The sequence below is a fragment of the Arachis stenosperma genome, chromosome 9 (genome assembly GCF_014773155.1).
Source record: "Arachis stenosperma cultivar V10309 chromosome 9, arast.V10309.gnm1.PFL2, whole genome shotgun sequence".
Lineage (NCBI taxonomy): Eukaryota > Viridiplantae > Streptophyta > Magnoliopsida > Fabales > Fabaceae > Arachis > Arachis stenosperma.
Window position 1 is genome coordinate 154995090 of NC_080385.1, and position 70645 is coordinate 155065734.

General features: G+C 36.5%; 8 protein-coding genes, 1 non-coding gene and 1 pseudogene across 10 annotated transcripts; all 10 read left to right on the plus strand.

The window, feature by feature from the left end:
• The first annotated feature begins 10638 nt into the window (after positions 1-10638).
• On the plus strand, positions 10639-15586 carry LOC130947562 (cysteine-rich receptor-like protein kinase 25). 2 transcript variants are annotated; one of them, XM_057876263.1, is made up of 7 exons: positions 10639-12309; positions 13712-13852; positions 13971-14092; positions 14168-14378; positions 14495-14726; positions 14832-14980; positions 15139-15404. In XM_057876263.1, the coding sequence occupies exons 1-7, from the start codon at positions 10737-10739 to the stop codon at positions 15159-15161; spliced, it is 2451 nt and encodes an 816-aa protein (XP_057732246.1). In that variant the 5' UTR covers positions 10639-10736; the 3' UTR covers positions 15162-15404. The 2 variants fall into 2 exon arrangements, with proteins under 2 accessions (XP_057732246.1, XP_057732245.1); XM_057876262.1 differs by having other exon boundaries at positions 10641-12309; positions 14832-14985; positions 15139-15586.
• A 68-nt stretch (positions 15587-15654) lies between these two features.
• Positions 15655-19094, plus strand: LOC130947567 (cysteine-rich receptor-like protein kinase 10). Its single transcript, XM_057876266.1, has 8 exons — positions 15655-15889; positions 16066-16923; positions 17011-17151; positions 17254-17375; positions 17471-17681; positions 17891-18128; positions 18318-18465; positions 18565-19094. Exons 2-8 carry the CDS (start codon positions 16074-16076, stop codon positions 18895-18897), a joined length of 2043 nt encoding a protein of 680 aa, XP_057732249.1. The 5' UTR covers positions 15655-15889; positions 16066-16073; the 3' UTR covers positions 18898-19094.
• A 612-nt stretch (positions 19095-19706) lies between these two features.
• Positions 19707-20069, plus strand: LOC130950188 (putative cysteine-rich receptor-like protein kinase 9). Its single transcript, XM_057878722.1, has one exon. It carries the CDS (start codon positions 19707-19709, stop codon positions 20067-20069), a length of 363 nt encoding a protein of 120 aa, XP_057734705.1.
• Positions 20070-20978: 909 nt separating this feature from the next.
• LOC130947575 (cysteine-rich receptor-like protein kinase 25) lies at positions 20979-21976 on the plus strand. Its single transcript, XM_057876276.1, has 2 exons — positions 20979-21730; positions 21813-21976. Exons 1-2 carry the CDS (start codon positions 21182-21184, stop codon positions 21858-21860), a joined length of 597 nt encoding a protein of 198 aa, XP_057732259.1. The 5' UTR covers positions 20979-21181; the 3' UTR covers positions 21861-21976.
• A 6984-nt stretch (positions 21977-28960) lies between these two features.
• On the plus strand, positions 28961-31938 carry LOC130947571 (cysteine-rich receptor-like protein kinase 10). Its single transcript, XM_057876272.1, has 7 exons — positions 28961-29939; positions 30035-30169; positions 30269-30390; positions 30487-30697; positions 30855-31092; positions 31261-31411; positions 31509-31938. The coding sequence occupies exons 1-7, from the start codon at positions 29159-29161 to the stop codon at positions 31836-31838; spliced, it is 1968 nt and encodes a 655-aa protein (XP_057732255.1). The 5' UTR covers positions 28961-29158; the 3' UTR covers positions 31839-31938.
• Positions 31939-36115: 4177 nt separating this feature from the next.
• Positions 36116-39944, plus strand: LOC130947570 (cysteine-rich receptor-like protein kinase 29). The gene is made up of 7 exons (XM_057876271.1): positions 36116-37152; positions 37392-37523; positions 37761-37888; positions 38004-38214; positions 38324-38561; positions 38669-38819; positions 38912-39944. Exons 1-7 carry the CDS (start codon positions 36309-36311, stop codon positions 39182-39184), a joined length of 1977 nt encoding a protein of 658 aa, XP_057732254.1. The 5' UTR covers positions 36116-36308; the 3' UTR covers positions 39185-39944.
• Positions 39945-41799: 1855 nt separating this feature from the next.
• On the plus strand, positions 41800-44772 carry LOC130947563 (cysteine-rich receptor-like protein kinase 44). The gene is made up of 7 exons (XM_057876264.1): positions 41800-42740; positions 42832-42963; positions 43107-43267; positions 43384-43594; positions 43713-43950; positions 44052-44202; positions 44292-44772. The coding sequence occupies exons 1-7, from the start codon at positions 41924-41926 to the stop codon at positions 44637-44639; spliced, it is 2058 nt and encodes a 685-aa protein (XP_057732247.1). The 5' UTR covers positions 41800-41923; the 3' UTR covers positions 44640-44772.
• Positions 44773-46232: 1460 nt separating this feature from the next.
• On the plus strand, positions 46233-49247 carry LOC130947564 (cysteine-rich receptor-like protein kinase 29; annotated as a pseudogene).
• A 1118-nt stretch (positions 49248-50365) lies between these two features.
• On the plus strand, positions 50366-50848 carry LOC130950190 (uncharacterized). The gene has a single exon (XM_057878723.1). The coding sequence runs from the start codon at positions 50366-50368 to the stop codon at positions 50846-50848; it is 483 nt and encodes a 160-aa protein (XP_057734706.1).
• A 6638-nt stretch (positions 50849-57486) lies between these two features.
• On the plus strand, positions 57487-57590 carry LOC130953797 (small nucleolar RNA R71). Its single transcript, XR_009075957.1, has one exon. It is a non-coding gene; the product is annotated as a small nucleolar RNA R71 (small nucleolar RNA).
• The last annotated feature ends 13055 nt before the right edge of the window (positions 57591-70645 follow it).

Below are 70645 nucleotides of genomic sequence, written 5' to 3' on the forward strand. Positions count from 1 at the left end.
AGGACATTTAATTCCCCGGCAACGGCGCCAAAAACTTGGTGCGCGAAATTGTGAACAATACTTTTTCACAACTCAAATAATCCCCGGTAATGGCTCCAAGAACTTGGTGCGCCTAATACCATGGCATTACACAACTTCGCACAACTAACCAGCAAGTGTACTGGGTCGTCCAAGTAATAAAACCTTACGTGAGTAAGGGTCGATCCCACGGAGATTGTTAGTATTGAAGCAAGCTATGGTCATCTTGTAAATCTTAGTCAGGCAGACTCAAATGTATATGATGATGATAAACGAAAATAACAGAAAAGGTAAAGATAGAGATACTTATGTATATCATTGGTGTATGAGCTTCAGACAAGTGTATGAAGATGCCTTCCCTTCCGTCTCTCTGCTTTCCTACAGTCTTCATCCAATCCATCTTACTCCTTTCCATGGCAAACTTGTGTAGGGTCTCACTGTTGTCAGCAGCTACCTCCCATCCGCGCAGTGAAAGCTAATGCAGAGCACTCTGTCACAGTGCCGCCAATCACCGGTTTGGTTCCCTCCCCTACCGGAATAGAATCACTCTTTTGCGTCTGTCACTAACGCCCAGTAGGTTACAGGTTTGAAGCACGTCACAGTCATTCAGTCATTGAATCCTACTCAGAACACCACAGACAAGGTTAGACCTTCCGGATTCTCTTGAATGCCGCCATCAGTTCTTGCCTATACCACGAAGACTCTGATCTCATGGAATGGCTGGCTCGTTTGTCAGACGAGCACTCGGTTGTCAGGCGATCAACCATGCATCATGCAATCAGAAATCCAAGAGATATTCACTAAAGCCTTGAATGCTTGTAGAACAAGAATGGTTGTCAGTCATCTTGTTCATAGGTTGAAGAACAAGTGATATCTTAGATAAAGAACAAGCGGAGTTGAATGGAAGAACAATAGTAATTGCATTAATACTCGAGGTACAGCAGAGCTCCACACCCTTAATCTATGGTGTGTAGAAACTCCACCGTTGAAAATACATAAGAACAAAGGTTAGGCATGGCCGAATGGCCAGCCTCCCAAAGGTCTAAGATAGCATAAAACAAAGATAGCTACTCAGATGTCGTCCCTAGACTCTCTCATACAATAGTAAAAGGTCCTATTTATAGAAAACTATTACATAGATGAGTAAATGACATAAAAATCCACTTCCGGGCCCACTTGGTGTGTGCTTGGGCTGAGCAATCAAGGAAATTCGTGTAGAGACGTTTTCTGGAGTTAAACGCCAGCTCCCATGCCAGTTTGGGCGTTTAACTCCAACTTTTAATCCTGTTCCGGCGTTTAACGCTGGAATTTCTGAGGCCGGATTGCTTCGCGGGTTTGGGCCATCAAATCTTGGATAAAGTATGGACTATTATATATTGCTGGAAAGCCCTGGATGTCTACTTTCCAACGCCGTTGAGAGCGCGCCAATTGGGCTTCTGTAGCTCCAGAAAATCCACTTCGAGTGCAGGGAGGTCAGAATCCAACAGCATCTGCAGTCCTTTTTGGTCTCTGAATCAGATTTTTGCTCAAGTCCCTCAATTTCAGCCAGAAAATACCTGAAATCACAGAAAAACACACAAACTCATAGTAAAGTCCAGAAAAGTGAATTTTAAATAAAAACTAATAAAAATATACTAAAATCTAACTAAAAGATATCAAAAACATACTAAAAACAATGCCAAAAAGTATACAAATTATCCGCTCATCACTCCTATACTTTTCAACCAGCAACTGACACTCTCTCTTAAGATCAGCCAGCAAATGAACTCTCATTTCATCATATGACGGTCCCTTAAAACCAGGTCCAATTGCAGCAACACCATCCAATGCAGGTTGAAAGTAAGGTGATTGAATTGCATTGAAAGGAATACGTGCATCAACAATCCATTTGGCAAGTCCCAACTTAGCCTTGTGCACAATTTCCTTGCTAGCCAAAAGACTTCTCAAAGTCGGTTGAGATCCTGGAGTAGTTCTTTCTTTAAAGTAACTTCCAATTTGTGTAGCTACTACATCTCTTCTCTTTCCTTTGTCTCTCGTTGTTGTAGGAACAACAGCTTGTATAGGGTTAGGCGATTCAGCCTCTTGTGCATGTGCTTCCCCACCATAAGCCTCCTCCTCAAATTTTCCTTTCTCCATCTTATTTTTCTTGTTTTCCATCAGAATCCTTTTGAATTGAAGTTCCACTTCTTCAGTTACTTTGCTACATACTTTGATTCGTCCAGGAATTTTCGCAAGATGATATTTCATCCTATATATCCCCCTCCATTATAAGTGTTCAAACAAAAAATACATGTATATTGTGCCTTATTATTTTTATCATATTTCACAGTGAAATATTCCCAAGCCGGGTCAGATTTTCCTTGAGAGGAAGCTGTCTGAGATTCTTGTCCAGCAACATTATGTTGTTGTTGTTGATCATTTTGTGACTGTTCCATCTAAATTCAGAACATACAAGTATACAACAAATTTTCAATTTCAATTTCAACATGCATTAATTTTATTCTCAAATAAAATTTTGAAGAACAGAGCAGAACATAATTTTGAAGAATAGAGCAGAACAGAGCAGAACATAATTTTATTCTCAAATATGTTGATCATTATACTGTTCCATTTTGAAGAACAGAGCAGAACATAATTTTCAATTTCAACATGCATCAATTTTATTATCAAATCCAACATACAAGTATACAACAAATTCATTCCACATCTGATTAATCATGTTAAAAAAATAAAAGAACAGAAGCCAGAAAAAAATTGAAACAGTATACAGACGCCAGAAACCCAATCTTAGCACTTTCCCTATACACTGAAGTTACAGACGCCAGAAACCCGATCTTACTTCAAGAGAAGAACGAAGAAAAGCCAGAAAACAACACAGCATGAAGCCACGAACAGAAGCCACAAACGGACCCAGAAGCCCTAAACCCAGAAATCCAGAAACCCAGAAGTGGAGAAACCCAGAAGCCAGAAACAGAGAAACCCAGAAACCCAGGTGCGCGAGCTTGGGCGACGGTGCGCGACGGTGCACGGACGTCGGCGACGGTGCCTGAAGGTGGCCGAACGTTGGGTGTTCTTCACGGCGTCCTCTGATCCGTTGTATGCAGAAGCTGCTTCAATGTTGGAGAGTGGAGAATAGATTGGGAGTGGAGCTGATGGTTGGGAGTGGCAGCAGGTTAGGGAGAATATTTTGGAGAAGGAGAAGGAGATTAGGGATTTTGGCTTTGGGTTTTCGTTTTTCAATTTTGGGAGTGACAGCAGGCAGCCTCAGGAGAAAGTCACGCGTTCTTCATCCCCTTTTTCTTTTTTTTTAAAAGAAACGACGCCGTTTGACTAGTAAGGGAAAAAACCGGCACTTTTAAAAACCGGCCCGGTTCACCGGTTAACCACCGGTTCGGCCGGTTTTTTTGCCGGTTTTTTGCAGCGCGGTTTTGTGCATGGACCGGACCGGCTAAATGACTAGTTTTTGGTTAACCGGGTTGAACCGGCCGGTTCGGTCCGGTTTTCAGAACATTGCTAAATAGTGAAGAGCCGTCTCTCCTTCTCCTCCACACTTAGGACACACGTCCTATACATTGTTGAATATGCTTTGGATGCACTGTCAAACCGGAATTCCGTTGTGAAGTAGCCTCTAGATAAAGATCTTTACCTTTGGGGGCAATTGCGGATCCCAGACTGAGTTCCAAATGTTCTTTTGGTTACAGACTTCAGGGAGCTGATCAACTGGAGGATGGAAGAAAAAAAAAGCTATTTGGTACCCCGATGCTACTAAGTAGTGGCCTGATTTCCCCCATTCATTAATTGTTTCTTGCAAAATGCTTGCTGCAATATCTGGATTAAAGATGGATTGAATTAATTGTGCATCTCATGTTCTGTTTTGTTTGAGTAGCTGATTCACCCATATAATATCTGAGCTTATATTCTATTGTTAGTAGACTAAAATAGGCCTAAAATTCCTAATCCAAGGGTCTTCAAAAATTTTAACTGAATCTCCGCTCCCTATCCGCGCACATTAAGTCTTTTTTCCATAGTTGTCAGAACCGAACCGGTGATCGAACCGGTCAGGTTACTGGATCACTGGATTACTGGTTCAACCGGTGAGTCACTGGTTGAACCGTTTAACCCGGTCCTATATAAATAAAAAATAACTAAAAATTTAAAATACATATTTTCACTAACATTTTAAGAATATTAAACTATTTTAAAATAATATGGAACATGAATAATAAGTATTTTGTTATTTTTATTCTATCATAAATATTTTTATTTTGTTTTTGTATTAAAATAACTATTATTTTTAAATTTTAATAATTTATTAATTAGTTTATATCTATTATACTATTATATATTACAAGTATTTATTAAAAATAATATTAATATATATTATATAATTATGAAAAGAAAGAATAAGTAAATTTATAATTATTATTAAATAAAAATATAATTAAAAAATCAAATTTATAACTAAAATTAAAAAATAAAATAAAAATAAATTATTTGATAAAAGATATTTATATATATTATAATTTGCGTATAAATGTACAAGAAGTGTAACAGCCTAGCGGCTGGGAGAATGTTTTAGTTCTATGAGGTCAGGTTCGAATCCTCCCTCTAACATTTTGAATAAATTTGTATTTTCAACTGGACCGGTTTTGACTGAGTTTGACCGGTTTTCAACGGTTTATGGCGGATCTGACCGGTTCGTACCAGTTCTCTTCCTTTCACGGTCTAACTATCGGACCGGACCAGTATAGGATTCAGTTCACCAGTTTTTCGGTTGAACCGGCCGGTCCGGTCCGGTTTTTACAATAGTGCTTTTTTCAATCACTTTCCTTCCCTCCAATAAACTTCTCCAAGCCCAAGAGGGGCTTGATCCAGTGTCTGCTTTAAGGAAAGATGAATATTTAAAGTAATGGCCTTTGTATATCTTACTAACTAATGATTCCTATTTAGTTGCTACTTTCCAACTTTGCTTGGCTAACATAGCTAAGTTGAAAGTTTTAAGATCCTTGATGCCTAACCCCCTTTGCTTCTTGTCTTTGCAAATTATATCCCATTTAATCCACCACTGTTTTTGCTCGGTTCTCCTTTGACCCCATCAGAAATTCATAATTTTTCGTTGGATATCATCAATTAGGGAGTCTGGTAGCTTGAAGCAGCTCAGAGTGTAAAGAGGAATAGCTATCGCAACTGCTTTAATAAGAACTTCCCTTCTACTGACCCAGAGTAATGACCGTTTCCAGTTCTGTAGCCTGTGTTCCACTTTGTCTTTAATATAATTAAACGTACTCCTCTTGGATCTGTTAATTATTGATGGTAGCCCCAGATACTTGTTCTGGTTTCCTACATATAGAATTTGTAAAATATGGGCTAATTCATATCTTATATGAAGGGGGATATTCTTACTGAAGAAGGTGGAAGATTTGTGAAAGTTAATCTGCTGCCCACTAAGGTGTCTATAAGTGTTGAATACCTGAAGTAGTCTCTGACAAGCCTCTCCATTTGCTTTACAGAAGAGTATAGAATCGTCTGCAAAATGTAGATGGCTGACTGTAGAGCATCTGCTATTGATCCTCAATCCTGAGATCTCAAGCCTCTGTTCTCTTTTGTGGAGCATATAGGATAAACCTTCTGCGCAAATAAGAAATAGATATGAGGTTGTCCTTCCATAGTAACAGAGTAGGATACAGTAGTGACACACTCTTTCATCCAGTCAATCCATTGTTCACAAAACCTAGCTTTGCCATGACCTCCAATACAAAATTCCATTCCACCCTATCATAGGCTTTGCTCATGTCAAGCTTCACTGCCACCTCGTGATCACCACAAGTTTTATTCTTCAAAAAATGCATGAGCTTATGAGCTATTAGGGTATTGTCACTAATCAGCCTTCCTTTGATGAATGCGCTTTGATTCTCACTAATCACCTTATTCAACACTCCTTGCATCCTGTGAACCAGTATCTTTGAGAAGATTTTATAGAAAACATTACTCAAACTAATGGGTCTAATTTGAGCCATATTTTCTGCTTGCTGAACCTTTGGTATCAAACAAATATGCGTGTGGTTAAAACTTCGCAACATCTTTCCTCCTGCAAAGAAACTCATGGCTGCATCCGTTACATCCCTTTTGATGATCCCTCAGTAATGTTGAAAGAATTTACCTGTGAATCCGTCATCACCCAGGGCTGAAAAGGGATTAATGAAAAAGGTTGCTGTTTTAACCTTTTCTTCTTTAACTCTCCGCACTAGTCTTCTGTTAGTCGTGACATCGACCCTTACCTCCATGTTCTCTATGCTCTCCATGGATGAACTTAGGTTAGAGGTTGAGAAGACTTCGGTGAAGTACTATTGTGCAATTTGAGCTATTCCTTCCTGATCGGATTTATAGTTACCCGAGTCATCTAAGAGCTTTTGAATCTTGTTTTTCCTAGCTCTATTCTAAAATTTTGCATGAAAAAAATTTGTATTTTGGTCTCCCCATTTCAGCCATTGAACCATTGACTTCTCTCGCCAATACTGCTCTTCCTTCTCATACCCATCTGTTAGATCAACCTCTAAATTTAGAATGTGTCTCCTATCCGCGCCATTTCCTTTCTCCTTCTCCTGTTCCAGCTTGTTTTTAAGATCAGTAATGAGTGTCTTCTAGTTGCTTCTGCTACTTTTCTGCCACTCCACAAGCATATGGCGACATTTTTTCAGTTTGCAAAACAGTTTGTACATAGAAGATCCATTTATTTGGGTCTGCCATGCCTCTTTCACAATATTTGATACCTCCTCACTGTCACACTACCTTTCTTAGAACCGAAATCTCCTCTTATTTCTGCTTTCTTCACAGTTCGAATATAATAGAAGTGGACGATGATCCGAACCGGTATCCTCCAAGTGGGTGATCGTTGCTGTCGAGTACTCTAACCTCAAATGTGTTGAGGTCAAATATCTATTCAGCCTTTCTCTAACAAAATTCTCACCAAATTGTTTGTTGCTCCAAGTAAATTTGCTTCCAATATACCCCAAGTCCACCAACTCACCTTCATTAATGAAATTATTGAAAGCATTAATAGAACTTCTCGTCTTCATAAGACCCCCTTATTTCTCGTGGTATTCTGAGATGGCATTAAAATCTCCTATCACCATAGAATATTGACCTGAGCGATGAATAATCTCCGAAATCTTGCCAAACTACTCCTTTCTCCGATTCTCCTCACAATGAAGATGAACAGCCGCCACCTCCCATTGTTTTTGGAGTCTGCGGTGAGTCCATGAGAATTGAATCATAAATTCTTCTTGATGCCGAACCGTAATATCTGACTCTTCCTTCTATGCCAACACCAAACCTCCTGCCGATCCCCTAGGATCCACACAAGAAAAGTTTAAAAAACCCAACTTCCTACAAACTCCCGACGCAGTCAAGGTATTATTTTTCGTTTCGCACATAAATAATACCTAGGGAGAATGAGATTTACAAATTCCTTGTATGCTGTGAATTGTCAGGGGTTTCCCCAAATCCCGACAGTTCCACATCAACATCTTCATAGTCTTTTGGGTGCCCTTTCAAGGGTGGCACCCTCCTCCTCAACAGTAGTAACAATGGCTTTTTGGCGTTTTTTTTTTAATTTCCATATCCATTCCTTCTTGGGCCTTCCTCTTTTTTCGTGTCACATTGATCATTTTTCTTCTAGTGAGATTTTTTAAGTTTAGCTTCCATTTATTTTGTTGTCCTCCTTGGTAACTGCCTGTTTTAAAGACAAACCCCTTCATGTTTTTCATGCTTTTTGGGTTCATCACATCTGACTGTATGGTATCTGCTGCAGAATCTGCTCTGCTTCCCGTATCCTCTAATTCCAGCAGCAATCTTTCTTCTTCCTTTTCTCCCTTCTTCTTAGTATGCCCTTCTTGATGTCTTCCTCTCCTGTTTTTCTCTATAGTAAGACCAGCCAACTCCTTGAGGAGGTTAACTGGTGTGGGCCTCTTATCTCTCCTTACTCTTCAATCCTCCGAAGAACTAGAATTAGTGTTAGAATTTTTTGTGGTGCTCTGTTCTTATTTTTTCGTCTGTTCAGATCTCAACCAATCCCCCCATCCTTCATCTTCCACCTCCCCTTTTAGCGAATCATCTAAATGTCTACTGCAATTTCGTATCTCATGTCCCAAGAACCCGTAATAATTGTAAAATATTCAAATCCATTTATAGTGAATTGAGACCTCCATAATCCTCCTATTTGGGCCTTCAATTTTGATGATTCTTCGGAGTGTCTTGGTAACATCCAGGTTGATCAGCACTTTAACAATCCTACTTTCTTTGCCTCTCACTTGAAAGATGTCAATGCCTAGGATTTCTCCTATTACTCTTCCGATTTTTTTACCTAACTCCTTTGTTTTGTAATGTTCTGGTAATCCCCAAAGTTGAACCTACACCGGAATTTGAGAGAATTCTACATCATTAAGTGTCTCCTCTCCCCTCCACCTCTTTATATTTAGGATATAATTTTTGAAAAGCCATATCCCTCCTCGTTCGATTCGTATAAACTCTTTTTCATTAGAGAAGAAGAACTGGAAGAGGTTTCCTTCATGATCCACTACCCTAAATCCCTCTGGTTGCTTCTAAATAATCTACATTGCTTCCTCCTTTGTCCTTCCTGAAAAAGCCCGATCAACCAACAACCTACCCACCAAGCTCCTTGAGCATCTCTCTACCCCTGCTTGAATTTCCTCCTCGCCAAACGCAACGACTTCCTCCCAATTCTTTCTTCCTCTATCTTGATTGTGAGCAGCCGACGCTGCCATTAGGATCTCAGTGACACTTTTAGAATTCAGATAAATTCAAGTGGACATTTAGGATTTTTCCCGCTTAAACCCTAGTAGAACACTATAATTAAGATTTTTCCCATTTAATTAACTTTAATAGGAGTATTCTTGTTCATAATAATAATTAAAGTATTATGATTCGGTTAAAATTTGACTAATTAAAAAATAATACTTGATATATATTTTTTTACTTTTAAAAATGTTATATTACATAAAAATAGTCGTCATATATATATATATATATATATATATATATATATATATATATATATATATATATTTTGCGTGTTGATATATTTTTAATATGTATTATATATATAATTATTTTTTCTTATTTTTTTTATATACTTGTGGTAGGAGAGACGATTTTTTGTTCCTTTAAAAAATAAAAAATATAAAAAATCAACTACAATATATAAATCAATTTAAGTCAACCTCATTTTTTTAGTTTTAAATTTCAAAAAATTAAGATACAATGGAGTTTTTTTTTATAACAGATATATTTTTTAATTAGTTAGTTATACTTCTAGTTGATTTTCTAATGAAACCGATAAAATAATAATAGATATTAGGTAGTATATAGAAAAGGGATTTTTTTTTTTTGTGAAAAGTGAAACTGAATAAAAAGGAAAAATTCTCATTAAATTCGTGGAGAATATGTATATTGTAAATGACAATTTCTTTCGTTTTTTTGATAATTTTTCTATTAGATAAAAAAGAAATTTGCTCTTCATTTGAAAGTTACAATGCACGTAACATTACCTATGTAAAGTTTGAGAATCAAGTTACTATATAGTTCAGTCATTCAGTGTCCATTAGCGAGGATTGATGAGCGGGCAAAGTGGTTAATATATCAACATTTGAAATGCATGCAGATGCAGTACATATAAAATGCTGAATTATAGCAAATTTTTGTTGCACTTGAAATTTGAAAGCAAGGAACAGTAGGTAGGACACTAACAACCAACATTTACTTAGGAGTTTTGCCGCTGATTTGTTCAGTAGTAGCTAGCATGAGTATTGTACACGAAGATTCGAATGAAGGGGTTTGATATTCGAGTTGTTAAGCGCTTATAATTAAGCCCAGCCATCAAAATTGACTATAATAAATTTTAACCAATCAATCTCTAGCTTGTTGGGAAGAATATGTTAGATATTTGCTTTGTCTCGACTTCGCTCGCACGTGCTTTAATGTTGTTCAGAAAATGAATGAGAATCACGAAAGAGATGTGAATGCATGTGCATGGTAGAAATTAGCCAATGTAACCTTAATTATTCGTAATTGAAATGAACGCTAAGGTCAACTCTTTTCGAAGACTATAAACTATCACAAAAACAAACGCACAGAGAGCGTTAACAAACTAACAAGCTAGCAAGCATGGCTATTAGGATCCAGATCCCCTTCACCCTTCTCTGTCTCCGTGCTCCTCAATTGTGCAACTACTAGTCGAATTTTTATGGTTAAATTGAAAGGTCAACGTCCCGTCTCCATGCTGTATTCATTTAACAGAAGAAAATACCATTTTAACAAGTCATTCATTAAAATAGATTCTCTCAATTTTATTTTTAATTAAGAATATAAAATATAATTTTTTATTTTTTAAATATTTGTTATATTTTTTATCCAATTTATAAAATATAACAAAATCATACTTTATTTTTTTAATAGAATAAAAAATTGAGAATACAATCCCACCACTTGTCCGTACAGATAACGAAAGAGACGTAACTAGCTGTAATAACAAACAAGGTTGACCTGGCAGCTTCCTTGACTAGCTTTCTTCTCCTCCTCTTAAGTCACAGAAATTTATCTTCAAAGACTATAAACTACTACTATCACTACCACATAACACAACACATCCTCCCTCTTTCCCGAAACTGGAAAAACTTAAACAAATCCATAAAACAATAATCATGGGTTGGAATTGGATGAGGATCACCTTCAACCTTGTCTCGGTATCACTCTCCCTGCTGCTGCTCCTCAATTTTGCAACTACCGCTAAAGCACAAGGTCCCACATATATTTACAATATTTGTTCAGACAACAAGACCACTCCCAACAGCCTCTTCAAAAAGGATATTAACACCCTCTTCTCATCTCTCTCTTCCAACGCCACCGCCAACGCTGAATTCTTCAACACCACCGTCCCTGGCACAAACTCCAACGACACGGCCTACGGTCTCTTCATGTGCAGGGGCGACTTCTCCTCTTGCGGGCAGTGCGTGGTCAACGCCACACAGAAGCTTTCATCCGATGCAGATTGTTCCTTATCAAAACGAGCCATCATTTGGTACGACGAGTGCATGGTTTGGTATTCCAATAACCGCTCTATCTTGTCCACAATGTTCACGAGGCCCGGCGTTTACCTCTCCAACACGGGGAATGTCTCCAACCAGGAAAGCTTTATGAAGTTGTTGTTCAGAACCATGAACGAAACGGCGGAAGAAGCAGCCAAGTCCCCTGTTCTTGAAAAGAAATACGCTACAAAGCAAGCCAACATATCTGGTTTTCAGAACCTTTATTGTATGGCTCAGTGTACCGATAACCTCACACCACGAGACTGTGCCAGCTGTCTAACTGAAGCCATAACCGAATTAACGCCTTGCTGTGGAGGAAAGCAGGGAGGGAGGGTTCTATTCCCCAGCTGTTTCGTTCGGTATGAGTTGTACCCTTTCTATCGCTCTAATGCTTTGGCTCCTTCGCCTTCACCAGCTGGACCAGGAGGATTTGTTCCAGCCACACGATATTTGTATAATGATTCAAAAGATACGGAGGATCCTGTTTATCTTAATTGCACTTGCTCGAGTAACAATAAAGCCTCAGACTCCGATAAGGACTTCCAGTTACATCTCCGCACCCTCCTCTATTCCTTGTATTCCAACGCCACCAGCGGTAACTTGTTTAAGAAGGTGGAAGCAGGTATAGTGTCTGGGCTCTTCATGTGCCGTGGTGACCTTCCGTCCCGCCTCTGCTCACAGTGCGTGGTCCTTGCAAAAGATCGAATTTGGTCCAAGTGCCGCTTCTCCAAAGAGGCTGTTATTTGGTATAGTCACTGCTTGCTTCGCTATTCCGAAGCAGATATCCGCTCGACGTATATAGCAAGTCCTTTGTTTAACGAGTTCAACATGACCAGCAGCTTCATTTCTACCCAGCAGCAAAACTTCTTCAATACTCTATCTGGTATTTTACTTAGATTGACCAACCTGACAGGTGACAATGGTAACCGATATTTGACAGATAAATCAAAATTGAATCCCTTTCAAACTCTTTACACTCTGGCTCAGTGTACGCCAGATCTCTCCAGCGATGACTGCACAAACTGTCTCCGTGATGTGATTGGATCAGCAATACCATGGGCTCGTTTGGGAAGTGTCGGTGGAAGAGTTCTATCTCCTAGCTGCACTCTTAGGTTTCAATTATTCCAATTTTACAGAGGTGATGATGATGCTCCACCTCCTGAGCTACGTGGTGGTCCTTCTACAACAGGTGAATGTTCACTAAAATCTTTTCTTATGAATACAACTATATTTGATGTACTGTCTACAATAAAATTACTCATTACAATTAATTATTAATATATGGGAAAGTATGAGGAGCCAATGAAATATTTATACAATGTGTATTTAGCATTTTTATTATCAATACCTTTCTTCTTTAAAGGACAGAGGCTCCGTGAGATGTGCATGCTGATTGAACCTTCTCACCCCGTTGCGCTGCAGGTGGGGAGTAATATGGTCAAATATATCCTATTGAAAGAGTCAAAAACAGTTTAGTCTAATCCATAGTTTAAGATTATCTTGATCTTATAAGTAGAACCCAAAGAGAAAATAAATTAGGGATAAAATTATAAGGACAAGAACAGAATTTTATTATGACATGTTAAATTCTTTCGTTTCTAATTTTGCAGCATTAGCCAAATGACAATATTAAGATATTTATAAAAGTATAAAAGAGAAATGTTAGATCATCATTAAAATTTATTGTTTTTCATCATTTAGTCATTAATATTTAAAAAAATACAAAATAAAATATGTTATTGGGTTACTAGACTAAGAATTGAATTAATTGGTAAGTGATAGTCAAAAATAAAATTTTTTATGATTTCATAATATTTCTCTTTATAAAACTTTAGGGATATAAAAGGAACCCAAAATTTATTCAGATAAAATTACTCTTACTATAAATATTAAAGACAAATACTAAATATTAACCCTCTTTCAATATATTTTCAAGAGTAAAGTATTGCTTTTATTTTCAACGTTTGGAATAAGTCTTATTTGTGTTCCTAACGTTTAAATCGTCCTATTTATATTCCTAACGTTTATAAAAGTGGTTCAATGTTATCCTACCGTCAATTATACTAATAGATCAGATTGTATTTTTCAATTATTCTCACTTAGATGTATTCATTCTTAATTAGGTCTTATTTAGATATGTTCGATTTTAATATTGTACCCAAAATTTGTATTCAGGCTCAATTATGTCCCTAAAAAAGTGAATTATGTAAATGTTACAGTGATTAGTTTCAACTTTTAATGAGTTATTCTAACTTCAAGAAAAGATTTTTAAAATTCTAACTAAAGCACATAATATATAATTGATAGCAGGATAATATTAAATTATTTTTACAAACGTTAGGGATACAAATAGGACGATTTAAACATTAGGGACACAAATATAACTTACTCTAGAAGTTGGGACAAAAGCGATATTTGCTCTATTTTCAATCAAATGACTGAGATTTCCAAAAAAAAAAGTTAAAACAATATAAGAATCTTGTGTTAGTCTATTTATACTAAGGTGAAAGTTCAAATCCTAAGGTGCTTATACTTATATCATACATCATTATTACTTCTGACACTTAGAGGAGTTGATTGTTTTTCTGCAGAAAATGGAAAAGGCCACTCCCGGCGAACAATAATCTCAATTGTTGTGCCCTCATTTGTTTCGGTGATACTCCTCTGTTTCGGTTGCTATTTGCTTCGGAGAAAAACAAGAAAGAGCGACAAGAATATTCTTAGAGAAAACTGTATGTGTTATTAAAAAATGATCATTATAATAATGATAACAACTCCATTGATCTCAACATTTCTAATGTCAAGAAGACTGAAAACTTGTTTTATAATTCATCATGCATATTGATTTAGTTGGTGACGAAAGTGCCTCTATAGAGCCATTGCAATTCGAGTTGGCTATAATTGAAGCAGCCACGAACAACTTTTCACATGAGAATATGATTGGAAAAGGTGGATTTGGAGAAGTTTATAAGGTAAATAAATACATGCAAAAAGTATTGTTTTTTTAGTACTTTATTTTTTACATAAATATTCATTTATATTTTTAGGGCATTCTTTTTGATGGACGACAAATAGCAGTGAAAAGACTCTCAAAAAGTTCCAAACAAGGTGAACATGAATTCAAAAATGAAGTGTTATTGATAGCCAAACTCCAACACAGAAATTTGGTCACATTCATTGGTTTTTGCCTTGAAGAACAAGAACGAATACTTATATACGAATACGTGCCGAATAAGAGCCTTGATTACTTTTTATTTGGTCTGTCTCCTTTGACTTTTGACTCCTACTTGCTGAATTTTTTTCTTTCATCTTATTTTTTTCAATTCGTTGCTACATACTCACTTCAATACTTCATCACTTTGTGAATTTTGTAGATGGTAAACGGCTGTTGAGTTGGTTTGATCGATACAATATTATCAGAGAAACAGCTCGAGGAATTCTTTACTTACATGAACATTCTCGACTTAAAGTTATACATCGTGATCTTAAACCCAGCAACATTCTATTAGATGAAAATATGAATCCAAAAATATCAGATTTTGGTATGGCTAGAATTGTTGAAATAAACCAAGATCAAGGAAGTACAAATAGAATTGTTGGAACACAGTATGTTTTGAATGTTCAATTATATATTTTTCTTTGTTTATTTATTTTTTCTCTTATATATCTTGTAGTTAAACTAATATTATATTTTCTTCATCTAATAAATAGCGGTTATATGTCTCCTGAGTATGCAATGCTTGGACAATTTTCTGATAAATCCGACGTTTTTAGCTTTGGAGTCATGCTTTTGGAGATTATTACTGGAAAGAAGAACACAAACTCTTATAAATCACACTATGTTTATGATGGTCTCCTGAGTTACGTGAGTATAATATTCTGCTAGGTGTTTGTTTTTTACACTTTTGCTCTATGTCATTTCCCATTAACTGTATTCAAATTGATTCATAAAAAAATAAATAGAAAAAAAGAGAGTTGATGATTTATATAATGATTGTGGGAGGTTGCTGTGTTACAGGTTTGGAGACAATGGAGGGATAACATGTCATTGAGTATATTAGACCCAAATATTAAAAATAACTATTCAGAAATTGAAGTCCTTAAGTGCATTCAAATTGGTTTATTATGTGTTCAACAAGATCCTGATGCAAGACCAACAATGGCATCCGTTGTTACATATCTTAGCAGCCATTCAATTGAATTGCCACTTCCACAAGAACCTGCATTTTTCATGGACAAAAAGATGGACCAAAGAGCAGCTGCACAAGAATCAAGTTCTGGTTCACATCCACTTTCACAAAATGAAATGTCTATAAGTAACTTTCTTCCTAGATAATAGTATTTAACTTTTGACTAACGTTCTGTGCAAACAATTGCCATTGCTGTTAGTATAAAATTAAGATAAGATTTCAATTCTACTTTGGAGCTTGTATGGACTGGGGATCGAATTATGATATCTTTTGTTATTCCTTAGTGTGTTGTTGATTATATATTTTGATCCTTAAATTTAAACAAAGAATTCATGCTATTAATTAGGGACTACGCAACTAAGGAACTAGCCAATTATGTCTGTTTACGTGTGTTTCTAACATAAGAATAATGAGATTGTATATAGGGAGATTTTTGTAGTTAAGTTGAAGGAGTCAACCATAGTCCCGAAGCCCTGTTCTCATTTTGTGGTTTTATTTCCACACAAGACTACAAGGGTAGAAGGACATACCATTCCAATAAGCAATTACCCACTTTTCCGGGCAGAAAACGAAAGAGATGTAAGTTGCTGTAATAAATAACAAGGTTGACCTGTCAGCTTGCTTGACCTGCTTTCTTCTCCTCCTCTTCTATCTTGCTCACACCTACACACAAAATCCTGATTCTTCACACACTATAACTACTCCTACCGCATAACATAACACAATAACATCCTTCTATTCTGAAACAATAACAGAAACTAGCATGGGTTGGAATTGGATGAGGATCACCTTCAACCTTGTCCCAGTATCACTTTCCCTCCTGCTGCTCCTCAATTTTGCAACCACCGCTAAAGCACAAGGTCCCACTTATGTTTACAATATTTGTTCAGACAACAAGACCACTGCCAACAGCCTCTTCAAAAAGGATATTAACACCCTCTTCTCATCTCTCTCTTCCAACGCCACCGCCAACGCTGAATTCTTCAACACCACCGTCCCTGGCACAAACTCCAACGACACGGCCTACGGTCTCTTCATGTGCAGGGGCGACTTATCCTCTTGCGGGCAGTGCGTGGTCAACGCCACACAGAAGCTTTCATCCGATGCAAATTGTTCCTTATCGAAACGAGCCATCATTTGGTACGACGAGTGCATGGTTTGGTACTCCAATAACCGCTCTATCTTGTCCACAATGTTCACGAGGCCCGGCGTTTGCCTCTCCAACACGGGGAATGTCTCCAACCAGGAAAGCTTCATGAAGTTGTTGTTCAAAACCATGAATGAAACGGCGAAAGAAGCAGCCAAGTCCCCTGTTCTTGAAAAGAAGTACGCTACAAAGCAAGCCAACATATCTGGTTTTCAGAACCTTTATTGTATGGCTCAGTGTACCGATAACCTCACACCACGAGACTGTGCCAGCTGTCTAACTGAGGCCATAACCAAATTAACTCCTTGTTGTGGAGGAAAGCAGGGAGGGAGGATTCTATTCCCCAGCTGTTTCGTTCGGTATGAGTTGTACCCTTTCTATAGCTCTAATGCTTTGGCTCCTTCGCCTTCTCCGTCGGCAGGGCTAGTTCCTCCTCCACCTGCAACTAATTCATCTCATTCCGGAGGTAGTTTTAGTTCTGATGTCTTATTATACCTTCTTAGGAGTTAGGAGCATTTTTGCAACTGTCATTACTTCCATTTTGGAAATGCAGGAAGTAGTGGACTATCATCCGGGACTATTGTTGCAATTGTGGTTCCAATTGCAGTGGCTGTGCTACTGTTTGTTGCGGGCGTTTGTTTCTTAATTAGAAGAAGAGCAAGGAAGAAGCATGACTCTGCACAAGATCCACAAAGTGAGGATATACTTTTTTTGGTTCTTCAAGCTTTGCAAACTCTGCTGTGTTGTAATTCGATCCCATAGACTGATAGACATATTATTTTTGTTCTGTTCTTAGCTGTGACCGAGATCTCTAGCATTGATTCGTTGAGATTTGATTTGAGTACAATTGAAGCAGCCACAAAGAAATTCTCTCAAGATAACAAGCTTGGAGAAGGTGGATTTGGTGAGGTTTACAAGGTATGGTGTTGTTAAGCTCTTTTTCTACAATGAAAGCGTGATTATATCTGTGTAGGTGTAGGCAATAACTGGATACGTTTATGTGTAAAATTCAGGGCTTGCTTCCAAGTGGACAAGAAGTAGCTGTTAAGAGGCTCTCTAAAGGATCTGTACAAGGTGGAGAAGAATTCAAGAATGAAGTAGAGCTGGTTGCCAAGCTTCAACATAGATATCTAGTCAGGCTTTTGGGATTTTGCTTGCAAGGAGAAGAGAAGATACTTGTATATGAATATGTACCCAACAAAAGCTTGGACTACATTCTTTTCGGTAGGCTCATCACATTACTCTTCACAGTTCATTATTATACTGTACAATTTCAAGTTTTGTTGAGAGAAACTGAGAATAACTAATATCATATTATCTAGTATTCATTGACCGTGAGAAAATTGTATTTGGTTTTATTATTTTGAGGTGTTTATTATTTTGAGGTGTTTAGTATTTTGAGGTGTTTTAGTATTTCCATCTTTGCTTTGCAGATCCTGAGAAACAAGGATTGTTGGATTGGACAAGACGATACAAGATTATTGGAGGCATTGCTCGAGGAATTCAATATCTCCATGAAGATTCTAGACTTAAAATCATACATCGTGATCTTAAACCTAGCAACATATTGTTGGACGAAGATATGAATCCAAAAATTGCAGATTTTGGTATGGCAAGGTTATTTGCTGTTGATCAAACTCAAGGAAATACTAGCAGGATTGTTGGGACATAGTAAGTTGGAGTTTTCATTATCTTGCACTATGAATTTTCAAACAATCTAGTACCAGAATATTGGTAGTTTGAATCAAACAAAAATAGAAGAGCATTGCCACTTTTTCATGTTTCTTTATCACCCCCCACCCCCCTCTCTTCTCCCCTCTGTGCTGACAGTGCATTATTAATGTTTCAAATGTGTTTTAGTGGCTACATGTCCCCGGAATATGCGATGCGCGGAGAGTTCTCGGTTAAGTCTGATGTATACAGTTTTGGAGTCCTTGTTTTGGAGATTATAAGTGGCAAGAAGATCAGCTCTTTCTATGAAACAGATGCTGATGACCTAGTGAGCTATGTGAGTAGAGAAAATATTATGGTTTGGGTTTGGTCCTACTTGATTTACTCATTTGTATATATCATAACATAACAAATGCTTGATGAAAATTTGATATAGGCTTGGAAACTCTGGAAGGAAGGGACACCCTTGGAATTGATGGATCCCACGTTGAGAAAATCCTATACTCCAAATGAAGTTATGAGATGCATCCATATTGGTTTGCTCTCTGTCCAAGAAGATCCAGCAGATAGACCTACAATGGCAACAATAGTGCTTATGCTGGATAGTTATTCTGTTACTCTACCAGTACCTAACCAGCCAGCATTTGTCGTGCACAGCGGAACCGATTCAAACATGCCCAAGGAGCTGCAATTCAGTGGAGCTACAACCAATGTATCAGTGCAAAATTCTGTCAATGAGATGTCAGTTAGCGAAATGGATCCTAGATAAGATATTAAGATTGAATTGTTCCACGAGGCTTTGAAAATTTTATATATTCTTATACATATTCTATGGACTTTCTTTATTAAGGTGAAAGTTCAAATTATTGTAACGCTTTGTGGTTGCTTATTTTTCAATATGAAAAAGTACTTTTTTGCTTATCAAGAGAATACAAATATGTGACGTGAAGATAAGATGATCAAGAATTCTGCACTTATAAAGGGTATCCACTCATTTGCTGATGCAATACAGTTAAGCCATCAAAATTCAATAAGGAAAAGTCTAGGACCAGCAACTTTTGTGTTTTTTGGTCAGCACTTAACCATCAAAACAAAAGTGAGTGATTTCCCACCATTAGATCTCACACCATTAAAAATACTATTGATGACCAATTGATGGTTACAAAACACCAAAATTGCTGGTCCCCTAACATTCCTCATTGAATAAAACCTTAAACCATTACTATCTTCTTTTGCTATTCTTTCCTCTTAATAATTTAACAGGTCTAATTGGTCATTTTCTGCAAAACTAAACTCTGATTTGCGCTCCAATCTTTTATCTCCACCAATGCGAAAAATATTTCATATTTCTTCTATTTTAATGCTGTTTATTTAAAAAGTCCATCATCTTCCCTAATTCAATGTGGCTATTTGTATTTATATATTCAATCCTCTTCAACCCCCTAGTGGCTGTCCTTGTCTACATTACTATACATGATAAAAAAATAATACGTTCTAAAGAAAAAGTTAACATTTTGGAAAATTGCAAAAATTACACTCTTTCACAATCCTTTCTGGAGAAGAAGAAAGACCACAAACATGGCTTCTTCCTATTACTGTGTAATTTCCTCTGTTTTCCTCTTTCTCTTTGGATTCCTATTCTTTCCAACCGAAGCAGTTCCACTTTACAGTTCTCATTGCTGCACAGACTCTCTCAAATTCGAACCAAACAGAACCTTCCAAACCAACCTCAACCTCCTCCTCTCTTCACTTACTTCCAACGCCACAGAAGGCAGCCATTTCTACAGGACAAGAGTTGGCAGCACCGCTCCTAACACTGTCACCGGCCTCTTCCTCTGCCGAGGCAACACACTCTCCGCAGCTTGCCACGACTGCGTAGCGGCCGCAGCCACCGAGATCAAACGGAGGTGCCCCGTTGAGAAAGAGGCCATAATATGGTAAGACCTAAGAAGCACGGACACACCAAATTACTGCCGTGTCCACGTGTCGGACACGCGGTGGACACGGACACGCGGTGGACACGTGTCCGACACACCTGAGCACGTGTCGCAAAAAAAAATTTTTTTTTTATTCGGACACGCCATGACACGGCACTGGACACACGAGGACACGGCACTGGACACACGAGGACCCGGCATTGGACACGCCAGGACACGATTGGCATGTAAAAATTGCAGAAATTTTTTTAAAAAAGAATTACCTTTAACCCAAAAAAATCTTGGACCCCATAAGCACAAGGAGTCTCTCACACATTTTAAATAACTCATAAAAAAACAACCCTCATTTTTTACACGACCCTTCACCTTCAGAGCATAGCAAAAGTCACCCTCCTCCACGCACCGTCCTCTGCACGCAAGTCCTCTGCGCGCCGGTCCTCTGCACGCAAGTCCTCTGCAGGCCGGTCCTCTGTGCATTGCTCCTCCGGCGATGCTCCTCTGCGAGTCGCTCCACTGCACGCCGCTCCTTCTACCTCTGTGCGCTCATCTCCCTATGTTCCCATCTTCTTTGCTTCGTGCTTTTCTCCTCTCTGCTTTGCTCCTCTTCACCCGTGGCACTCTTTTGCCACAATAGTTGTTGCAAATCGTTGCTTGCAGCAACTTAGCAACTTAGGGGTTGAGGTAATTTCTTTTGAACTTTTATTTTATCGTTAGAATGTTAGCTCACTAAGTCTATACTCCATAGTTACTAGTTACTACAAATAGTTACTTGTTATCTGCATTATTGATTTTTTTTATTAAATTATTTAGGAATGATGAGTTCTCTTGGGGTTACTGGAACTGAAAAAAATGAGGACTCTGCGGATAAGCCTTTATGGAAATTTGTTGTGAAAAAAAATAAGGTTGGGTCAGTCAAGATATCTAACTTTTTGACTTCATATTATATATATGATATATATTATGACTTTTGATTTTTTTTCTTAAAATTTAATATATATATGCCGTGTCCGTGTCCGGTAAAATTTTAATTTTGGTGTGTGTCCGTGTCCGTGTCCGTGTCCGTGTCGTGTCCCGTGTCCGTGTCCGTGTCTGTGCTTCTTAGGGTAAGACATATGCATGCTACGTTACTCCAACCAATCAATCCTGAACAACATAGTACCAGGAGTGGACTTATTCCATGCAAAGAACGTGTCAGTCAAAGAGCTTAAACGGTTCAACGAGTTGCTGGCTAATTTGTTAAATGGTCTTGCATCCAAAGCTGCAAATTCCATGGAGGATAATAAGTTTGCAACAGGGGAAGTAAACCTCACAAGCACAGAGACTCTTTATGAATTGGTGCAGTGTACTCCTGATTTGTCCTTGTTTGATTGCAACATGTGTTTCAGCAGTGCCATTGCTTCTGTTCCGAATTGCTGTGATGGAAAACAAGGAGCGAGGGTGTTGCTTCCAGGGTGCAATATTAGATATGAGGTCTACCCTTTTTACAATAGCACCAAATCACTTACTCCATCGGTTCTTCAATCTCGCCATTCAGGAAGGAATCGTGTTGAAGTAGTTCTAGCATTTGTTACTCCAATTGTTGCTGCTATGGTACTGTTTACTTTTGGCATATGTTCTGCCATGGGAAAACAAGGAAGAGATGTGATTAAATTGTGGAAGAAAACGGTAATATATAACTAATAAGATATTTCTTCAATTGGTTAGTTGGTTAGTTAGGGTTGTAACTGTTTTCCTTTCTGAGACATAGACTGCACTTGCGCTTGAAGATGATTGCAGTGGGAATTGTCAGAAGTGAATGATTAATGTGTTAAGATGATCATGCTACTTCTACCTTCGGAAATTCAAGAATGGATTTCCTTCTTTATCAAAAGTTACCGAAGTTGCAAACAAAAATGGCAAACATAATTAGAGTTAAATATATATAATCGCCAATCTTATCTCTTGGTATTTGTTCTAAGGTGATTGCTATAGTGCCTAAAAATGTTTGTCTAATTTACTAAAAAAGATTAAAAATTAATATTTAATTTTAAAAATATAAAAATAAATAATTATTAAATATTTAAAAATTACCATAAAAAATAAATTAAACAAAAATTAAGTATCAAATTATAGGCACTATAGAATTCATCTTGTCCTAATTGCTTAACCAATATAAGCAATTGAAAAGCTGCACTCTTTATTGAGAAAATAATTTTTTTCTTCTTGTTTGATTTTTGCTTTTAAAGGACAAGTCAAAAATGAATGCTGTGAATTGCACGTACGAGGAGGCGTAGGGACACACGTTGGATTACATAATTGTGCTCATCTATGTTGTCATCAGTGTCCAAATATTTGAGCATTGTTTGATTTTGCCACCTGGTCATCTTTGTTTAGATTTTTAGGCTAGTGTTTCCATTCCCAATGCGCCTAGTTCGATTATCATGTAAACAATAAATAAATCTGCATGAAGTAAAAGCAAATCTCATTTTGATGAAAATAGTTAGTTTTTTTAGTAATACTACGAAATCAACATAATTTTTTTTTTTTTTGGGCAAGAAAATCAACATAATTTATTATTTATAGTTAGCAGTTGATCAATAAATTTAAAAATATTTAATTATTTATTAAAATTATGATATTAAATTATTGAAAGATGTTCACGTATATTATTGTACTAAGTTGGAAATTTTTTGTTTCAATTGTCCAGACCATACAGATTTAATTTAAACAATGTTAAGGGTCATGATTTAGTGAAATTAATCTATTGTGGACCGCAGGTGATAGAATTTAAGCATGGACATGCAACCGTGTTATCCGTTTGCGTGAAATTGAAGGTAACCCTTGTGTCCTGCTCAGCTAGAATGTAGCTTCGTGGTGCACTATGAAAAAGCCATATTAGAAGCTTAGCAGAGCCGACATCATGTTGGGCTATTTAAGCAAAATTTTGTCTAATTATCTAATAATATATGTAAATGGCTTGTTATAAAACATTTGCGTTCTTGTCATAATGCAATGTGTTTGGTTTTGTAAATTAAAATTAATAATTCATTTTAAATTTTAAAATTAATAATTTATTTTTAAATAATATATTTTCAATTCTTTATAAATATATAATAATATCATTTTTTGATAACATAAATATTAATTAATTTACAAAAAATATATTCTAAGATAAATAAAATGGATATTAATTTATTGAATATAAAAATGATATTTAGTTAATTATAAATTATATAATATTCTCTAAAATCTAAAATTTTAATTAAACTCATAAACTATACATTCTAATTTCTCATTAATAAAAATTTATAAATACAAGTATAAAAATAATGTTAAAGATAAATTAGTAATATTATTTTGTTAACTAAAACAACGAATACGTACCATTATTTTCTATTCTATTTCTTTACGAGAACCACATTTGTCAGCCAAGTGGATATTTTACCTTTCTTATGAATCCGACTTCCAATAATGCTTGCACTTATTATTTCACGATCTATATTCTTTTTTTTTTTTCCAAATTTTCGACGTTTTTGCTGGATAGGTCGGGAGCTTGGATACACAGTGAACTTATGAGACATCAGGTCGAAATCTATATTAGGCATGTCGAAGGCTTTCCAGACGAAAATGTCAGAGTTTTTTCTTAGAAGGTCAATGAACTTCTTTTTTAGTCCTTCTTCCAGGTTGCATTGGCCCCTATATTTGTTGTTTTCTCGAGCTGATCTCCAATCTGAACTTCTTCCACCTTTTCTCCACATTGGGATCGCAATTTTTCCCGAATTCGAACATCTCCAAACTCGATGGTGTTGACTTCCTTTTCTCTCGGGCTACCTTTTAAATTAAGACTTTCGTTGTAAAACTTGCGTGCTAATTTTTTATATCCCTTTATAGTGGCAATTCCTTCTACAGTAAAAAACTTCAGGCATAGATGGGATGTAGAAACGACTACTATACAAGTCAGTTCAAGGTTGTCCGACCTATTAAACCATTGTATACCGAAGTAACGTCAACAATGATGTAATCAATGCTTAATATTTTTGACTTTACATCCTTTCTAAAAGTAGTATATAAGGATCGGAGATAAATCCAAGAGATCGAATTGGCGTATTCCCCAGCACAAAGATGTTATCTGGGTATGCCTTTGGATCTTTTTCTTTTAACCCGAACTTATCAAAGTAGGTTTAAACAATATATCTACCAAGCTTCCTTGATCCACTAGTGTTCTATGGAAGTTTGTATTGGCAATGATCATTGTTATAACCACGGAGTCGTCATGGCCAGGCATTATCCCTTAATGATCTTCTTTAGTGAACGAGATGGTTGGCAAGTCGGGAGATCTGCTATCTTCCCCGACTTGGTACACCTCTTTAAGATGCCTTTTTCATGATGATTTTGATATCCCTCCTCCAACAAATCCTCCAGCCATTAATCATGTGTATGTGTTGTTCGGGAGTTTGAGGTAAACGTTCTTGTCGTCCTCCTTCTTCATCTTTTTTTTCTTTTTCTTTAATCGTCTAATCTATCTGTCAAGTACCTATTTAGTCCATATTCTCTAGCAAATTTTTCAATGACATTCTTTAAATCATAGTAATCATTGGTAGAATATCTATAGAGTTTGTGATATTCACAATCTTTTGTCTAACTTCTTGCTTTTTTGTGTTTAATCGGATGAGAAGGTAAAAATTTCTCGATATAACATATTTCTTTACCTTTTTGTCCAAGTGTGTTTGTTGCCTTTAAATATGATTAAAATAAAGTTAATCATTCACCACAAAAAAGCGAAATGAAGTTAATCTAGTCGAGTTTACATAGTAAGTAGTAGCATTAGCATTTTCAATAATCATGTAAGTAGTAGTAGCATAAACTTTAAAAAAATTCTAATGACCCAATATCTTCAAGGTTGCCATTTGCTTTACATCAATAAGCTACAAGCTGATTACCTGTTTTTAAAGCTATCATTTTTTTGACATTTTTCCTCTTTAAATAAGGTTAATTTAGTCATTTTTCATTCAATAAAGAATAATTTTTTACTGAATAATTTTTCGTACACATGAACTTTATGTTCCATTTTCTGTCAGAGTACATGTGAAAATTTTCCGTATATATTATAGGAAGCTTATCACCTATTCTATAGTACGAATTTGAAACTTTTTCGTTCCAACTTATTTAATCATTCAAATTTAATATAAAAAATATTAACGGTCAAGATTGAGGTGGAAAACATGTTGTGGGTGTGCAATGTAAGTGGTTTATAGGTGGTCTTCAACTGGTAGTTTTCTTATCCAATTCTCCTCTGACAAAATTGACACTGGTAAAAAGATTTTTAAGACTTCATTATGAGTCCAGCCATAATTAAATAAATTATTCGAGCCAACATTGCGTATCACGTAATCTTTTTTTAAACGGGTCTTCAAACTTTTACAATATTAGTAACAACATATACTGTTTAACTCAAATAAAATATTAATATAAAAAATTGTAAAATCAAATATTATTATAAAAAACTGTGAAATCACCTGAAATTAAAATATACTAATTTAAATATATATATATATTTTGCTTCATTTAGTTTTTGAATAATCTCTAAAAATAACTTAACATATAACAATTAAAACAAGACTCTGATAATATTTGAACTTAAGATTTCATATGTTTTATCTAAATTTTACATTATAAAAGTATTATTAGTATTTTATTTAAATTCAAATAAAAAATATTTACATATTTGCTTATGTTAATTTGTGTATAATATAAGTGTTACGTTGGGTAATCGAAGGTTAACGGGCTGAATTTGTTGGGTTGGCCCAATCGTATGAGGGAGGAAGTCTTTGAGCGGATTTGCGCCTTTAGAGACTCCTTTCGACTTGTGAGTGTGAGAGAATGGGGGGTGGTACCTGCAAAGACACTCCGATGCCTAAGTTAGTAAGGGTGTGAGCAGGTCTAGAGAGTATTGGGACTTAGAGATACCTGAGGGGTGTCAGTGTATTTATAGTGGTGAACCAATAACCACTGTTGGAGTAGTTTCACCTATTAGGGTGGATAACCGTCTCTTTATCTTAGGGAGGTTACGATATGACTCCTGGAAGTGGGTTGAAAGATTTTAGGGGCAGTTATTATCTGCCAGCTAATATTTGCTCTCGACTTCTTTAGAGCAAGTCGTGGGTAGAACCGACTTCTTGAGAGAAGGTCGGTGTACTGAGGAGCCCAACCTTGTGGTTGGATTTGTAGTTTGGACCTGGGTCTTAGCGTTGGGTCAGAGTATGAACAATAAGTATATAACAAATAATTTTTATATTTAAATATAAAAAGATAAATTTAAATCATGGATATATTTTAAAATTTAACTGATACGTAAAAAATTTTACATGTACATTTAATCACAAATACTACATCATAAAAAATAATTACTATTTTCATTGATCGCGTGAATGATTATCCAAAAAAATGAATATGGTTACACGAATGTGTAAAACATTTTACATTGTCCGAGCATAAAAAATTAAACTCTATATTTTTTTGGTTTAATTATTTGGTTGATCCTTATAGTTTGAATTTTCAATTAAGTCCATATACTGTTTTTTTTTATTGAGTCATTATACTATATCAGATTTTATAATTAAGTCCATGCCGTGACAAAATACTAAAATTAACATAATATTCCGTTAAACATAACGAATATGCCTAATATTTGACTTAAAATTTTGTATAATTTAACAAAATATTCCATTAATTTTAACGTTTTTGTCACGGCAGAGACTTAGTTACAAAATTAGTATTTTTGTCCATAATGTTATTTTTGCCCATATTGATTTATGTGTATTTTCTAGTATTTTTATGTAATAGATAATATAATTATCTAGTATATTCAATTATAAGTAGATAAATTTATTTTTATTTGTTGGTGTGAATATTTTTTTAAGATGATATTCTATGGTGTAATTTTAAATTTTAATTATAATTATTTTAGTTTATGTTTAGAAATAATTAAAGAAAAATGTTAAGAAAAAATGATTGAAAATAAAAATAAAAAATATAATATAGAAATATAAATAAACTTTATTAATTATAATATATTAGAATGTATACCAAATAAGTATTTGTTGTTGTGTTAAAGCTAAATATACTTAGAGATATTTTAAATAATTTATTTGATCCAGAAGATATAAAATAGAGTAATATTAATAAAAGTGTTATTGAATATGTTTAAGTAAATCTAACGTTATATATTCTAAATATTTATAATTAAAAGTTGTTATTATAGCTATTTTAATTAAATATTAATTATATTTAACTATCATGTTTTAATTTAATTGAGATGATAAGTATAAAATTTAATTGATTAGTGGTATATTATAACGGATTTAAATTTTAAAACTATTAATGATAAATGATACTCATAAATAGGTACAAATGTTTTAAATATTAGAATTTATATTTTTTAAATCATTACTAGGTTGAAATTTATTTATTTATTGTCTTAAAAAATTATAAAGTTATTATTTATAAAAAAATTATTGATAACTTTCACAAGCAATTAAGCCAGTTATTGAAAGCCAGCAATCCAAGGGACAATGAACCTCTTATAGCTGCTCATTTATGTCATTTCATGTCTAATTTAGAGGATTTTAGAATCTTTTAAAAAGTTGCTAAAGGATAAAATTAATATAGGAACCTTTTGCTTATTGGAACAGCCATGTTCCATAAAAGTACTTGGAACACCTGATAATTTTCCTAAATTATTAGACTAAAAATATTAAACTATTACTTTAAAAATATTAGCTAATAATTTCATTTTTTCATCTTTATTTATTAAGTTAAAGTATTGAGTTATATATTTTCACCATATATGTTACTCTAATTTTTAGGTTCAGTTTTATATCTTTTACAATTTTGTATATTACAAACTTGAAAATATATTCTATACATGTAATTAATTAATTTTCTTCAACAACTTGTTAAAAGAATAAGAAAAAAAAAGTGTTAAAAATTAAAAAATTGAATTAAATATATTAAATTTTAAAAATTTTCGTCTGGTAATCTTAATATATATTTGTCAATGAATTATAATTCAAATGATATAATCTCTCCATACTCATTTAAGATGTCGCAGATTTGAGTCCTCCTATTTTTGGTAAAAAAAAACTTAAAATATATTTATTAACTAATGATTTTTTTTAGAAATATAGTATATTTATTAATTTTATTTTTAATCGTATTATTTTATATCTAAAAATAAAAGATGTATAAAGAAGTGCACTATAAAATAGCAGAAATTATTTTTAATATGAAAATGAAGATGGTGTTTTGGTTGAATATTGATATTTGAAGTGTATTACAGTATTGTGAAACTCATTCAACATGCGTGTTGCACTACGCCCCCCACGTGTTGGCCAATACGCTGCCACGTGTCCAACACGCCCCCCACGTGTTGGCCAGAATGCTGACACGTGTCCAACACGCCCCCCACGTGTTGCACCACGCCCCCACGTGTTAACTTTTCACCTACAAAATCCACCCATCTGTAATTATACCAAATAATCCCATTTCCCAAAAAAACACCAATATTTCTTTGGTATAAAAAAAAAATCAGCCATAAAATAGTGTCAATAACATCATTTTTAATTTGTGAGAATTAAGAAGATTAAGCAAAAGCCATTATGAATTCTCAATCCTTTTAGGTTTTAGCCATCAAACTTGACTTTTTGGAACTTATGTGGTCCCCTTTCAACTTGTGTCATAAGTCCCTTCTCAATCTAAACCAAACCCAACACTCCTGGGTCCAGTTTCACTTACCCTCGCCTTCAATCTGATTGTCAACGTCACTGAGATCCAGATTCAAGTATAACAAAAGCATAGCTAAAAAGTTTTGACCCCAACAAAAATATATATAAACGAATAATATAACTTGTACCCCTATTCTTTCTTTATTTTCTTCATTCTCCCCTGTTGTTTAATGGTCAGCATTTCTGAATTTGATTATGTTCTGTCTAACCAGTTTTCGTTGCAGTGAAGCTCCATAGCATCTCCCTCACCGGAATTTAATTCACATCTTCAAAACCAGTCATTAAACAAAGAAAAATAACTGGACTGATACTGAGAGCGGAGAACAAAGAGATGAGAACTTGGAAATCCTCTGCAACAAACTTGATAGTACTTGTGGCTTCGGTGTTCGTGTTTATGAGCTTTGAAAGTGAAGCAGCTCCAACATTCACCTCTTATTTCTGCACAGATGGATCCTATTACCTACCTAATTCTTCATATTCCTCCAATTTAAATCTCTTCTTATCTTCCCTCATCTCCAACGCTTCTCTCCACCACGGTTTCTACCGCACCACCGTCAACCAGGGTGAGATCAAGGGCTACTTCCTCTGCCGCCCTGACGTCACCTCTACCCTCTGCAGCGACTGTGTAACCACCGCAGCCAAAGAGATAAGGAAGCGATGCACCAATCAAACCGAGTCCATAATCTGGTACGACGAGTGCATGCTACGCTACACCAACCTCTCCTTCTTGAACAACATAGTCCCCGGAATGAACCTTTACAACGAGAAAAACATCTCTGACTCCGAGCTCCAACAGTTCAACGATTTGGTGGCAACGACGCTGAATGAAATTGCTAAGCAAGCTTCAAACTCTGCCTCGGGTGATTACAAGTTTGCTACCAAAGAAGCTGCCATCAGAGGGTCGCAGAAGCTCTACACGATGGCGCAGTGCGTTCCTGACATGTCCTCTTATGACTGCAACATGTGTTTCCAAAGTGGCATCGCTTCCATTCCAACTGGAAAACAAGGCGCACGATCTCTGCTCCCAATTTGCAATCTCAGATACGAGCTGAACCCATTTTACAACGAATCGTGGTCGTCCACTCAACCAGTTCTTCCTCCATCTTCAAAAGGTATCTACCTATCTATCCTGCGTTATTGCCTTAGACCTGTTTCAGGGTCTAATGGCCTTGTTTTAGGTAGTTGTAAAGTTCATGACTTTGTGCAGGAGGAAAGAGTAATGCCACTTTAATTGTTGCCATTGTTGCCCCCATTGGTGTTGTTGCGGCACTTTTCATTCTCGGCTGCTGCATCCTTCGTCGGAGGTCAAGAAAGAAGTATAGTTCATTTGCCCGGGATTCAAGTAATCTCTTTTTTCTTTATGGTTGCACTGTTATTCCAGTTAATTGGTTTCGTTTATTCTGATTTGGTTACTCATGGAATTACTATCCCTGCTGTGTAGTTCGGGAGGATCTTACAGATGTCGAGTCGTTGCAGTTTGATTTCGCTACAATCGAAGCTGCAACTGACTGTTTCTCAGATGAGAACAAGATTGGTCAAGGCGGATTTGGTGTGGTTTATAAGGTTAGGGTCTTGTTTATGCAAAAATGTAGAGACATGTTTTCTGTGCTAAGTTAAGTACTACATTTGATTTGACTAATTTCATGTTTGGTTTTTCAGGGTGTTCTCCCTGAAGGACAGGAGATAGCAGTGAAGAGGCTTTCATTGACATCCTTGCAGGGTGCAGTAGAGTTCAGGAATGAAGCTACTCTTGTGGCCAAGCTTCAACACAGAAACTTAGTGAGGCTCTTGGGATATTGCTTGGAGGGGCGTGAGAAGCTGCTTGTCTATGAATACATACCAAACAAAAGCCTTGATTACTTTCTATTCGGTTTGTACCTGTTCAATTCTTCAATTACTTGAGATAATAGTGTTTACATGGAACAATGGTGTTGGAAGGGGTTGATTGATGCATTTTTATTCTGTGATAGGTACTAACCCTGCTATTATTGCTAATTTGGATATTTTTCATTTGGCAAAATTTGCAGATCCTGTAAAGCAAAGAGAGTTAGATTGGTCAAGACGCTACAAGATTATAACTGGCATTGCCAGAGGAATTCTTTATCTACATGAAGATTCTCAACTTAGGATTATACACCGTGATCTCAAAGCTAGTAATGTTCTATTAGATGAGAACATGAACCCAAAGATTTCAGATTTTGGTATGGCAAAAATTTTCGAGGCAGATCAAACTCAAGTGAATACAGGACGGATAGTTGGGACATAGTAAGACTGAGAATTCTCTCTTATCCAACTTAATCTATAGACTGTTAGTGTCGTAGTTGGATTTGTAAAAGAATAAAAAGAGAAGAAAATAAAATAAAATTCTTTACTAGAAATTTATCTTCTTTGTTCTTAAATATTTTTAACATTGGTATGATAATGTTGTTCCAGTGGTTATATGTCTCCAGAATATGCAATGCGTGGACAGTTCTCGGTGAAATCTGATATCTTCAGCTTTGGTGTATTAGTTTTGGAGATTGTTAGTGGCAAGAAGAACACTGAATTTTATCAAACACATCTTGCTGATGACCTCTTAAGCTATGTGAGTATTTGACAAGTGTAGATGATTCATAACTCAGCTACAAATGCCAGAGGATTAAGAGATTTTGAGCTCAAATACTAACATTGTATTATAACAGGCTTGGAAAAATTGGACACAGAACACGCCTCTGGAGCTGTTGGATCCAACACTGAGAGGCTCTTATTCAAGAAATGAAGTCATCAGATGCATCCATATTGGTTTATTATGTGTTCAGGAAAGTCCTTCAGCGCGGCCTTCAATGGCGAATATTTTGCTCATGCTCAACAGTTATTCAGTGACTTTATCATTACCACGACAACCAGCTTCTTTCCTGCATGGAAGAAAACCAAACAGGCTACAAGATGGGCTTGATTCTGATCAGTCTACCACCTCTTCAGTTCCTTGGTCTATCAATGAAGTATCCATCACTCAACTAGTCCCTCGGTAAAGGATTGATTTTATGAGTTCCTCAACCCAAACCAGTTGTAAATATTGATACCTGAATGAATTCTGGTTTGTAAAAATTATGAATGAAATTTTTAGTTACAGCTTGACAAAGCGTTCTGAGGAAGATTCTCTAGTCTGCCTCTGGCAGGGGTAGTAACTAGTAAGCCTGTTAAAAATAATTTGAGTATATACCTATTTTGGTCCTTAAAAAATTTCAAACCAGACATTTTAGTCCTCAACTAAAATTAATTACTCGATTGGTCCCTAACAATTAATTATGTCAGTCACTTAAGTTCTTGGCTCCGTCAACTCTAACGAAAGACAAAATAGTCCCTGACAACTCTAACAGTGGACAAAATGATTCCTCACAACTCTAACAAAGAACAAAATGATCATTGATCCCTTTATTCGAAAACGATACTGTTCTTCCCCAATTTTTATCATATCTCGCATAACCCTAATATTCATACTCTCCTTCTTCACATTCACAGTCTTCTTTTCCATCTTTTTCTTCCTCCTCTTTAGCTCCAAGATTAAGCCATAGTGTAATTGCCACACGTGTTGCACCTACCTCAACATGTTATGGACAACACGCTTCCTAAGTCTTTGTGACTGGTACATCCACCTTCTCTGCACTTCACCCACCAGAAGCATCCACTTTCACGTCTTCGATAACATCACCTCCAACCCTGACATCCACGATATCCTCAATATCAAGTTCCACAACTATCCAAGGGCACGCCTTTCTCCACTCTCCGGCAAGCAATATAGATTGTTGGACATTAGGACATCATGAGAAGATTCTCTTTCAACATCATATGCAAATTCTCATTTGAAATAGACACCGAGTGCTTCATTCCTTCTTTCTCGGACTCCAAGTTGGCAGACAGTTTCAACTCGCATCTAAGCTATCAGTAGAACGAGCAATGTCGTCGTTGCCGCTCATATGAAAACTGAAGCGATTACTGAACATTGGTTCGGAGAAGAAGCTGAAGAAAGCGATCGGAGTGGTGGACAATGTGGTGTCATGGAGATGATAGGGCAGAGGAGGAGGGAGATGACAACAACGACGACGAATCTTAACAAATCAAACTTGCTGTCTAGATTCATAGGATCCATCGAAGACGATAAGTAGTTGATGGTTTCAGTGGCTAAGAGAAGGGGGGTTGAATCTTAGCCCCCTTTTTGCTTGCTGATACTTGCTGGGCTTAGAAGTAGCTTTTCTGATTTTAGCTCGTCCCTAGTCACGAGACATTTTCATTTTGTCTCGTCACTTGACACGAGACATTTTTTATTTTTCATCTGAACAGTAAAAACAGAATTGAAGTAGGAAGAGAGAGAAGATAACACCCAGATATATCCTGGTTCAGCTGCTAAGTGCAGTGCAGCCTACATCTAGTCTCCATCACAACAATGATGGAATTTCACTATAATCATCCAGATTACAACTTGTAAAGTGCTAACCTAACTTACAAGGGGATTCCCACAGAATCATGAAACACAACACAGATGTACAAAGGAACTCTAAGACATCTATGGCTTTTTCTTTTAATTTTGCACTCTCTGCCTTTTTCCGCTCTATGGCTTTTTCATACAAACCTCACTGTTTGCCTTTTTCCATGAGACTCAAGACATGACAAAATTAAATAGAAAAATACAAAACAGAAAACATTGAAGGAGAAGAAGAACTGCTAGCTTAGGTAGCTCTGAGAACTCTGTGCCTTGCACTCTCAAATCTTACTCCTTAATTCAAACCATGACTGTTCACCCCTTTTATAGAGAAGTGAAGCCTTCACAGTTTGAAAACACAAACCCGAGCTCAGCTTCTTTTCCTTCAAAACGAAAACCGGTTCGGCCACACAGAAAGAAGAGGTAACTCATGCAAAAACCAACATGCAAATACCTCTAGTCCTTCCTTGGTCATCACTCTTCATCAATCCGAGCGCTCCATCCTTGGCTTCCTCTCCAAGATGGATTCTGGCCCTTGATGCTTCATGATGATGATGACTTCATCTGCTTCAATCTCTGCCTCAACCATCACTTCGCCACTCTAGCTACTTCCTGTGGTGGTTGAGCAGAATCAAAGACAAGCCATGCCTCCGAAGATCTTCCTTACTGGCCGAATCTTCATCCTTCTTTTTGAGTATGAAGGATCCGAGATTACCTCACCAAATCTTACCATATTTGGTGATTATCTCAGCCACAACATACTTTTTTTTTCTTACCATCATTGTGATGGACTTGTAGCTTGTTCTTCCCTTACTTCGGTAGCTCCATTTTGCTTTCATGGAAGCCATTATTTCCTGTGTAATAACCGAAGAGAGAAGGAAAGAGATGAGAGAGAAGAGAGAATGTGAAGAAAAAGCAATTCAAAGTGATTAATCAAATTAATTAAAGATAGCTTGCTTTTTTCTTCCCTGGGTGGCGTGTAAAGTTAATGCCATCAATCATGTCAATGATACTCTCTCTCATATTTCTCATGCACTTATCAAGTTTATTCTAATAAATTTGAAATCCATCATGATGATTAAAGGAGTTCCGCTGGAAGCTATGGAACTATGCTTTACATGCTTAGTGGATTCGGATCATGCATAGGGAACTCTCATCAAATGTGAAGTTGGGCTTAGTTGCAACAATTATTAATTTTTGGCCCAATAATAATTCAGCTCTACTTTGTTGGTTATAATCTTTGAAATCAAAGTTGAACAGAATTCACACTTGGGCTTTGCAACATTTCTTTTGTTTTTGTTCGGCCCAAATAATAATTCAACTTCATAGCATGAGAAGCATGTAGCAAGGCTAGTTGGGCTTAATCCAGAATTTCATTTTCGGCCCAACACAAAATCTGCACAACAAAATTATTAATTAAGCAAATATGAGTTGAGATCAAATTAATAATTTTGTAATTAAATATTTAATAATGTTTGTTCATCATCAAAATTAAATAAGAGTTTTCCAAACTCATCAGTAGTTGAGAGACATAGTCATTAGTTTCCTGAGTATGAATTGGTTGAGAATAAGTTGAGTATTTTTTTTCCTTATGAACATTAAAGTTATAGAGTATGCATTGTGTAGCTTGAAGTTACAATGTTAGACTATTAGTGTTATGCGAGATATGATGGAAATTGGGAGAGAACAGTGTCGTTTCCGAACAAAGAAGATCAGGGACCATTTTGTCCCCTGTTAGAGTTGTCAGGGACTATTTTGTCCTCCGTTTGTTTTGAGGTACTGAGACAGAGACTGGAAGACTGAGACTCAGTATCATGTTTGTTGGTTCAGAGACTGGTACTAAAAATTCTATCTCTATCCCTAAAATTTCAGTATTTCAGTACCTCCAAAATGTAGGAACACAGGGGACTAAAATTTTTAGAAATGGAGATTAAAACTTTAATAACATTTTATAACTAAAATATCCTCATTTCAATTAATTAATTTTAATTTTACCCTTTGTGCAAATTAAATTAAAGTTTTATTCTTGTTTCAATTTCTGTCTCCCACTTTGCACCAAACAAAATACTGAGATTTATTTCAATCTCTGTCTCTTAGTCTCTGTCTCTCAGTTTTAATCTTTCTGTCTCGGTCTCTCTACCAAACGCTACCTTAGAGTTGACGAAATAAAGGACCTGAATGACTGACAGAATTAATTGTTAAGGACTAATTGAGTAATTAATTTTAGTTGGGGACTAAAATGTCTGGTTTGAAATTAAAATGGGTATATACTCAAATAAATAAAACAAATTTGTGAGCAAGGTTGGCGATGAAAGGATCAAATCAATGAAGGGATTTCCAAAGATTGTCATCTACCCGTCTGGTCTCTATCAACCACTTTTTTTGGTATTATTATTTCAGTGATTTAATTGTCGTTGAAATGAAGATGGATTGAATTAGTCAACTGGAGCTTATTCATATCATATTTTGACGTTGCCTTTTAAGTTTGCTAACTATTAAATATGAAAGGATTGGAAAACTAGGCCACGTTTCACGATTCCAAGAGTTGGACTTACATTCTATGTATTGAAATAAAAATTAGCATTGCATGCAAAAAGAAATGAGATAGCAAAACAATTCTTGTGATCTGGTAATCAAGCTTCTTGAAAGTGTTTACGTGGTCAATGAAAATCTTTATTTATTTTCTCTCTCTTTCCTTTGCGGTTTACACGGTTTGCATTCTGGTCAACTTTGTAAGTGGAAAATACCCCACGGCATTGTGTGGATGGACTTTTAGTTTTTTATACTGTCTCTTCGGTGAATATTTCATGTTAAGGTATAAATCAGTAATATTCTCTTAAAGTCTAGGATTTTTATATAGATATTTTAAACCATAGTTTGGAATTTTGCAACACTAAAACAAGCATGCAAGATTCCGCGGAAGATTGTTTCAAAGAACCTCTTAACTTGTAACAATCTTCTGTTACTTAATGTCCATAATGTTACAAAATAGAGACTAGATAATAATAATTCTTAAATTGCAATGGCTATAGCTATGGCTATGGCACCTTCAAGTTCAAGAGTGATTTCTCAACTTCTTTGTCTTCTTTTTACGCTTATTTCTCATACTACAGCTCAGCCAAGCTTCCTGTACCATTTTTGCATGAATGATAAAGGAAACTACACAGAAAACAGTGCCTACCACACCAACCTCAACACTCTTTTGTCCACTTTGTCTTCCAATACACAAATTGATTATGGCTTCTACAACTTCTCTCAGGGACAAGGCTCTGACAAAGTTAATGCAATTGGGATGTGTAGAGGAGATGTTAAGCCGGAATCTTGCCGCAGTTGTCTCAATGATTCCAGAGTCCTTCTGATGCATCGTTGTCCGAATCAGAAGGAGGCTATAGGTTGGTATGACAACTGCATGTTGCGCTATTCGAACCGGTCCATATTTGACACCATGGAACCTGACCCTACCTACCTTCTGTGGGTTGGAATCAATGCAACTGATATGAATCAGTTCATTCAAGTGCTTAGGAACTTGCTGGAAAGCCTTAGAACCAATGCTTCATCAGGTGATTCCCTTAAAAAGTATGCTGCAGGAAGCGCGGCCGGACCAAGCTTCCAGACTATATTTGCTCTTCTGCAATGCACACCTGATTTATCAGAGCAAGAATGTGATGATTGCTTGGTCAGGGCCATCTCAAATATTAATGATCGTTGTTATGGCTTGACAAAGTGCAGAATTGGAAAACCAAGCTGCAATCTTAGATTTGATACTTCACCTTTCTATGACTCTACAGCAGATGCTTCTCCGTCTTCGCCATCAAAAGAATCTCCTCCTCCTCCAGTCACCAATACTAATGCCACTTCTACCAAAGGTACCTCTTATGTGCTTAAACTGAATTAGTCAAAGCATCAAACAAGCCCCATCCAAGTTGGTTTGGCTGTTCAAATTTTTGTTATACTTTTTGTTGGTTCATTTCTTTTTCAAGTTGGTGAAGGAAAACATAAATGGATTTGCTATGCTTCAACCTGTCATAAAGGTCTTTTAGTTTCCAATTTTCAGCTTAGCGTTGAGCATCATAGTCAGCCCTCAACATCATTTTTATATCTGCAGGAAAGAGCAATTCAACAGGTATTGTCATTGCAGTGGTAGTGCCGATTTTCGTCGTTTTAGTACTGCTCATCTCTGTTTGCATCTTCATAAGAGCAAGGAAGCGCAAGAGAAGTTTTCACGATCACAATGACAGTAAGACAATCTTTGTTTCTTTATGATTCCTTATTTAGAATCACGACAAAATTTCACTCAAAATTCAGTAGTTTCTCTACAGCTAACAATAACATAAGCTATTGGCTACCCAACAAAGAAAGGGGGGTGAAATTTATCATTAGCCATCATGTTTCACTAATTTGCTCCTGCAAATCTTAAGTCTTCCTTTCAAGAAATGAGATTGGTTAAGCACTTATACTCTTTTTCCATGTACAGCTGAAGTTGACAATGAAATTGAACCTATTGATTCATTGCAATTCAACTTTGACACCATCAGAACGGCTACAAATAACTTTTCAGAAGAAAATAAGCTAGGACGAGGAGGATTTGGACCTGTTTACAAGGTAAGAATTACAGTGTTTTCTTTCATTTAAATGTAAATTATAAACTAATCTCGAAAAGTGCTACTCACAGAATGTTAGCACCAAAATTACATGTACCTGACTAATATATTTTCAGGGTAAGCTTTCTAATGGAAGAGAAATTGCAGTCAAAAGGCTGTCAATGAATTCAGGACAAGGAGATACAGAATTTAAGAATGAAGTGCTGTTAGTGGCCAAGCTTCAGCACCGCAATTTAGTTAGGCTACTTGGTTTTTGCTTGGAAAGAAAAGAAAGATTACTGGTTTATGAGTTTGTTCCTAATAAAAGTCTTGATTACTTCATATTTGGTAAGTTAGAACTTTTCTTCATTGGATTCTACCTTGGTGACATTTCAGTTCTCTTGAATGGTCAAGTACTTAATTGTGCATATGCATATACCTTGGGTTCGATTTGCAGATCCAATCAAACGCGCTCATCTGGATTGGGAAAAGAGATACAAAATCATTGGAGGCATTGCTAAAGGCCTTCTTTATCTTCACGAGGATTCGCGTCTGCGTATTATTCATCGTGACCTTAAAGCAAGTAACATCCTTTTAGACGAAGAAATGAATCCGAAAATATCAGATTTTGGCATGGCAAGATTGTTTCTTGTGGATCAAACTCAAGGGAACACAAATAGAGTTGTTGGAACATAGTAAGTTCTATAATATCTAAGGTTATTTTGTTTTGTTCAGTACTTAGAAACATAAATAGAATCTAGTATTTTTTTTCCTAATTGAAGTTAAACATATTGGAATGTAGTGGATACATGGCACCTGAGTATATAATGCAAGGACAATTCTCTGTGAAATCAGATGTCTTTAGTTTTGGCGTAATGGTTCTAGAGATAGTAAGTGGCCAGAAAAATAGTGGCTTCCACAAGGGAGAGGATGTGGAGGACCTAATAAGCTTTGTAAGTAGTCTCTTCCTTCTTCTCACAATTTTCATTTTTAGTACCAGTTGAGGTGAAATTGCTGATAAAAGAGTGAATATTGATCCTTGCAGGCATGGAAAAATTGGAGGGACGGAACAGCATCAAACATTATAGATCACACAATGAATAATGGCTCAAGAAATGAAATACTGAGATGTATCCACATTGGTTTACTGTGTGTTCAGGAAAATTTAGCTGATAGACCAAACATGGCTTCTATTGTGCTCATGCTTAACAGCCATTCTCTCACTCTTCCAGTGCCATCAAAGCCTCCATTTCTTGTGGACACCAGAGGTTTATCAACTATTCCATCATGGGAGTATAGTTCAAGGGAAACTGATTGAAGCACAGAAGAAACAAATTGTATATGCTAATGAATTTAGTGATTAAGGTCACATTCTAGTGCACTTTATGTACTGATTTTTGTACATGAAGTGTAACAAGTGGCATTCTTTATTATTCAATTTACAAGTATGTACGAAGTTTAACTTCCAAAAACAAATTGATTGTTGCCTCAGATTCCTAAGGCTCTTAACAAGTTGTAATCCTACATACACTGCTGATGGTTTCAGTGGCTAAGAGAAGGGGGTTGAATCTTAGTCCCCTTTTCGCTTGATAACACCTGCTGACTTGTCAGATTAATTCTGAAAACTTTCAGTCTTTTTGTCTCCTTACTGCACACGAGACTTTTCTTATTATCTCGTCCCTAACTACGAGACTTTTCTTTTTGTCTCGTCACTTGGCACGAGATAATTTTAGTTTTTGCTCCTGAGTAGTAGAAACAGAAATGGAGTAGAAAGGAGAGAAGATTGCACCCAGATATATCCTGGTTCAGCTGCTAAGTGCAGTGCAACCTACATCCAGTCTCCATCACAAACATGATGGAATTTCATTATAATCAATCTGATTACAACTTGTAAAGTGCTAACCCAACTTACAAGGGGATTCCCACAGAATCATGAAACACAACATAGATGAACAAAGGAACTCTTAGACATCTTATGGCTTTTTCTTTTAATTTTGCACTCTCTGCCTTTTTCCGCTCTATAGCTTTTTCATACAAACCTCACTGTTTGCCTTTTTTTCCATGAGACTCAAGACATGACAAAATTAAACAGAAAAATACAAAACAGAATACATTGAAGGAGAAGAGAAAATTGTTAGCTTAGGTAGCTTTGAGAACTCTGTGCCTTGCACTCTCAAATTTTCTCCTTACTTCAAACAGTGGCTGTTCTCCCTTATTATAAAAGAGAGAAGCCTCCACTTATTGAAGCCAAAAAACCAAACCAACTTCTTCCTCCTTCAACAAACAGAACCGGTTCGGCCACATAGAGAGAAGAGATAACCATGCTAAACCCAACATGCAATTACCTCTAGTCCTTTCTTGATCATCACTCTTCATCAATCCGAGCTCTCCATTCTTGGCTTGCTCTCCAAGATGGATTTCTGGCCCTTAATGCTTCATGATGATGATGACTTCATTTGCTTCAATCTCTGCTTCAACCATCACTTCGCCACTCTAGCTACTTCCTGTGGTGGTTGAGCAGAATCAAAGACAAGCCATGCTTCAAGAATCTCCCTTGCTGGCCGAATCTTCATCCTCCATTTTTGGTATGAAGAAGCCAAGATCTCATCACAAAATCTTACTACAAGTGATAAGAATCTCAGCCACAGCATACTTTTCTTTTTCTTTTTCTTGCCATCAGCTTGATGGTCTTGATGCATGTAGCTTCTTCTTCCTTTTGGTAGCTCAACTTAGCTTACATAATTTCCTGGACAAGGACCGAAGAAGAAGAGAGAAAGAAATGAGAGAGAGAATAAACAACTTAGAAGAAAAGGCAATTCAATGTGATAAACCACTTTGTTGGTAAAAGTTGCTTATACTTTCCTAGCTTAGAGTGGCGTGTAGTCATTACAGCCATCAATCAATTCAGCTGAAACTTTTCTCTCTCATAGTTTCCATGCATTAATTGACAATGTAATAGATTTTGAAATCCATCACATGGTGAAATACTTGGATCCGTTGGAAGCATTTTGCTTTCAATTTTCTTTGCCTCATGGATTCGGACAAAGCATGAGGAATTTTCATCTCAAATGGAATTGGGCTTAGTTGCAACAATAATTAAATCAGGCCCATTTAGTAACATTTGTTTTCCTGATGAATTTGATTTCGGATCAAGTATAGGAAACTTTCATCCAAATTAACCATGGGCTTGGTTGTAACAACATTGAGCTTGGCCCATCAATATAAAATTTCAGCCACTTAATATGTAACTTGTAGCAAGGCTGATTATTGGGCCTAAACCACAAACTCATTTTTCGGCCCAACATAAAATCTGCACAACAAAATTATTAATTAAACAAATATAAATTAAGATCAAATTAATAATTTTGTAATTAAATATTTTAATAATGTTTGTTCATCATCAAAACTAAATAAGAGTTTTCAAACTCATCAACTGCAATTAACCTCAAGAGTAAACAGAGATTAATTCGGATTATTTGTCGGAAAATATAAATCATCCATAATCTTTCACTGTTTATAATTAAAAAGAAGAAAACCAAAGGTATCAAGTTGCATTTAAAAACAAGAAAGAAATGACAAGGAACGAAATAAATTTAGAAAGGTGGGTTTACTTTGACAAAGAGAGGAGTAGCGGTGTCTTCAATGATCAACCAACCATTATGCACTCCTGTCGTATTCATCTACTTTCCTCATTAAGAATATTCAAAGTCCACATCACTTAAACAAGTTAAACCGTGAAATACGGTTCTCATTTTATTTTGTTTAGTTTCTAAAGCAAGATCTGGTCATACCCTCTTTTTTTCAAAGAAGCTTCTTATTTATATATACACAAAATAAAAATGAAAATTATAAGCTCCAAAATTTAATGTCCATATTCATAGCTTACTACTTACCAACGTGTTGAACTAGTGCAAGAAAATTCATTGTTTAATAAGTCTGTTAACTACATATATATATATATATACAAGAAATGGAGAAAACTTGAATCACTTCCCCAGCACCAAATAAAAGCACTCTTCCACAGTCATCACCTTAAATTGGAGCAAAAACCATAGGCATGGCACTTTCCAGAATGCTATTATTTCTTTGTATCCTTATCATACTCTTACCTCAACCCAAAGCGCAGCCAAACTTTCTATACTCCTTCTGTATAGATGACAATGGCAATTACACTGCAAATAGTCCCTACGGCAGAAACCTTAACACCCTTTTGTCCAACCTTTCTTCCAACAAAAACATTAATTATGGATTCTACAACTTCTCTTATGGCGAAGACAACGACAGAGTCAACGCGATAGGGCTATGCAGAGGAGATGTGAAGCAAAATGATTGCCTTAGCTGCCTCAATGATTCAAGAGTCCTACTCACAAGACTCTGTCCAAATCAAAAGGAAGCAATTGGTTGGTATGACAAGTGCATGCTTCGCTACTCAAACCAATCATCAATATTTAACAGAATGGAAACTTATCCTAGTTTCTCCATGAGGAACAGTGGAAATGCAACAGATGTTGATGAGTTCAACAAAGTGTTGGATACCCTTCTAAATGATCTAATAGGCAAGGCTGCATCTGGGAACTCGGAGCGAAAATTTGCTGCATCAAGTTCGAAAGGACCAGGCTTCCAAACAGTCTATGGTCTAGTGCAGTGTACGCCTGATTTGTCTCAGCAAGACTGCTATGCTTGTTTGATTCAGGCTATCACAGAAATCCCCCAGTGTTGTGATAGCAAGAAAGGTGGTAGAATTTTGGAACCTAGCTGTAACTTCAGGTATGAGATATACCCCTTCTATGACCTTGCAAATGTTACACCTCCACCAGCACCAGCGCCAGATTCTGCTACTCATCCCTCATCTACTGATACGGATTTAACACAAGGTATGTAATTAGATACCATATCCTGCTTAAAAGTTGACATGGCAATGAACTAGTACTTGAAAAACCAGAATTATTTTCTGCTTTTTTGCAGGAAAGAGCAGCAACACATCACGAAATTTAGTAATAGCAATAGTTGTGCCAAGTACTGCTTTGGTTATATTGATCATCCTTATTTGCATCTATTTAAGAAGGAGGAGGATGCGATCGCCAACACAAGTTGAAGGTAAACTGTAGGAGAAAAACAATTTCTTGGATATCATCAACTTCATTCATGTGTTTCAAAGAACAAGAAGCGATGACTTTTGTGAAAACAGATAACATTGATAATAAGAAGACAATCTAAATGAACTTTAATTCCATTTGCAGCACGCACTGATCTCAACATATCGCCAGTTAAAGCTGAAGACAGTGATGAATTTAGATCATCTGAGACATTGCAGTTGGACTTTGCCACCATCATGGCCGCTACCAACAACTTTTCTGATGAGAATAAGCTAGGACAAGGTGGATTTGGACCTGTTTACAAGGTAAAATACAACAATCCTACATCGGAATATTCGTCATATCCACGTTGATGTAGCCTTGAATAGATATTGACATATTATAGACTCTAAATTACTTTCATCAAACTCAAATTTTCCAGGGAAGGCTCTCCAATGGGCAGGAGGTTGCAGTCAAAAGATTGTCCATAAATTCTTTGCAGGGAGATTTAGAGTTTAAGAATGAAGTGATGTTAGTGGCCAAGCTTCAGCACCGAAACTTGGTTAGGATACTTGGCTGTTGTTTGGAAAGAAGAGAAAGGTTACTGATTTATGAATATGTTCCCAATAAAAGCCTTGATTTCTTCATATTTGGTAAGTCCACAACTTTTGCTTGTTTGTTTGGACTGTATATCTGTTAGTTCATTTTTTCTACATAGTGCATAAACATTCTGAATACTCTAGAAGATTATATATTGGCTTTGGTTTGTAGACCAAATCAAACGCGCACAATTGGATTGGAAAAGGAGGTACAAAATCATAGGAGGCATTGCTCGAGGTTTACTTTACCTTCACGAGGATTCCCGTTTGAGAATCATTCATCGTGATCTCAAAGCAAGCAACATTCTTTTAGATACAGAAATGAACCCAAAAATATCAGATTTCGGCTTAGCAAGACTATTTGCCGTGGATCAAACTCAAGGCAAAACAAGTAGAATCGTTGGAACTTAGTAAGTATAAGAAGTTAAGAACATGTCAGTACTAGTTAATTGTACCAATCAATGTTTTTACCATCCAAAGCTAATTGAGTTGTGCTCATGTTGGCACACAGTGGATACATGGCGCCTGAATATGCATTTCGTGGACAATTTTCAACAAAGTCCGACGTATATAGTTTTGGTGTACTAGTTCTAGAGATTATAATCGGCCAGAAGAACAGTAGTGTTCGTCGAGGGGAGAATGCAGAGGACATAGTGAGCTTTGTAAGTAAAGCTTCTTTCCATTACCTATCATCCAAGTTTAAATTTACAAAGTTGAAAAGATTAAATCAAGATTGAGCTTGACTTTGCAGGCATGGAGAAGCTGGAGAGAAGGGACAGCATCAAACATTGTTGATCCAACAATTACTGATGGATCAAGAAATGAAATAATGAGATGTATCCACATTGGCTTGCTTTGTGTTCAGGAAAATGTAGCTGACAGACCAACCATGGCTTCAGTTATAATCATGCTTAACAGCCACTCTGTTACTCTTCCATTGCCTTCACAACCTGGTCTCTTGATTCATAATAATAGAAGTTTATCAGACATCCATTCAGAAGAGTACAACTCGGAGACAAGAGGTTCAACTGAATCAGGTAACCAATCTGTGAAAGCATCGGAGAATGAAGCTTCCATTACCGAGCCATTTCCTCGCTAGACGTGAAACTTGTTTTGGATTGTACTGAGAATAAACTTGATCAAGATTCTCTTGTTCAATACTTGTAGTCATTCAGTTAAGTTGTATAAAGAAGATTAAAGAGAAGAGTATGAAAAAGAAGGTTGAAAACGAACGACTCCTATTTCGTAATCCAAACCTAAACGTAACCAATTTAATTATAGTGTTTGAGACTCTTGTCAGTTGCATTATCACTAATATAAAGAAAAATCGAAATATTTATAATGGAGAATTTGTCTGATACATAAAATTACATTTTAATTTTATTTTTTCTTACATAATTTTGTACGCGTAGTTAAAGAAAACAAGAAGAAGAATGTTGTTCACCAAAAAAAAAAAAAGAAGAAAACAAGAAGAGTGGAAATTAAAAAAAAATTTTGGTAAACAAAGGTCTGGTCCGGCATGAGTTGACTTGGGTGTCAAATTAAACAGCTGTTGGGGGCGTAGAATCATTAGATAGTTAATGGTTTCATGCTTGTGTTGTTTGGAAGGTTTACTAAGAGTTGGTTAATGTTACTTAAAACCTAAAAGTTTATTCTGTGTATTTTTCATAAAAAAAATAGTTGAACGATTTGCATAAGGTCATTTTTATCTATAAGAGAATTATTCACCGTGATCTCAAATCTAATAATACTCTTTTGGACACATAATAGAACCCTAAAATTGGGTTAGCTTCTGTTTAATTCACACAAATCAAACTGTTTGATATCAGATTTATGCTTGGCAACCAGTCCTTCTATCTGCCAGTTCCCATGCAGCCTGCTTTTTTGATGGAGAATAAATAAATGCTCATCAAATATCCAATTTTCAGAGTGGCGTTATGGGGAAACAGCATCAATTGAGCTCAAAGTTAACTCCATTGAAGCATCAACAAATGAGGCCTTAATCAGTAGCATACATCCTCGTTAGATATGAATCATATGATTCAGTCTGGCCCATCACATGCAAAAACAACTAAATATATCAAATAATAAGGAGTAATCCTATATATCTAAGTCTTTTTATGAATTAAATTTAATAAAATTAAATAATATTGAGAATAATATTAGTCATAATAATTTAATTTTTGTTATGTTAGACGAATTTGATTGGATTTAGTTAATAAAAAGACTTAAATATATAACATTATTTAATAATAATGTAGTTGTGATTTCTTTTATTTTCTTGGTCAAACTTGCCCTCTCCTTCCGGGGTTGCACTTGCCACGAGGTTATTGTTTTAACTTTTAACCAACTTGCATCATGCGGCTTATTTCATCCCTTTCTTAGAGTTTTCCTTTTCATATCAATAATTCAATTAATTTAATTCCACTTTCCATTGAACCATCTCAATATATCTCCACTTCCTTTGATTTTCTCAAGCTTTCCACAAGTGGATGCTACTTAAATTAATAATAATAATAATAATAATAATAATTATTATTATTATTATTATTATTATTATTATTATTATTATTATTATTATTATTATTGGAAAGTTCATTGCTGTTTCAAAGAACAAGTAGACAGAAAGTTGATATTATAAATGAAAAAGAAGGGAACCTCTATTCCTTCAATTTTCCATTTGTTTCATGAAGGTCATAAACGATGGCTGCCATGACCATAGCTTCTGAAAACTTGCTCTTACTTCTTTCTGTTCTTGTCATCTTCACGTCTCTAGCCACCTCCCAACCAGATTTTGTACACTATCTCTGTAAAGACAACAATGGTAACTACACAGCTAACAGTACCTACAGTTCAAACCTCAATACCCTTTTGTCCAACCTCTCTTCTATCATTGGAACCAGCAACAACTACCAATTCTACAATGTCTCCAATGGCAAAAGCACAGACAAAGTTAACCTGATCTGGATGTGCAGAGGAGATGTTAATAAAGACCATTGCCTTAGCTGTTTGAACGATTCAAGAATCCTTCTGCCAAATGTTTGTCCAAACCAGAAGGAGGCAACAGGGTGGTATGATTACTGCATGTTGCGCTACTCGAACCGGTCCATATTTGGGATCATGGACTCCAATTGGTGGGCGATACATAACAACATGCATGTAAATAATGTGAATGAGTTCAACCAAGTTGCAGCAGATTTGATGCAAAGTCTAAGAAGCAAAGCTGCTGCAATTTCTGGTGATTCTCAGGTCAAGTTTGCTGCAGGAAATGCCAGCGTAGCGGCGGGATTTGAACACGTGTATGCTCATGTACAGTGCACTAATGATCTGTCTGAGCTAGAATGCAATGATTGCTTGGCTGAAAGAATCTCCACCATCCCAGATTGCTGTAATGGAACCGTACGTGTAAGAATTTTTACCCCCAGTTGTAATCTTAGATATGACACAAAGTCTTACTTTGATTCTCTAAGCGTTCTCTCACCTCAATCATCTCTTTCTCCTGCTCCATCATCCACTACTGCCACTGCTACGCTCAAACAAGGTTTCTAAATTTATTTTTAGTTACATGAAATGCAATAGAATGTCTCATTTAGTGTTAGATATCTATCTATTTATGTGAATCTATTTAAAAGCTGTGTTAGATATATAACAATTCATGTGTTTCTATCTAACTGCTTGAACTTTTCAAATAAATGGTTTCTACATTGGATTTTGCAGGAAAGAGCAACTCATCATCAACAACTGTGATTGCCATAGTTGTGCCGGTCGTCTCCCTTATTATTCTGCTGCTCATAACCTTTGTCTGCATCTATTTCAGAAGGAAGAAGAAACCAACCAAGTATTTTGAAAGTAAGTCAATAATAAGTGGTGCCTACAATGTGGTATTGAATTGTTCACTACTTAACCTCATCAACAATATATAGACAAAAAACTAATAATACTTGAATTCACCTAATTGATTAGATTTTTTCATTCTCATAATTCTTCTTACTATTCTTACCCAGCTCAAGGTGAATCAGAAGCTGACTGTGAAATTGAACCTATTGAGACATTGCAATTCGACTTTCAAACCATCATGGACGCTACAAATAACTTCTCAGTTGCAAATAAGCTTGGAGAAGGTGGATTTGGAATTGTCTACAAGGTAGATAAAGCTCAGATTGAGCTTAGTTATAGCCTCTATCAAAACAAATAGTATTATGTTTGAGTATAAAAACTCTTGTATATTTTCAGGGTAGGCTACCAAATGGCGAAGAGGTTGCTATCAAAAGATTGTCAAGGAATTCTGACCAAGGAGATATAGAATTCAAGAATGAGCTGCTATTGGTAGCAAAGCTTCAACATCGAAATTTAGCAAGGCTACTTGGCTTTTGTTTGGAAATAGGAGAGAGGATACTGGTCTACGAGTTTCTTCCCAATAAAAGCCTTGATTACTTCATATTTGGTAACTTAGAATTTCCTCTTGGCTACTCTGCGTTTCTGTTACTTTCATATCTCTTAAAGGAATAAAGAAATAGTATCAACATTATTGAAATATTATGTAGATCCAATCAAGCGTTTACTTTTGGATTGGGAAGGACGCTATAAGATTATAGAAGGAATCGCTCGAGGTCTTCTTTATCTACACGAGGATTCATAATTGCGTATTATCCATCGTGATCTAAAAGCAAGTAACATACTCTTAGATGAGAAAATGAATGCAAAGATATCAGATTTTGGTATGGCAAGGTTGTTTATTGAGAATCAAACTCGAGGAAACACACTTAGAGTTGTTGGAACCCAGTAAGTACTATGATATACCTAAGAGCAAATAAATTTTCCTAATTACTATATACCCTCAGCAACAAGAGTAAAAGAAAACTTTATGCTATCTCAATCTAACTGGGTTTATAATTGTGTTGACATGCAGTGGATATATGGCACCCGAATATGCATTGTATGGACATTTTTCAATAAAATCAGATGTTTTTAGTTTCGGTGTACTGCTTCTTGAGATAGTGAGCGGACACAAAAATGGAGACATTCATAATGGCGAGTACGTAGAACATCTAATAAGCTTTGTAAGACTCCTATCTTTTAAGTAACAATTTCTTAACTTTAAAATAGTCCATAATATTTTACATTTGAAGAAAAGATAAAAGAAAAATAAATAACCTTGTTTCTATTGTCCAAAACCTTGCAGACTTGGAAAAAATGGATGGAAGGATCTGACTCAGTCTCAGATATTGTAGATCAAACATTTTATAGTAGTAGATTCAGAAATGAAATAACGAGATGCATCCATATTGGATTGTTATGTGTTCAAGAAAATGTAGCTGATAGACCAACCATGGCTACGGTTGTAATGATGCTTAATAGTGAATCGGTCATTCTTCCCATCCCTTCAAAAGCAGCATATGTTACTATGAATAATGCCGGAGATTTATCGAATGGAAGAAGATTAGGTGAATCAGGAAACTATGCTCTGCAAACATCATCAGGAGCAAATGAGGCTTCGATTACTGATCCTCATCTTCGTTAGATTCTCTACGTTGGGTCCTGTTTTGTGTTCTTCCAAACTCAATATTACTTTTTATTTGTTTCATGTTCTGTTACTCGGAGGTTGTGGCTCTGGTCTGGTGACTGTTGTCTCTATTTCTTGTAATGCAAGTTTTGAATTCAATAATTTTGGCTAATGTAGTAACAAAAAAAAGAAAGAGTAGCACGTGGGGGGCATTTAATCTCCTTTTTTCTGTTCCTGAACTCTCTCGAGCTTCCTATCCTTCTTTATCTCTCGTTTCTTTTTTCATTCTTTCATACAAGAAACAACAAAGTCTCTCCTTCCCTTCATCTTCTCTTCTATCCTATTTTGATATCTTCTTCATTTCAAAAATTTTTATTTCAACCACAACACACTAAATTTCATTTTATCCTTCTATTTTATCTCCATTTTAATACATCATTTATAACCAAAAAAAAAATTTAATTTTCACAATCCTAAATAAAAGAGTTCATCTTAATGAGTAAAGGAAGCATTCAATTTTTTGAGTTTCAGTTATTATTGAGGCTTCAAGATAACTCTTTGACTCAATAATTAGCTATATCTCTAATTTTTGTCATCTCTATACATGTGAATATAGCAAAATCCGAATTAGGGTTATTAAGATTAGAAAATTTGGGACTTTTATCAAAGTGAATAAGATTATGTTAATTGACAACATTAGTAGCTCACAAATATCATTATTGTCATATTTCTAGAGTTGTAGAGTTATTGGACATCATTCGATAGCTCGTTGACGTGCTTAGAGTTGCTTCCAGTTTCTTAGAATCAAGTTGTGAGTGGATATTATGTCTATAATTATTTTTAAATATACTATTATTACTATTTAAATTAAATCATTATTTTTAGCATTTGAAATTATTTGATTGTTGTGATTTTTGAATAATTGAAATGGATATCGATTTCTGAAAAACTTATAATTTTATAAAGATACACACGGGACGATATTTATATACATCTCAGATAGGACTTGATTGTGTATTGATGCAGCATGGCCACGTTGTTGCCTATGCCTCGCGACAACTCAAGAAGCATGAATAGAATTGTCCAACTCATGACCTGGAAATGGCAGTGGTTGTTTTGCATTGAAGATTTGGAGACATTACCTTTATGGTGAGACTTGTGAGATCTATACGGATCACAAGAGTTTGAAGTACATATTTCAACAGAAAGATTTAAATTTGAGGCAACAGAGATGGATAGAGTTGCTAAAAGATTATGATTGTACCATTTTATATCACCTTGGAAAGACAAATGTTGTAACAGATGTCCTCAGTAGGAAGTCTATGGGTAGCTTGGCCTATATCACTCTTGCAAGGAGAACAATTGTTGAAGAAGTCTATCAATTGGAGACCGATGGAACTCAATTTGAACTTGGAGAATCAGGAGTTTTTTTAGCACATGTTCGAACCCAATCTTCCATAATAGAACATATCAAGGCTGCACAGAGTGATGATCCGAAACTAAGAAAGCTTATGAAAGATGTTTGCAATGGGAGGAACGCAAACTTTTCTCTTGATCAAGATGTTTTGCGTTGTGGTCAACGCTTATGTGTGCCAGATAGCCACGACTTGAAGAAAGCTATTTTGGAGGAAGCTCACAATTCTAAGTACACAGTTCATCCAGACTCCAATAAGATGTATCAAGATTTGAAACAATTATTTTGGTGGGAAGGCATGAAGAAAGACATAGGAATTTTTGTTTCTCATTGCTTAACTTACCAACAAGTTAAAGCTAGGGGTGGCAAAGCGGGCCGGCCCGCCCCATAAACGGGGCGGACCGGCCCGCCCCGTCAACTAAAATAGGTTCAAAATGCTAGCCCGCCCCGCTTTATGGCGGATTGGCGGGTTGACGGGCTAACCCGCTTGACTCTTTTTTTTTTTAAAATAAAATTTATTAAAATTAACCAAAAAATAATAATTAAAAAATCAAATAGAAATAAAAAATAGTCAAATTATAATATACTTTTTTTACTATTTTTTTTATTTTTAACTTCAATAAAGTTGTTCAAAATAATATTTGTTAATAGAATCATCTTTATTTTAAAAAACAAGTCACATAATTTGAGCATATATACGAAATTGTAAAATAAAATAAATAAAGTTAATAACTAAAAGAAGAATAAAAACAAAAAATGAAAAAAAGGTGTTTAAAAATTCTATAATTATGATTTTTATAATAGTAATCACTTTTTTTAAAAAAAATAAAAATCTTCGGCTCGGCGGACCGGCCCACCCCGCCCCGCCAAAATCCGCCAATTTAGCGGTACGGATTTGGCGGTTTTTTTTAATTTGGCGGGCTCCAAATCCTAGCCCGACCCGCCTTTTTTTAGCGGGTTTAGCGGATCGACCCGGCGGGTGGTAGGCGAAATTGTGAACAATACTTTTTCACAACTCAAATAATCCCCGGTAATGGCTCCAAGAACTTGGTGCGCTTAATACCATGGCATTACACAACTTCGCACAACTAACCAGCAAGTGTACTGGGTCGTCCAAGTAATAAAACCTTACGTGAGTAAGGGTCGATCCCACGGAGATTGTTAGTATTGAAGCAAGCTATGGTCATCTTGTAAATCTTAGTCAGGCAGACTCAAATGTATATGATGATGATAAACGAAAATAACAGAAAAGGTAAAGATAGAGATACTTATGTATATCATTGGTGTATGAGCTTCAGACAAGTGTATGAAGATGCCTTCCCTTCCGTCTCTCTGCTTTCCTACAGTCTTCATCCAATCCTTCTTACTCCTTTCCATGGCAAACTTGTGTAGGGTCTCACTGTTGTCAGCAGCTACCTCCCATCCGCGCAGTGAAAGCTAATGCAGAGCACTCTGTCACAGTGCCGCCAATCACCGGTTTGGTTCCCTCCCCTACCGGAATAGAATCACTCTTTTGCGTCTGTCACTAACGCCCAGTAGGTTACAGGTTTGAAGCACGTCACAGTCATTCAGTCATTGAATCCTACTCAGAACACCACAGACAAGGTTAGACCTTCCGGATTCTCTTGAATGCCGCCATCAGTTCTTGCCTATACCACGAAGACTCCGATCTCATGGAATGGCTGGCTCGTTTGTCAGACGAGCACTCGGTTGTCAGGCGATCAACCATGCATCATGCAATCAGAAATCCAAGAGATATTCACTAAAGCCTTGAATGCTTGTAGAACAAGAATGGTTGTCAGTCATCTTGTTCATAGGTTGAAGAACAAGTGATATCTTAGATAAAGAACAAGCGGAGTTGAATGGAAGAACAATAGTAATTGCATTAATACTCGAGGTACAGCAGAGCTCCACACCCTTAATCTATGGTGTGTAGAAACTCCACCGTTGAAAATACATAAGAACAAAGGTTAGGCATGGCCGAATGGCCAGCCTCCCAAAGGTCTAAGATAGCATAAAACAAAGATAGCTACTTAGATGTCGTCTCCAGACTCTCTAGACTCAATAGTAAAAGGTCCTACTTATAGAAAACTATTACATAGATGAGTAAATGACATAAAAATCCACTTCCGGGCCCACTTGGTGTGTGCTTGGGCTGAGCAATCAAGGAAATTCGTGTAGAGACGTTTTCTGGAGTTAAACGCCAGCCCCCATGCCAGTTTGGGCGTTTAACTCCAACTTTTAATCCTGTTCCGGCGTTTAACGCTGGAATTTCTGAGGCCGGATTGCTTCGCGGGTTTGGGCCATCAAATCTTGGATAAAGTATGGACTATTATATATTGCTGGAAAGCCCTGGATGTCTACTTTCCAACGCCGTTGAGAGCGCGCCAATTGGGCTTCTGTAGCTCCAGAAAATCCACTTCGAGTGCAGGGAGGTCAGAATCCAACAGCATCTGCAGTCCTTTTTGGTCTCTGAATCAGATTTTTGCTCAAGTCCCTCAATTTCAGCCAGAAAATACCTGAAATCACAGAAAAACACACAAACTCATAGTAAAGTCCAGAAAAGTGAATTTTAAATAAAAACTAATAAAAATATACTAAAATCTAACTAAAAGATATCAAAAACATACTAAAAACAATGCCAAAAAGTATACAAATTATCCGCTCATCACAACACCAAACTTAAATTGTTGCTTGTCCTCAAGAAACTGAAAATCAAATAAGATAAAAAGAAGAGAATATGCAATGAATTCCAAAAACATCTGTGAAGATCAGTATTAATTAGATGAGCGGGGCTTTTAACTTTTTGCTTCTGAACAGTTTTGGCATCTCAATCTCTCCTTTGAAATCCAGAATGGTTGGCTTCTTTAGGAACTCAGAGTCCAGATAGTGTTAATGATTCTCCTAGTGAAGTATGATGATTCTTGAACATAGCTATTTATTGAGTCTTGGCTGTGGCCCAAAGCACTCTGTCTTCCAGTATTACCACCGGATACATACATGCCACAGACACATAATTGGGTGAACCTTTTCAGATTGTGACTCAGCTTTGCTAAAGTCCCCAATTAGAGGTGTCCAGGGTTCTTAAGCACACTCTTATTTACCTTGGATCACAACTCTTATTCTTTCTTTTTCTTTCTCTTTTTTTTTCTTTTTTTTTTTTCGATTTTTTCGATTTTTTTTTTTTTTTTTGAATAGCTTTTTCTTGCTTCAAGAATCATTTTATTGATTTTTCAGATCCTCAGTAACATGTCTCCTTTTTCATCATTCTTTCAAGAGCCAACATTCATGAACCACAAATTCAAGATACATATGCACTGTTTAAGCATACATTCAAAGAACAAAAATATTGCCACCACATCATCATAATTAAACTATTATAAAATTCAAAATTTATGCAATTCTTCCTTTTTCAATTAAGCACATTTTTATTCAAGAAAGGTGATGGATTCATAGGACATTCATAACTTTAAGGCATAGACACTAAGACACTAATGATCATAAGACACAAGCATGGATAGCATAAAGCATAGAATTCGAAAAACAGAGAGATAAAGAACAAGGAAATCAAGGAATGGGTCCACCTTAGTGATGGCGGCTCTTCCTTGCTTTTGAAGGTCCTATGGAGTGCTTGAGCTCCTCAATGTCTCTTCCTTGTCTTTGTTGTTCCTCCCTCATGATTCTTTGATCTTCTCTAATCTCATGAAGGATGATGGAGTGTTCTTGGTGCTCCACCCTTAGTTGTCCCATGTTGGAACTCAACTCTCCTAGGGAGGTGTTTAGTTGCTCCCAATAGTGGTGTGGAGGAAAGTGCATCCCTTGAGGTATCTCAGGGATCTCATGGTGAGAAGGCTCTCTTGTGTACTCCATCCTTTGTTTAGTGATGGGCTTGAGGTCATGCCTTCTTAATTGAACCGGCTTTCCTCTTGAGTCTTGCCTCCATTGTGCGCCCTCTTCACATATGACTGTGAGGACTTGGTCCAACCTTTGATCAAAGTTGACCCTTCTAGTGTAAGGATGCTCATCTCCTTGCATCATGGGCAAGTTGAACGCCATCCTCACACTCTCCGGACTAAAATCCAAGTATTTCCCCCGAACCATAGTAAGATAATTCTTTGGATTCGGGTTCACACTTTGGTCATGGTTCTTGGTGATCCATGCATTGGCATAGAACTCTTGAACCATCAAGATTCCGACTTGTTGAATGGGGTTGGTAAGTACTTCCCAACCTCTTCTTCGGATCTCATGGCGGATCTCCGGATATTCACCCTTTTTGAGTGAAAAAGGGACTTCGGGGATCACCTTCTTCAAGGCCACAACTTCATAGAAGTGGTCTTGATGCACCTTTGAGAGGAATCTATCCATCTCCCATGACTCGGAGGTGGAAGCCTTTGCCTTCCCTTTCCTCTTTTTAGAGGTTTCTCCGGCCTTGGATGCCATAATGGTTATGGAAAAACGAAAAAGCAACGCTTTTACCACACCAAACTTAAAATGTTTGCTCGTCCTCGAGCAAAAGAAGAAAGAAGGGAGTAGAAGAAGAAGAAATGAGGAAGAGGGAGATGGAGGTGTATTCGGCCAAAGGGGGAAGAAGTGGTGTTTAGGTTGTGTGGAAATGAAGGGTGTAAAGAGGGGTTTATATAGGAGAGAGGGGGATGAAAGTTCGGTCATTTGAGGGTGGGTTTGGGAGGGGAAGTGGTTTGAATTTGAAGTGTGAGGTTGGTGGGGTTTTATGAAGGATGGATGTGAGTGGTGAAGAGAAAGATGGGATTTGATAGGTGAGGGGTTTTTGGGGAAGAGGTGTTGAGGTGATTGGTGAATGGGGGAAGAAGAGAGAGTGATTGTAGGGTCCTGTGGGGTCCACAGATCCTGTAGTAGGGTCCTGTGGGGTCCACAGATCCTGTAGTGTCAAGGAAAAGGCATCCCTGCACCAATTGGCACCAAAATCCACGTTTTGGGCCAATTCTGGCGTTAAACGCCGGGCTGATGCCCATTCCTGGCGTTTAACGCCAGGTTTTATACCTTTACTGGCGTTTAACGCCAGTTTGGTGCCCCTTTCTGGCGTTAAACGCCCAGAAAGGTGCCAGACTGGGCGTTAAACGCCCAACAGCTAGCCTTACTGGCGTTTGAACGCCAGCTTCTCCTCCTCCAGGGTGTGCTGTTTTTCTTCCTGTTTTTCTTTTTGTTTTTGCTTTTTTCATTGTTTTTGTGACTTCTTATGATCATCAACCTACAAAAAAGATAAAATAATAAAAGAAAATAGTTAATTATAAAACATTGGGTTGCCTCCCAACAAGCGCTTCTTTACTGTCACTAGCTTGACAGAGGTCTCTCATGGAGCCTCAGAAATGCTCAGAACCTTGTTGAAACCTCCCAACACCAAACTTAGAGTTTGAATGTGGGGTTTCAACACCAAACTTAGAGTTTGATTGTGGCCTCCCAACACCAAACTTAGAGTTTGACTGTGGGGGCTCTGCTTGGCTCTGTTTTGAGAGAAGCTCTTCATGCTTCTTCTCCATGATGATAGAGGGATATCCTTGGGCCTTAAACACCATGGATTCTTCATTCACTTGAATGATCAACTCTCCTCCATCAACATCAATCACAGCCTTTGCTGTGGCTAGGAATGGTCTGCCAAGGATGATGGATTCATCCATGCACTTCCCAGTCTCTAGGACTATGAAATCAGTAGGGATGTAATGGTCTTCAACCTTAACCAGAACATCCTCTACAAGTCCATAGGCTTGTTTTCTTGAGTTGTCTGCCATCTCTAGTGAGATTTTTGCAGCTTGCACCTCAAAGATCCCTAATTTCTCCATTACAGAGAGGGGCATGAGGTTCACACTTGACCCTAAGTCACACAAGGCCTTCTTGAAGGTCATGGTGCCTATGGTACAAGGTATAGAAAACTTCCCAGGATCCTGCCTCTTTTGAGGCAGTTTCTGCCTAGACAAGTTATCCAGTTCTTTGGTGAGCAAGGGAGGTTCATCTTCCCAAGTCTCATTTCCAAATAACTTGTCATTTAGCTCCATGATTGCTCCAAGGTATTTAGCAACTTGCTCTTCAGTGACATACTCATCCTCTTCAGAGGAAGAATACTCATCAGAGCTCATGAAAGGCAGTAGTAAGTCCAAGGGAATCTCTATGGTCTCAGTTTGAGCCTCAGATTCCCAAGGTTCCTCATTGGGGAACTCACTGGAGGCCAGTGCACGCCCATTGAGGTCTTCCTTAGTGGCGTTCACTGCCTCTTCTTCCTCCCAGAATTCGGCCATATTGATGGCTTTGCACTCTCCTTTTGGATTTTCTTCAGTGTTACTTGGGAGAGTGCTTGGAGGAAGTTCAGTAATTTTCTTGCTCAGCTGACCCACTTGTCCTTCCAAGTTTCTAATGGAGGATCTTGTTTCATTCATGAAACTTTGAGTGGTCTTTATTAGATCAGAGACCATGGTTGCTAAGTCAGAATTATTCTGCTTAGAACTCTCTGTCTGTTGCTGAGAAGATGATGGAAAAGGCTTGCTATTGCTAAGCCTGTTTCTTCCACCATTATTATTGAAACCTTGTTGAGGTCTCTCTTGATTCTTCCATGAGAGATTTGGGTGATTTCTCCATGAAGAATTATAAGTGTTACCATAGGGTTCTCCTAGGTAATTTACCTCTTCCATGGAAGGGTTCTCAGGATCATAGGCTTCTTCCTCAGATGAAGCATCCTTAGTACTGTTTGGTGCATTTTGCATTCCAGACAGACTTTGAGAAATCAAATTGACTTGTTGAGTTAATATTTTGTTCTGAGCCAATATGGCATTCAGAGCATCAATCTCAAGAACTCCTTTCTTCTGACCAGTCCCATTGTTCACAGGATTCCTCTCAGAAGTGTACATGAATTGGTTATTTGCAACCATTTCAATCAGTTCTTGAGCTTCTGCAGGCGTCTTCTTCAAATGAAGAGATCCTCCTGCAGAGCTATCCAAAGACATCTTGGATAGTTCAGAGAGACCATCATAGAAAATACCTATGATGCTCCATTCAGAAAGCATGTCAGATGGACATCTTCTGATTAATTGTTTGTATCTTTCCCAAGCTTCATAGAGGGATTCTCCATCCTTCTGTCTGAAGGTTTGGATTTCCACTCTAAGCTTACTCCATCTTTGTGGAGGAAAGAACTTTGCCAAGAAGGCATTGACTAGCTTTTCCCAAGAGTCCAGGCTTTCTTTAGGTTGAGAGTCCAACCATATTCTAGCTCTGTCTCTCACAGCAAAAGGGAATAGCATCAGTCTATAGACCTCAGGGTTAACCCCATTAGTCTTGACTGTGTCACAGATTTGCAAGAACTCAGCTAAAAACTGATGAGGATCTTCCATTGGAAGTCCATGAAACTTGCAATTCTGTTGCATTAGAGAAACTAATTGAGGCTTAAGCTCAAAGTTGTTTGCTCCAATGGCAGGGATTGAGATGCTTCTCCCATAGAAATCAGGAGTAGGTGCAGTAAAGTCACCAAGCACCTTCCTTGCATTGTTGGCATTGTTGTTGTTTTCGGCTGCCATGTCTTCTCCCTTGAAGAATTCGGTCAAGCCCTCTAAAGAGAGTTGTGCTTTGGCTTCTCTTAGCTTTCTCTTCAAGGTCCTTTCAGGTTCAGGATCAGCTTCAACAAGAATGCCTTTGTCTCTGCTTCTGCTCATAAGAAATAGAAAAAGAAGAAGAGAATGTGGAATCCTCTATGTCACAGTATAGAGATTCCTTGAAATGTCAGAGGAAAAGAGAAATAGTAAGAAGAAGGAGAAGGAGAATTCGAATTTTAATAGATAAAATTTGAATTGTGCAGTTAGAAGGAGTAGTACTCCATAAATAGAAGGATGTGGGAAGGAGGGAAGAGAATTTTCGAAAATTCAATTAAAAAAAATTTGAAAACATTTTGAAAAATGTTAATTGATTTTCGAAAATCAAAGTGGAAAAGAGATAAAGTGATTTTTGAAAAAGATTTTGAAATTAGAAATTAAAAAGATTTGATTGAGAACTATTTTGAAAAAGATGTGGTTAAAAAGATTTAATTGAAAAGTTATGGGTTTAAAAAGATGTGATTGAGAAGATATGATTTGAAAACATTTTTAAAAGATATGATTTGAAAACAATTTGAAAAGATATGATTTTGAAAATTAATGACTTGCCTAACAAGAAAAGATATGATTGAAACATTTAAACCTCTCTCAACAGAAAAGGCAACAATCTTGTGATGTTCAATCAAATCATTAATTGTTGGTAAGTATCTTTTTAAAAGGAAAGAAATTGAATTTGAAAACATTTGATTGAAAAGATTTGATTTGAAAAAGATTTGATTTGAAAAACTAAGAAAAATTGATTTTGAAAACAAAATCTTCCCCCTGGCACCATCCTGGCGTTAAACGCCCAGAATGGTATACATTCTGGCGTTTAACGCCCAAAATGCACCCCTTTTGGGCGTTAAACGCCCAACCAGGTGCCCTGGCTGGCGTTTAAACGCCAGTCTGCCTTCTTCACTGGGCATTTTTGAATGCTCAGCTTTTTCTGTATAATTCCTCTGCAGTTGGTTCTGAATCTTCAATTCCTTGTATCATTGACTTGAAAAGACTCAAATTAAAAATATTTTTTGGATTTTTCTATTAATCAAAATGCAACAAGAATCAAATAACAATGCATGCAAGACACCAAACTTAGCAGTTTGTGCACTACTGACACTAACAATATGAGAATGCATATGAGACACACAAAATACTTCAAGTCAATAGAATTCAAAGATCAAAACAAGAAATATATGCATGAATTCGAAAATTATAACAAAAACATGCATTTGACACTAAACTTAAGATGAGACTCTAGACTCAAACAAGAAACATAAAATCTTTTTGGTCTTTTTATGGTTTTATAAATTTTTTTGTGTTTTTCGAAAATTAAGTGGAAAAAAGGCATCAAAATTCTTAATGAGAATTCCAGGAATCAGTGCAATGCTAGTCTAAGACTCCGGTCCAGGAATTAGACATGGCTTCACAGCCAGCCAAGCTTCCAAGGAAAGCTTCGGTCCAAAACACTAGACATGACCAAAGGTCAGCCAAATCTTAGCAAATCACTGCTCCAAGAGCAAGATTGATACGAAATCAACAAGCTCTTGTGGTGATAAGTTGAAACCTCGGTCCAATCAGATTAGACATGGCTTCTCAACCAGCCAGATTTCAACAAATCATCATGAAACTCTAGAATTCACCTTCAAGAATTTCGAAAAAAAATACCTAATCTAAGCAACAAGATGAACCGTCAGTTGTCCAGCCTAAACAATCCCGGGCAATAACACCAAGAACTTGATGTTGTTGCCGGATCTTGGCATCTGATGTTACCACAAGCTTGCTCAAAACATGAACAATCCCCGGCAACGGCGCCAAAAACTTGGTAGGCGAAATTGTGAACAATACTTTTTCACAACTCAAATAATCCCCGGTAATGGCTCCAAGAACTTGGTGCGCCTAATACCATGGCATTACACAACTTCGCACAACTAACCAGCAAGTGTACTGGGTCGTCCAAGTAATAAAACCTTACGTGAGTAAGGGTCGATCCCACGGAGATTGTTAGTATTGAAGCAAGCTATGGTCATCTTGTAAATCTTAGTCAGGCAGACTCAAATGTATATGATGATGATAAACGAAAATAACAGAAAAGGTAAAGATAGAGATACTTATGTATATCATTGGTGTATGAGCTTCAGACAAGTGTATGAAGATGCCTTCCCTTCCGTCTCTCTGCTTTCCTACAGTCTTCATCCAATCCTTCTTACTCCTTTCCATGGCAAACTTGTGTAGGGTCTCACTGTTGTCAGCAGCTACCTCCCATCCGCGCAGTGAAAGCTAATGCAGAGCACTCTGTCACAGTGCCGCCAATCACCGGTTTGGTTCCCTCCCCTACCGGAATAGAATCACTCTTTTGCGTCTGTCACTAACGCCCAGTAGGTTACAGGTTTGAAGCACGTCACAGTCATTCAGTCATTGAATCCTACTCAGAACACCACAGACAAGGTTAGACCTTCCGGATTCTCTTGAATGCCGCCATCAGTTCTTGCCTATACCACGAAGACTCCGATCTCATGGAATGGCTGGCTCGTTTGTCAGACGAGCACTCGGTTGTCAGGCGATCAACCATGCATCATGCAATCAGAAATCCAAGAGATATTCACTAAAGCCTTGAATGCTTGTAGAATAAGAATGGTTGTCAGTCATCTTGTTCATAGGTTGAAGAACAAGTGATATCTTAGATAAAGAACAAGCGGAGTTGAATGGAAGAACAATAGTAATTGCATTAATACTCGAGGTACAGCAGAGCTCCACACCCTTAATCTATGGTGTGTAGAAACTCCACCGTTGAAAATACATAAGAACAAAGGTTAGGCATGGCCGAATGGCCAGCCTCCCAAAGGTCTAAGATAGCATAAAACAAAGATAGCTACTTAGATGTCGTCTCCAGACTCTCTAGACTCAATAGTAAAAGGTCCTACTTATAGAAAACTATTACATAGATGAGTAAATGACATAAAAATCCACTTCCGGGCCCACTTGGTGTGTGCTTGGGCTGAGCAATCAAGGAAATTCGTGTAGAGACGTTTTCTGGAGTTAAACGCCAGCCCCCATGCCAGTTTGGGCGTTTAACTCCAACTTTTAATCCTGTTCCGGCGTTTAACGCTGGAATTTCTGAGGCCGGATTGCTTCGCGGGTTTGGGCCATCAAATCTTGGATAAAGTATGGACTATTATATATTGCTGGAAAGCCCTGGATGTCTACTTTCCAACGCCGTTGAGAGCGCGCCAATTGGGCTTCTGTAGCTCCAGAAAATCCACTTCGAGTGCAGGGAGGTCAGAATCCAACAGCATCTGCAGTCCTTTTTGGTCTCTGAATCAGATTTTTGCTCAAGTCCCTCAATTTCAGCCAGAAAATACCTGAAATCACAGAAAAACACACAAACTCATAGTAAAGTCCAGAAAAGTGAATTTTAAATAAAAACTAATAAAAATATACTAAAATCTAACTAAAAGATATCAAAAACATACTAAAAACAATGCCAAAAAGTATACAAATTATCCGCTCATCAGCGGGCTCGACTCATTTTGCCACCCCTAGTTAAAGCTAAACATCAAAGACCTGCTGGGTTATTGCAACAAATTGAGATACCTGAACAGAAGTGGGAGAAGATTACAATGGATTTTGTAACAGGTTTACCTTGTAGTTTTTAAAATTTTGATTCAATTTGGGTAATTATGGATAGAATGACGAAGTCAGTCCACTTTCTTCCGGTGAAAACAACCTTTAGTGCAGCTCAGTATGCTCAACTTTATGTTAATGAGATAGTTAAAATGAATGAAATTCCAGTGTTCATTATTTCAAATCACGGACCTCAGTTCACCTCTCATTTTTGAAAATCTTTTCAGAAAGTGTTAGGAACTCGTCTGGACCTTAGCTCATCTTTTCACCCTCAAACTAATGGACAATCAGAGAGGATGATTCAAATTTTGGAAGACATGTTAGGGTGTTGTATTCTAGATTTTGGTGGAAATTGGGACAACTATCTACCTTTGATCGAGTTCTCTTATAATAATAGTTATCAAGGTAGCATTCAAATGGCACATTTTGAGGCTCTTTATGGGAGAAGATGTAGGTCACCTATTGGGTGGTTTGAGATTGGTGAGTTAAACTTTTGGGGCCAAATTTGGTACAAAATGCGGTTGAGAAGGTTCGCTTAATAAGAGAATGCCTATTAGCAGCTCAGAATAGACAGAAGGCTTATGTTGATAACAGAAGGCGTAACTTATAGTTTTTAGTGGGTGATCAGGTATTTCTTAGAGTGTCACCTATGAAAGGAGTGATGAGGTTTGGAAAAAGAGGCAAGCTTAGTCCTCGTTATATTGGTCCCTTTGAGATATTGGACAGAATAGGTGCAGTTGCCTACCGCTTGGCATTGTCACCTGAGTTGTCTATGATCTATCCAGTTTTTTACGTATCAATGTTGTGCAAATACCTTCCTAACCCATCTCATGTGCTCGCACCATAAGCCATAGGACTAAAGTAGGATTTATCATTTGAAGGGGAACCAGTGATGATAGTTGATCGTCAAGTAAAGAAACTACGTTCTAAAGAGATAGCATCTGTGAAAGTTACTAGAAAGAACCATAAGAAGAAGAAGCAACTTGGGAGGTTGAGGATACCATGCGTGACAAATATCCGTATTTGTTTGAGACTGAAGGTAATGATCATACAAGTTTAAAATTCGGGGACCAAATTTCCTAAAGGAGAGAGAATGTAGTAACCAAAAAGAGAGAGAGAGAGAGAGAGAGAGAGTAGCATGTGGGGGGCACATGCCCCCACTTAATCTCCTTGTTTCTCTTCCTGAACTCTCTCGAGCTCCCTATCCCTCTCTATCTCTCGTTTCTTTTTTTCATTCTTTCATACAAGAAACAACAAACCCTCTCCTTCCCTTCATCTTCTCTTCTATCCTATCTTCTTCATTTCAAAAATTTTTATTTCAACTACAACACACTAAATTTTATTTTATCCTTCTATTTTATCTCTATTTTAATACATCATTTATAACCAAAGAGAAATTTTAGTTTTCACAATCCCAAATCAAAGAGTTCATCTTAATGAGTAAAGGAAGCATTCAACTTTTGAGTTTCAGTTATTATTGAGACTTCAAGGCAACTCTTTGACTCAATAATTAGCTATATCTCTAATTTTTGTCATCTCTATACATGTGGATATAGCAAAATCCGAATTAGGGTTATTAAGATTAGGAAATTTGGTGCTTTTATCAAAGTGAGTAATATTATGTTAATTGACAACATTAGTAGCTCACAAATATCATTATTGTCATATTTCTAGAGTTGTAGAGTTATTGGACATTATTTGGTAGCTCGTTGATGCGCTCAGAGTTGCTTCCAGTTTCTTAGAATCAAGTTGTGAGTGGATATTATGTCTATAATTGTTTTTAAGTATACTATTATTAATATTTAAATTAAATCATTATTTTTAGCATTTGAAATTATTTGATGTGATTTTTGAATAATTAAAATGGATATCGATTTTTGAAAAATTCATAATTTTATAAAGATACACAGGGACAATATTTATATATTCTCTACATACTTATTTTCTTATTTGTATTTGTTAAACTTTAATTAAATTTTTTATATGCATTCTTATATATACTCTATTTTTATGAACTTTAGTAATATGTTACAAGTATTAGAAATTGTTATATGTGATTTGGTTTGGGAGACTCTAACTAGAAAATCGTAGTTAACGGCGATTATGACATTAACTTAGATGCATCTGGTTCAGACCTCAGCTAGCAGGGGCGTTGCTAGCCTAACGTATAAGCCACACATTGGATCTGTTATACCGTACGGGCATACTAGAGGAAAGGGCTACCCTTAGAGGTGTAGCCGCCCCAAGTGTGTAATATTTGATTTGATTTGACTTCTGGAATGAGAACTCCCATTTCAGTTCATTTCGCTTAATTATTTATCTATTGTTTGCATAATTGATTAATATGAATTCCTCATCTTTGGAAAGAAATATAATTTTCATGGTAAAACTTGTATGGTCTCGTGTGGGTTATAGATATAATGTTTGCTCACTGAGTTGCAAAACTCACCCTATTATATTCCTATGTTTTTCAGATATAAGTGTCATTCCACGTTCCATTCCACCTGCCCCTCAGTAGATCTTAGTTATTTCAGTGAGCCCTTCTTCTTTCCAAGGGTTAAGTGATTATGTAATGGAATATTTGCTCAAAATCTAGATTATGTCAATGCTCTATATGCCACAGGCATGATCCTTGTGTGGGTTATGTTATTTTGAATCTTGAACTGTTTAGATAGTCATTATAATTTGGTTATGTAAGACTTATGAATTTAACTATATACTCTAATTTTCAACTTGATATATATATATATATATATATATATATATATATATATATATATATATTGAATATGATTGGAATATGTTATTGTTGTTGTCTTTGGAAATGGATGTTTATTATTAATACAGCGAGTTAATATTTATATTGGTAAAATCCTAGAAACAAAGGAGATTCTTCCGTTTTTCTGAAAATTTGGTTGTTTGGCCTTCTAAGGGACTTGTCCCTTGAGTGCTAGTCATGGCTTGGTTCGGGCCATGACAGTTAACTTATACTCATTTCATTTTATTCCTTTTTCTGCATACTTCATGCAACGTTTGAGATATGGTTAGTCTTAAACTTATTGTGAATTGATTTTATTATCACATGTTCGCTCATCCATTAGGGTGAAAATTGGTAGGATAGGGTAGGGTTTGGATCCAACTCTAATTCTATCCGCAGGTTGAAATTTTTATATAAACTCAACCATATCCTACCCGGGTTAAAAATATCCCAACCCTAACCCTATCCGTTCTTAACCCGGGGATACTCGACCCTACCCGCGAGTTATAAAAAAGATGCAACATTATTATATAACTTGCTGATAATTTAAAATATAACTGACTTTTATGTAAAAAAAAATGTATTAAATTATCAATTAATGATCTTCTCTTAGTATGTCATGGTCTAAAATGAGCCATGACCGGCGCTCAGGAAAATAATCCCATAGCAAGTCTAACAGACTCAAATATAAGTTGAATAAGAAATTTACAAATAATTTACAAGTTTTAAAATAAATAGTTATATATTTTAACAAAAATTAAAATAATTAAGAATGGTTGAATCTTGCGTGTGACATATGGAGCATATACATCTAGGAACTCGACAAAGAATAGATACTCATTGCAGATTATTACTCTTGAATAGAAAGTCTTACATAGTCGAGTATTTGTTCCTGAAAATATTTAAAAAAAAAAAAACAAGGTGAGTTTTGTGTAAAACCCGATCAAACTGTAATTAATTAAACAATAAATTAAATAGGAGCGAATATGGTTAGAAAATTTATCAATCGGAATTTGATAATTTAAATATGAAATTTGAACTCAGTAAATTTTTCTGAATCGGAAAACATAGTTTTCTGCGTAAAAATGCGCACTGAAAATTTGACCAACAGTACCGGCTGAGATCTATCCAGTACTGCAGTTGAGGAAATTAATTATAAGTGAATAAGGTTAAGAAATAAGAATTTATAATTTGGGAAGATAGAAATATTTAAAATACGATTTAAAACTCTAATCATGGAGGTTTTGACCCAATATTAGGCCAACGGACTAAACCAAGTGAACCGAGCCCAAGTGTGCCTAAGACCCAATATATATAAACCTTAGTTATGAGCATTTCAGCTCATAAACCCTAAAAATGAGAGGGAGGGGCGGATAGAGAGAAGAAGGGAAGAAAACCTAGCTTTCCAAACTTCAAATCACCATAACTTTCTCTCCGGAGCTCTGATTGACGAGTCGTTTGCGGCTACGCGTCACTCTTCTCATCCTCTACAATTATATCTAAGTTTTTTAGTGAGTATTCCACTGTCCTCTTTCCAATTTTCGTTTTTCCCTTTAAATTCGAATTTGGTTTGGATTTTGAGAAAATCTTGTGATTTTGGTTGTTTAGGGGGTGCTCTAGTATGAGCCATTGGTGATGTTCATCACAAAACTCAATGGGTTGAAAGTTGTTGGGTGAGATTTTGGTGCCCTTGGAAACTTGAATTGGCTTGTGGAACTCTTGGGTGAGCTTGAAGGTGGAGATTCAATTGTGGGTATCCTTGTGAAAGAGGCTCAAGTGTGGGTGTGAACCACCATCAACAATGTACGGTTTAAGTTTTATTTAAGTACCATGTGGTGTAATGTGAATTCCTAGGTTAGATTCTCCTAGGATTAGGTTTGGATTGTGTACTTGGATTGTATTGGATACGTGTAGATGACATGTTGTGGTAATTGATGATTGAAATATAAATTGTGTGTTGGTGTAAGTTGATGTGTTATTGGAATTGGTAATAGGTAGTGAATTATGTGATTATCAGCTATATATATGTTAAATTGATGAATACTGGGCCGGAGGCCGTGTGATTTGGGTCGAAGGCCAGAAGAGGTAAGAACGATAAGTTGATGAATGTATTGTGTGATTGATGTTTGAAATTGAATGAAATTATGATTGTTGTTATTTGGTTACAACGGATTGTATGGATTATGTGGTTATTGGTTTTGAGGGTGGAATTGATGTCTTTGTTGATAATGCATGTGAGTTCTACATGATGATATGGATTTATATGTATTGGGGGTTGGTGGAATTGGTAGTATTGGAACTTGGAATGGGGAAAGATATAGGATATGGTATTTTGGTTGAAATTGAGTTATTTGATTGATATTGGTCAAAATGGTGGATTGGTGGATTGTGAATTTAATAAAAATGTTTGAAATATGGGTTGAGGAGGCTTGAGGTTGATTTTGGTAAGTTTTGGTTGGTTTTGAAAAGGGTTTAAATTGGTTTATTTTGAAAATGGAATTTTGTGGGTTTGTATGAAATTGTGGTTTTTGGTCTACTTTTATGGAGCATAACTTGGTCTTCGAATCCTCGATTTGTGTCAAACTTGTTTAGAAATGAAATTGGATTCGAGATGTTTATGTCGTTTGAAGAACGGATGAAAAATGAAAATGTAATCCTGCAACTTTTTAAACTTAGTAAACTTTTTGGTAAATCGTACTCCCACACAAACGCGTGGCCGACGCGCACGTGTCACTCAGAATTTTTACTCCCCCACACGTGCGCCTGACCGACGCGTATGCGTCGTTATATTGATGCAGGTGCGTAGTAGAAAAACCAGAGAGTTGTGATGATACCGTGCCGGTTTTGTGCGCGGAGCACAAAATGCACCCACGTGTACGCATGGCTGACGCGTACATGTCACCCTACCTCTCTGCTTTCTACGCGTGCGCATGAATGATGCTCACGCGTCACTCTCTTTTTCCGCTTCCCACGCATGTGCATGGACGACGCGCATGCATGACTCTGTCTTCAGCAAAAATGAGTTTTTGTGTTTCTAAAACCGAATTTCAAACCTCTAAACCTCCATTTTCATCCTTTAAGTCCTAAATTTTTATAGTATTCCTAGTAACGAGAAGAAGTTAGGAAATGTGATAACTTGTTGATGAAGAAAGACTTGGAGTAATGAGTTGTGATTGAGGAAGTATAGAAATGAGGGTTTGTAAATGAATGTGATGTGTGACCCCGGGTATTAGGCAGTGGTGTTGTCTACTTGCTCAGGGTATATGGATGGGAAAGAAGAATTATGATAAATGAGTTTAATTATGGAGCTTCGAATAAATGTATGTTTGTGATACCTGGATAGTAGCAAGGATGGTGGTTCATCCCGCTTGCTCCAGGTTAATGTTTGATATTTGATAACAATGATGATTGATTTTAAACTGAATGAAAGCATGCTTGAGATCCTGGGCAGTAGCAAGGGTTGTGGTCCGTCCCACTTGCTCCAAGTCAGGAATTGTGACGCCTGGGTAGTAGCGGCAGTAGTGGTGATTCCACTCGCTCCAGGCTGAGCTTTTAAACACCCACCTGGGTAGTAGCCACAGTAGTGGTTGTTCCACTGGCTCTGAGTTAAGTGGGTAGTAGTAATGGGGTTATAGCTCAAGCTCACTTGCTTCGCATGGGTGTTTCTGTCCATGGTTAGCTACCAGAATGTGTCGGGTTGTCTATATAACCGACAGATAATATCATCAGGCATAAGACAGGCATGCATCGTATGCATACTGTTTGAATTGCTTGCTTGTGCATTAATTGGGTTTGTCTAAGTGATTACAATATGCTATTTGTTATATTTGCTATCTGCATTACTTATAATCTACCTGTGTTTGTCATTGTCTGTTTGATTGCCTGTTTTGTTTGTCTGTGTGGCTCTACTGATATTTTGGAGGATTATGGAGGAAGAGAAATAGTTGAGGATTCGGTTCTTGGTTTATTCGGTAGAAGGGTAGTGAAAGTATGGAGAGAATTTGGGTTAGAATAAAATTCCCCTATGAAAGTCACCAAGTTATGGATTAGTGAGAATTTAGGGTGGATATGACGAGCTAAGAAGTTTAAGATGCTTAATGAGTTTATATTATAGTGCATTGTATTTATTTGGCACTTTTACCGTACTGAGAACCCATGGGTCGGGGGTTCTCATTATGTATATATCTCTTGTTTTTTCATATATAGGTCCAGGTGCTCAGAAGTGAGTTGTGATTCATCTGAGAGATGGCGAAGATCTTTATATTCTCTACCCTATATTTTGCTTAGAGTCTCTCCACCTTTATTTTGAAAAGCTTATATTATGTATTGAACTCTTTTGAACTTGCCTATAGAGGCTCTTATGTTTCTTTTGGGAGAGATTAGGAGATACTGTTGTCAACTACTTTTATACTGTACCCTAGCCGGCCTAAACTTCGCGGGTCGCGACTAGTGGCTATTTACTTATGTTATATATCTATATACTATCCTTCTCTTATTCTCCTTTATGCCTTTATCTGTATATCGCTTTCGACTTCATGCTTTATCTTTTAGTTGTCAATACGTGAGTGATACGACTTCGCGATTTCATTTTTACTCTTTTCAGACTTCTCGATTAATACTCCTTTCAATTTTACTTATAATTATGTATTAAAAATCCCCCTTGAGAGTCGTACCACCTTATTATCATTGACTTATGACTCGAGCATAAGGATTTGAATATTAGGGTGTTACATTTTGCAACTCAGTGACTAGACAATACATCTATAATTGACATGAGACCATATAAACATTATTATCAAAGTAATTTTAATTAGAAAATAATAATTGATAATAATAAGTGAATCAATAAGGGAGTTCTCATACAAAAATCAAATCAAAAGTCCACACTTAGGCGGCTCCACCTATATGGGTAGCCCTTTCCTCTAATGTGTCCGTATGGAATAACAAATCCAACGTGTGCCCTACATGTTAGACTAGCAACGCCCCTGCTAGCTGAGCTCTGAGGCAGATGCATCTAGGTTAACGTCATAACCGTCATTAACTATGTTTTTCTAATACGAGCCTCCCAAACCAATTCAAAACAGATAATTTCAAATACAACCAATCTTTGATCTTTTAAATATATACAATATCAAATTAAATCAAATAATATTTTCAAAAATTCTTTTTAATCATATGAAATGTCGAATTTACTTTACAAATTCAGAGTATATAAGGGAGTTTCTGTCATGGCCCGAACCCAGTCATGACTGGCGCTCAAGGGACAAGTCCCTCAGCAAGCCAAACAACCAAATTTTCAAAAAAATAGACAGAATCTCCTCTATTTCTAGGACCTTACCCACATAAATATTAACTCCCTGTATCAATAATAAACATCTATTTCTAAAGACAACAACAACAACATATTCCAATCATATCCACAACCAAATATATCCAAAATACGCATCATATATATATATATATATATATATATATATATATATATATATATATATATATATATATATATATATCAAGTTGATAACTAGAGTATATAGTTAAAACCACAAGTCTTACATAACCAAATCATAATTACTACCTAAGCAGTTCAAGATTCAAAATAACATAACCCACACGAGGATCCTGCTTGTGATATATGGAGCATTGACATAATCTAAATTTTGAGCAAAGGTTCCATTACATAATTATTTAGCCCTTGGAAAGAAGAAGGGCTCACCAAAATAACTAAGATCTACTGAAGGGCAGGTAGAATGGAACCTGAAATGACTCCTGTATCTAAAAAATATGGGAATATAATAGGGTGAGTTTTGCAACTCAGTGAGCAAACATTACATCTATAACACACACGAGACAATACAAATTTTACCACAAAAATTATATTTCTTTCCAAAGATGAGGAATTCATATTAATTAATTATGAAAATACATAGATAAATAATTAAGCAGAATGAACTGAAATGAAAGTTCTCATTCCAGAAGTCAAATCAAATCAAATATTACACACCTAGGGCGGCTCCACCTCTAAGGGTAGCCCTTTCTTCTAGTGTGCCCGTATGGTATAACAAATCCAACGTGTGGCCTACACGTTAGGCTAACAACACCCCTGCTAGCTGAGGTCTGAGCCAGATGCATCTAGGTTAACGTCAAAACCGCTGTTAACTACGGTTTTCTAGTCAGAGTCTCCCAAACCAATCCAAACCAAATCACTTATAAAAATCTC

Bases quoted from the DNA above. Each gene is read 5' to 3' on its own strand.
- LOC130947575 (XM_057876276.1), top strand. From the start codon at position 21,182: ATGCTACGTTACTCCAACCAATCAATCCTGAACAACATAGTACCAGGA. The intron at 21,731-21,812 runs GTAATATATAAC...TCTGAGACATAG, and splicing joins TTAAATTGTGGAAGAAAACG to ACTGCACTTGCGCTTGAAGA.
- LOC130950190 (XM_057878723.1), top strand. From the start codon at position 50,366: ATGGGTAGCTTGGCCTATATCACTCTTGCAAGGAGAACAATTGTTGAA.
- LOC130947571 (XM_057876272.1), top strand. From the start codon at position 29,159: ATGAGAACTTGGAAATCCTCTGCAACAAACTTGATAGTACTTGTGGCT. The intron at 29,940-30,034 runs GTATCTACCTAT...GACTTTGTGCAG, and splicing joins TCTTCCTCCATCTTCAAAAG to GAGGAAAGAGTAATGCCACT. The intron at 30,170-30,268 runs GTAATCTCTTTT...CCTGCTGTGTAG, and splicing joins TTCATTTGCCCGGGATTCAA to TTCGGGAGGATCTTACAGAT.
- LOC130947563 (XM_057876264.1), top strand. From the start codon at position 41,924: ATGGCACTTTCCAGAATGCTATTATTTCTTTGTATCCTTATCATACTC. The intron at 42,964-43,106 runs GTAAACTGTAGG...TTCCATTTGCAG, and splicing joins ATCGCCAACACAAGTTGAAG to CACGCACTGATCTCAACATA. The intron at 43,595-43,712 runs GTAAGTCCACAA...TTTGGTTTGTAG, and splicing joins CCTTGATTTCTTCATATTTG to ACCAAATCAAACGCGCACAA.
- LOC130947570 (XM_057876271.1), top strand. From the start codon at position 36,309: ATGGCTATAGCTATGGCTATGGCACCTTCAAGTTCAAGAGTGATTTCT. The intron at 37,524-37,760 runs GTAAGACAATCT...TTCCATGTACAG, and splicing joins TTTTCACGATCACAATGACA to CTGAAGTTGACAATGAAATT. The intron at 37,889-38,003 runs GTAAGAATTACA...ATATATTTTCAG, and splicing joins GATTTGGACCTGTTTACAAG to GGTAAGCTTTCTAATGGAAG.
- LOC130947567 (XM_057876266.1), top strand. From the start codon at position 16,074: ATGGGTTGGAATTGGATGAGGATCACCTTCAACCTTGTCCCAGTATCA. The intron at 16,924-17,010 runs GTAGTTTTAGTT...TTGGAAATGCAG, and splicing joins TAATTCATCTCATTCCGGAG to GAAGTAGTGGACTATCATCC. The intron at 18,129-18,317 runs GTAAGTTGGAGT...AATGTGTTTTAG, and splicing joins AGCAGGATTGTTGGGACATA to TGGCTACATGTCCCCGGAAT.
- LOC130950188 (XM_057878722.1), top strand. From the start codon at position 19,707: ATGGCTTCTTCCTATTACTGTGTAATTTCCTCTGTTTTCCTCTTTCTC.
- LOC130947562 (XM_057876262.1), top strand. From the start codon at position 10,737: ATGGGTTGGAATTGGATGAGGATCACCTTCAACCTTGTCTCGGTATCA. The intron at 13,853-13,970 runs GTATGTGTTATT...ATATTGATTTAG, and splicing joins GAATATTCTTAGAGAAAACT to TTGGTGACGAAAGTGCCTCT. The intron at 14,093-14,167 runs GTAAATAAATAC...TTATATTTTTAG, and splicing joins GATTTGGAGAAGTTTATAAG to GGCATTCTTTTTGATGGACG.